Raw genomic sequence first — 72,089 nt, 5'->3', positions numbered from 1 at the left:
CTACTGAGGCTGAAGCTACTGCAGAATTTCGGGACGAAATTCCAAACCAACGGGGGGATGATGTGACACCCCAGGAAAACTGGGAAAACCACGCAACTTAACTAGCTTCCTCAGTAAACACGTGCTAAATTTCGGGACGAAATTCTCTTAACAGGGGGAGAATGTGACAACCCTCAAAATTACATGTATCCATACGATTCATTAATGTTAATTAAAGTGCTTGATGTCTGTGCTGAATTACTTAACTGCTTTCTGATTACTGCGTCATACTTACATGTGCTTTTTTTTACATACTAGTCTTGTGTAGAAAAATTTTTTTGACTAAATGATCCTGTATGCTTTCCTAAGTGTTGGGAATTAAAAGTGTTACAAAAAGATATATATAGGACACTATGTGGAATAACTTAGCACTTTAATGGAACAATATCTAACCGAACAACCGGACATTACCCGGAACACTAAAATATTGCAAGAAACATTGTTTTTATTTTTTTCTGAGCGAGTTATGATTCCCGAGCACACTAACATGCTATATAATAAATGGTACACACTAAACACTAGACTTTTACCACTTAACCCCTAACTAATTACTTCTACCACAACAAAATACATCTTACACCCCCCCCTTGTGTAACCATCCCCATGGGACCCCACACCAAAGATATAACAAATCCTTCCATAATCCCCATATGATTTACATTGGAATGGTTGAGATATTGCTTGTACTTCCACAAACACACCAACGAATGGACAATAGGATTTGAGGATTATAAAATACTTGCATTAATCATCTTCTTCACCAATACATCACTCTCCTCTCTCCCTTGAACCCTCGGCCGTGAACCCCCCTCCCCACATCATTATTTCCAAATTTCAATCAAGCATTTCAAGTGCTTCTCAAGGTGCAAGGAGGTGAGTAACGAAGTGTGGAACTCACGAATCATCAAGGACCTCTCTAGTTTACTTTTATCCTTTACATTTCCAAGCTTGATCTTCCCTAGCTTTAATCTAGTTGTAAGGCTTCTTTGGTCATTGTTTACTCCATGTTTTTAGTGGTTAATAGTTATATCTTGATGAAAGCATATGAACACTAAAAATCATAAATATAAAACTTGAACGTAAGCTTTACATAAGATGAAATAATGCTAGAATGATGTTATTTTGAGTACGGATGATGTTACTTGGTGATTACTAGTAATATGATGATTGATCATCATATGGAACTTGTTAAAGCATGATTAAAAACATGGTTTAACAAGTTAGAGGTGATTATGTGCTTGTATGAAATAATCATCTTCTAGTCTACACATCAACTTGAAAGAAAAATGTTTTTTTCTTGAAAAATAATAAACCAAGTGATCTAGTAATCTTGTAGATCTAAAACTTGTGAATGATTTTCAAGAGAACCAAGTTTAAAAAGATGATTTTTAGAAGAACATGGTTTTTATTAAACCAACACTATTTTAAATAACAACATAAGTGTAGAAATACTTTTAACACAAGAAGATGTTATAAGTAAACATTTTTGTAAAATGTGCTCACAAGTTGTGAACATCTAAAAATCCCGAGAACGAGATTTTAACAAAAGTAAACACACTTTGGAGAGTAACTAAACCCACTGAACGCCTTACCAAGTTACTACGCGCTTTTATGAAACATCAAGTTCATGTTGGTTTGTAGACGGAATAGTTTGCTCTTGGTAAATTGTTGTTGATTGTTGAATGATTTTCGGAAAAGAAAATGATATGCTTATTAGCATGGACGCCTCCATTTACAAAGGAAACTCTGGCAAAATTTTCTAAAAATTCCAACACTTAGAAATTATTTTTCTAACAAGTGTTCACAAATACATTTTAACTTTGTTTTTTTTTTCAAAATAAACTTCACCATGAGTTTCGTTACAAAAATACAAAGTATCGGAGGTTGATTTTTACAAGTAAAATGGTTAGATATATATTTAGAATATATATTTTATACTAGAACACTTATGTGGATACTTGTTTATTTTGTGAGATAGTTATATTATTTTAGGGTAAAATAATATAACTTAACAAAGTACCTTGACATTAGAATTGTGTGGTACATGATAGAGGTAATGAATAGATAAACCGTACGTAGGATACATGTTATGCATGAGAAACTGATTGTTATCTGTACCTTATTAGGACGTGCTTGATTTCTGATTATTAGAGTAACTAATCTAACCGAGCAAACCAAGGTGAGTTCACATGGAAAGATGTACCACGACCTAAAGACTACATACTGGTGGCCTGGTATGAAAGCCAACATAGCAACCTACGTCAGTAAATGCTTGACTTGTGCTAGGGTTAAGGTCGAATACCAGAAACCATCTGGCCCACTTCAACAACAAGAGATACCTAAATGGAAATGGGAGCAAATTTCCATGGATTTCGTTACTGGTCTGCCTAGATCTCAATGCGGAAATGATACCATTTGGGTGATCGTGGATCGACTGACCAAGTCTGCACATTTTTTGGCCATCAAGGAAACAGATAAGTTTTCCACTCTAGCAGACATCTACCTAAAGGAAGTAGTATCAAGGCACGGAGTGCCAACCTCCATCATTTCTGATCGTGACTCACGTTTTACATCTTAGTTTTGGCGAGCTATGCACAAGTCCTTTGGTTCTCGATTAGACATGAGCACGGCATATCATCCACAGACGGATGGGCAATCTGAACGCACCATCCAAACCCTTGAAGACATGCTTAGGGCATGTGTAATCGACTTTGGTAATGGCTGGGAAAAACACCTCCCGTTAGTGGAGTTTTCGTATAACAACAGTTACCACACCAGTATTCAGGTTGCTCCGTTCAAGGCATTGTACGGACGGAAGTGCCGATCACCTCTTTGTTGGGCAGAGGTTGGCGACAGTCAAATCACAGGCCCAGAACTCGTAGTAGATACAAATGAAAGGATTGCTCAGATACGAAAACGAATGGCGGCAGCTCGTGACCGTCAGAAAAGATATGCTGATAAGCGAAGGAAACCACTCGAGTTCCAGGTTGGGGATCGAGTGCTACCTAAAGTCTCACCTTGGAAAGGTGTAGTTCGTTTTGGCAAACGAGGCAAACTCAACCCACGATATGTTGGACCCTTCGAAATCATTGAGAAGATTGGCAAGGTGGCCTACAAGCTGAATCTACCGGCAGAACTCAGCGGAGTTCACAATGTTTTCCATGTGTCGAATCTGAAGAAGTGTCTGTCAGATGAGACCCTCATAGTTACTCTCAAGGAGCTCACTATCGACGACCAGTTGTGATTCGTCGAGGAACCAGTAGAGATCACTGATCGAGATGTTAAGATTCTCATGTGTACTAGAATACCTCTTGTTCAAGTTCGTTGGAATTCCCGTCATGGCCCAGAGTATACCTGGGAACGAGAAGACCAAATGAAACTCAAGTATCCCCAGTTGTTTAAGAAAAGTGCAACCACTACTGAGGCTGAAGCTACTGCAGAATTTCGGGACGAAATTCCAAACCAACGGGGGGATGATGTGACACCCCAGGAAAACTGGGAAAACTACGCAACTTAACTAGCTTCCTCAGTAAACACGTGGTAAATTTCGGGATGAAATTCTCTTAACAGGGGGAGAATGTGACAACCCTCAAAATTACATGTATCCATACGATTCATTAATGTTAATTAAAGTGCTTGATGTCTGTGCTGAATTACTTAACTGCTTTCTGATTACTGCGTCATACTTACATGTGCTTTTTTTTACATACTAGTCTTGTGCAGAAAAAAAAAATTGACTAAATGATCCTGTATGCTTTCTTAAGTGTTGGGAATTAAAAGTGTTACAAAAAGATATATATAGGACACTATGTGGAATAACTTAGCACTTTAATGGAACAGTATCTAACCGAACAACCGGACATTACCCGGAACACTAAAATATTGCAAGAAACATTGTTTTTATTTTTTCTGAGCAACTTATGATTCCCGAGCACACTAACACGCTATATAATACATGGTACACACTAAACACTAGACTTTTACCACTTAACCCCTAACTAATTACTTCTACCACAACAAAATACATCTTACACCCCCCCCCCTTGTGTAACCGTCCCCATGGGACCCCACACCAAAGATATAACAAATCCTTCCATAATCCCCATATGATTTACATTGGAATTGTTGAGATATTGCTTGTACTTCCACAAACACACCAACCAATGGACAATAGGATTTGAGGATTATAAAATACTTGCATTAATCATCTTCTTCACCAATACATCACTCTCCTCTCTCCCTTGAACCCTCGACCGTGAACCCCCCTCCACACATCATTATTTCCAAATTTCAATCAAGCATTTCAAGTGCTTCTCAAGGTGCAAGGAGATGAGTAACGAAGTGTGGAACTCACGAATCATCAAGGACCTCTCTAGTTTACTTTTATCCTCTACATTTCCAAGCTTGATCTTCCCTAGCTTTAATCTAGTTGTAAGGCTTCTTTGATCATTGTTTACTCCATGTTTTTAGTGGTTAATAGTTATATCTTGATGAAAGCATATGAACACTAAAAATCATAAATATAAAACTTGAACGTAAGCTTTACATAAGATGAAGAATGCTAGAATGATGTTATTTTGAGTATGGATGATGTTACTTGGTGATTACTAGTAATATGATGATTGATCATCATATGGAACTTGTTAAAGCATGATTAAAAACAGGGTTTAACAAGTTAGAGGTGATTATGTGCTTGTATGAAATAATCATCTTCTAGTCTACACATCAACTTGAAAGAAAAATGATTTTTTTCTTGAAAAATAATAAACCAAGTGATCTAGTAATCTTGTAGATCTAAAACTTGTGAATGATTTTCAAGAGAACCAAGTTTAAAAAGATGATTTTTAGAAGAACATGGTTTTTATTAAACCAACACTATTTTAAATAACACATAAGTGTAGAAATACTTTTAACACAAGAAGATGTTATAAGTAAACATTTTTGTAAAATGTGCTCACAAGTTGTGAACATCTAAAAATCCCGAGAACGAGATTTTAACAAAAGTAAACCCACTTTGGAGGGTAACTAAACCCACTAAACGCCTTACCAAGTTACTACGCGCTTTTATGAAACATCAAGTTCATGTTGGTTTGTAGACGGAATAGTTTGCTCTTGGTAAATTGTTGTTGATTGTTGAATGATTTTCGGAAAAGAAAATGATATGCTTATTAGCATGGACGCCTCCATTTACAAAGGAAACTCTGGCGAAATTTTCTAAAAATTCCAACACTTAGAAATTATTTTTCTAACAAGTGTTCACAAATACATTTTAACTTTGTTTTTTTTTTCAAAATAAACTTCGCCATGAGTTTCGTTACAAAAATACAAAGTATCGGAGGATGATTTTTACAAGTAAAATGGTTAGATATATATTTAGAATATATATTTTATACTAGAACACTTATGTGGATACTTGTTTATTTTGTGAGATAGTTATATTATTTTAGGGTAAAATAATATAACTTAACAAAGTACCTTGACATTAGAATTGTGTGGTACATGATAGAGGTAATGAATAGATAAACCGTACGTAGGATACGTGTTATGAATGAGAAACTGATTGTTATCTGTACCTTATTAGGACGTGCTTGGTTTCTGATTATTAGAGTAACTAATCTAACCGAGCAAACCAAGGCATGGGATTCCCGGTGGTTGGGAATGGGTTAAAGAAATAAAACGGAACCTACATATCCTCCTTGGGTAGGATATGTACCGCCATCCTCCATGGGTAGGATGCCAATATTAATCCTGCGTATTCTCCTTGGGTAGAATACGTACGTTCGTCCTCCTAGGGTAGGACAACAACCTTAAAACTTACTAGACAAAACTCTATCATTAAGTCCCTCATTTTATATCGACTTAATCGCGGAGGCCAATGACGAGCGGGTCATTAGTTAATAGCGCTATTAGGTTTAACAAACCTCACACCGTGCCAGTCGGACGGGCGTGTACTAATGGACTATGGCAAACTGTCAATGATGATAGACATTGGCGTAGGGCACAACTTACTTTCGTTAGTAGTCGATATGGTAACGGTCTAGTGGTTCACATGGGGAAGCCCCCACTGATTATGGATATGGTTTGGGTAATAAAGAAGGAACTGGTTAATCATATTTTCAACTATGGGGTAACCCCCACGACAAGTAAGCCAGTAAAAGACAAACCATGTTTTCGGAAAGACAACATTAAAGTCATAAATTTACACTTTAACCCCCTATACTATCACAAAATGACCTATCTGGACCATATACATTAAACTAGTATTACAAAGACGCAGGCTTTAGACATTGTGCATCAACAAACTCCCCCTTGGATGAAGCCGCAGTCTTTGTCTTGAATGTAGGTCTTCAGGTAGCTTTGAATTTCTCTTCCTTTGGTTTTGGCTTTCTGACCAAAGCAACTCTGATCTTCTCATTCTTGATCTTCCTCGCCTTTTCCTCCTTTTCTTGTTCCTTCATAAACTTTCCTCTATTTTCTTCCATCTTTTGATTCTCACGTTCACGTTCACGCTTTGATTTCTTCCTCATCTTCTCTTCTAAAGACCACCACGAGGATTTCCACTTGTTTTCAGAGTTGATTCCTTTCTGAATACACAGTGATACAACACGTTGGAACTGAAGAGCTTGCTCTTTATCTGCTGGAGAGTAGCGAATCTTGTGAATGAATAGACATTCAATATCTTTCGCTAAACAATTAACTAACCACATCGGGTCGTAAACATGAATAACCCTCAGCTCTCCACCAGCTCTGTATGTGATTATAGCTTCAGTCGTTCTGCAACTGTACACCCAGTCAATAAAACCTTTATAAAAATCCTGTTCCATTTCTGGCATCGGAATTGTCTTCATTGTACGTGGAGGTTTCACATTCAGAATGACTTCTACAGCTCCAGTTTCCGGATCAATTCTCTGAACACGTCTTGGACGATGAGGCTTCCACTTTCGAAATGACTTCAATTGTTCATACTTGATGTAGCCCCACATCGCGGTATCATTCTGTCTCACCTTGTACTCCAAGACCCTCACTTTTGCTAATTCATCAACGTCCCACCACGGTAATGACATTATATCATATAAACATGCAAAATACTGGACGCCATATTCTCTTCTAATAGCATAAGCGTTGACCTGTGGAAGAAAACCCCAACTAATAATATCGCCAAGCGAAACATTTCTATCACGTTGGAAGAACTTCAGCGGCCTCTTGAATTTTCTTTCATGAGTATCTTTAAACCATTTAGAACGATCAATTTCTTCAGCTTTCGATTGATCTTCTTTATCAGCATTAGATTGATCTTTCTGCTCAGCTTCTTTCCTCAAACATTCAAACACATTATCATTCACTGCTTCAGTCACTTTCTGACGTAATTCATCTCTATTTTCAGCAGCAAAGAACTCCATTAACGTTGGAAGTTTAGAAGTATCTTCAGAAACCTCTTCATTATCCGAACACTCTTCAACCTCAACTCTATCGTAGATATCAGCATCCTCAACATAATCATACTTATAATCTTGCTGTTTATTGATATCAAACGATTCCAAATCAGCTTCAAGATCAATTGGAATCTCGGGATTTACATCTTTTAACATTTCCCTATACACATCTAAACGTAAGAACAAAGGTTCATGATGTTCTACAATCTGAGTCTTACTCGACTCCCCCTTTCTCTCAGCTTCACCACTTTCTTCATTGACTGTGTCGTTTAGCAGATCTTCAACGGCTTTTTCATTTGAAGCTTCAGTTACTCTAACACCTGAACCTCCTGCAGCGTCATCATCATCATCACCTTTAGAACTGTGACTGCACGCAGAATAAACAAACTCATCCTCATCATCATCTTCATCATCCTCTTCATCTTCGCCACCAATTAACTTAGGCGTTGGTGATTCTTCTTCGACTATACCAGGAACTGCAGATATAGGCTCAGGATTATCTATCACCATTGAAGGTACAATAGACATTACAGAACTTCCTTCCACCCCTTTACCCTTATCTTTCATCTGCCTTTCTAATTCTGCTTTACGTTCTGCACGAAGGTCTTCTAACTTCAACTCTTCATATTTCTGTTCCACTGATGTCTCTAGCATACTTTCCACAACTCTATTCAGCATGTAAAACTTATGTTCATGTAGCGCTTTAGCAGCCATAAGTTCTTTATTCTTCAACTTATAGTACTCATTTTCACTTTCTCGACGATTCTTTTCTTCTTCTAATTCAGACACTCGAACTTTCAGAACGTCGATTTTTGTCTGATCAACTTCAATTTTCAGTGTCAACACTTTGTTTTCACACTCCAACCTCTGCACCTTACCAGCAAGAGTCTTTTCTCTATCAGCAATCTTTTTGCATTCATCCGCCAACTTTTTATTTTCTGCTATCACATCATCAATTCTCTTTTCCAATTTCAATACTTGAGAATTGTTTGCAAAATCGAAATCAACGTCTAGCAGATTATCTTGCGGTATCGGAAGGCCTCTACTTGAAGAACCAGGTTGTGCTTGGGTGAGTGGAGGTGTGCCAAAGAGATCTTGCGAAGAATAATATGGTTGATGTGGAGGTGGTGTTGATTGAAACAGAGGAGATGGTTGTCGTTGTGGAGTAGGTTGTCTGGGTGGTGTTGATTGTGATGGAGGAGTAGGTTGTCTTGGTGATTGTTGTGGTGTTGGTTGTCTGGGAGGAGATTGATGTATTGGAGATTGTGGAGGTGTTGGTTGACGTGGAGGTGTAGAGTGTGTTTGCCTGATCTTCTGAGGGCGCTTCGACACTTTGATCTTTGGTGTAGTTCTCTTTCGACTAGCAGCTTTATTTTTACCCTTCAGAGAAGATTGTGACACTGAAACATGCTCCGGAGAGGGTTCATAAGCTGCATCTTCTTTCTCTTCCCTCTTCCTCTTTCTAATCAACCTCTCTTGTTCTACTTCTTCTCTCATTCGTCTCTCACGTTCTTTTGCATCAATCACTTCATAATCAGACGAACTAGAAGAACTAGTAGTGTCTTTATCAACATCGTCACCTTCAACATCATCTAACTCCTCTTTTTCTTTTTGAACATCAGAAGTACCTGTTTCCACAACATTATCAACAAAATACGCTTCTGTTGTAAACAAATCTGTCTCAATTACAATGTTTTCAGCACCAGTCGTCTCTTGTTCATTTTCAACATTCATCTCAGGAATCTCTTCATCAGATTCATCAATTAACATTGTTTGCTTTTTCTTCTTTTGTATCTTCTTCGGTTTTGACGAAGAACCTTCACCTTCAGCTACAGGAGTTGCAAATCTACGTCTACGCCCCGACTCCTTTACATACCACTCGTTCTTGGTTGGTTTGAAACTCTGAAGTATTTTCAATTCTACAGCATACAACGCCTCTTTCATTTCCTCTTGATTTCTCCAATTCTGATGATTTTCCGGATCAGGATCCACATAGTTCGCATCTCTAAGCAATCCAAAGTTTTCAATCACTAGATCAGGCTCTGGATGATTAGGATGATACTTGACTAGATTCTTCAAAGTGTTGCTAGACATGTGAGCTTGAACAAGAAGATCACCCTTAATGTTTCTATCAATTCCAGGGTATGCACGATCAATCATCCTTTGTACAAAACGCGGATATCTCCAGGTTCTAACATCCGACGTGAGATTCTCCACCATATAATGAAAAACTATGTGCGAAAAATTGTATTTCTTATTCAACACCAACGCTGTTAACATGTTCATTTGGTAATCTCTCATCTGATCGAAACTGCCCTTTGTGTGGCTCAATGAAATCAGAATACAATGGATCAAGAACTTGAAAGATTTTTGAAACTTTGACTTCAAGTAATTTCCGGTGTTCAAAGTATTTCTGTATCCCAAACGCAGCATACAACCCTTCACCATACGTTCCGGAAATCTTGTGGGGTAGTTGGCCTCATCAGGAAAATTCATAACTTCACGAACTAAGGCTTCAGTCACCAAAATAGTCTCCAACTTTCCATCCACTTCCACTACTGATGATATCACCTTGCTTTCCTCATCATACTTTGCGTTTGTCCAAAATCGACTAATATGTGATCTATACAATGGTCTTTGGTCAATCATTGCTTTCTTCACTGGAATACGATTCATATAATCCAAAATGCTGTTGAATTCTGACAATAAAGGACATTTCTCCACATCTAAATCAATACAACTGTTGTGTACTGGATCAAATAACACGTTTGGCGATGCCTGCACAACAACAACAGAAATCAAGACTTAGAAAAATTTTACATGTTTATTACTGACTAAAAAGCGAACCTGCATGATACATTAAAAGCGAACCAACACTTCACAACCCTATAGGCGAACCACTATAGTGACTAAAAAGCGAACCTACTTAGAAAATGCACAAAAAGCGAACCATCCCTGGCCAAATAAGCGAATCAACATTTTACTGCCTTAAAAGCGGACCTGATATAGTACACATGAGCGGTCCTGAAAGATGTCATAAGAGCGGACCTAAAATGGTTCTTATAAGCGGTCCTACAGATGTCTTATGAGCGATCCTGAACTACATGACTGTAAAAGCGGTCCTACAAGATGTACATAAGAGCGGTCCTAATGGTGAATGTCTACAAAAGCGGTCCTACTTCAACACTTGTAAAAACTGCTAAAAACCTAAAATTGATTTCAGAAACACAATCTATACAGAATTCCGAAACTAAGGGTGTCTTTGATTTCTACAAACCATGCCTAAATCACCCTAGATCTGAGATTGAAACTATGCATTGCCGACAACACTCATCAATCGCTCAAATCTCAACAGTTAACATGTAATACCACTCTTAATATAATCATACGACACTGAAACAACAAGCAATACCATAAATATGATGGTTAAACATGATCTATTCAACCAAAGCATGCCGACAAGCAAGTTTAAGCTAAACTGAGATCAAATTGAGTGAGAACTTACCTTGCCCATGATGTAATCAGTAGAAATCTATCAAAATCAAGTGAAAACAGGGCTCAATCAGCAGTGAATCACGATGAACACAGAGGATCGCTCGAAATCGCCTCAGAGAGATTGATGTATAAGCGGTCTGGAAATGGCAACAAAAGCGGACCCCTGTTCTATTTATATAAGGTCTGGACCGCTTATTCGACATGTCCTCATGAGCGGACCAACGTGTTACCTTGACAAATAAGCGAACCGATGGTGACAAAAGAGCGAACCTGTTTCTTATTTTTCAAAAATTCATTTGTTAATCATTTTTCCAACTTTTTCGATTTCACACGCTGACACCCAGTTGACCAAATCCAAGTTAATGACTCTGGACAGCTGTTTGACCTACCAAGTCCAAGTTAATGGCCCTGGTTGATCAGTTTTATGAAGTACTCTGTCATTTTGTTTTAAAATCAGTTCAAACTAATGAACTTTTTGACGTTTCAAACATTTGCACATTTTATCAGATCTTTGTTTGTAATCACAGCTTACCCAACCCTCATCAGGCACTAACATGATCTGCACATGGGCTTTGAACTTCCAATCCCCAGTATCAGTTGTCGAAACTAAAATGAGAAAACAACATACCAGATCTTTGTTTGTAATCACAGCTTACCCAACCCTCATCAGGCACTAACATGATCTGCACATGGGCTTTGAACTTCCAATCCCCAGTATCAGTTGTCGAAACTAAAATGAGAAAAGAAAATCTTTTTGGGTTTAAAGCTGTACAAACTGAAATATATACACATAATATTTTTCCGAGCGTGTTAGGGGATCATATTAGCTGCCGACAGAACACAAGCACCGTTAAGCTTATTTCATTTTAAGCATTAAGCAATTCGCGTTGATTGTCGGTATATTGATCCATTTTAAATTCTCGCAAAACTTTCAATCTGTTCGGGATACGTGATTAATGTTTTAGAGACTTAAACGTTAACGTGTGTTCCCACCTCAGTATATACTCCCGTATCCGGATCCCAGTATTCAGTCTTACAGGTGAATATACCACGGCTGATATCTGTTGGGGGTAGATGCGAAACCGTGAGAGCTCAGGCAGAACTTCCGTTCAGCAGAGAGATGACGGTTTGACTTTAAGGTGGGTCCCCTTTAGAGGATCTTTTGCATTTCAACAGCAGTGACTATCAATTTTATTATTTCATCAGCATGCTGAGGGTGAAGCTTATGTTTCAAAGCCTTTTGCGTAAAGTATTATCCGGGGACTAGGTCAGTATTTCCATACAGCAGAAGTCCCGGGATAATACCCCAGATATCACCGAGCATAAAGACCTAGTATCTCAGAATACGGGACCTTTCAAACAGGATTTCAGGGGTTACCTATATATCCTGGAGGTGTTCCCCACGAAAACGCAAGTTAAATTTAGTTTATATCCCAAACTGATCTACTAATTCTGTAAGAACCTACCGGCACATCTTTAGCGAGACTGCTTAAATGCATTTTTACATTACATTTCTTTAGCGTACTGTGCCCGTCTAGCTGATGTACTATCATTTCCCCTATATTACACAGCTCTTTTTGGCATTTTTAATGTTTTTGGATTTTTATGATTTTATCATGTTTTTGTATTTTTCTGCGAATATCTCCCCCTAAAACTAAAACATATTTTTGTGTTGTTGTTTTTAACGAAAAGCAGGAAATACAACTGTACAAATAAAGGTTGACAACTCGATACGGTTCAAGTCAGATCGCCGCCCAATTCGGCTTCACACTCGATAACCCTCCCAGATTGCAGATTTTTCATCCCATTTAACCTTAAAAGATAATAAAATCTCTTTTTATCAAACGGTTTCGTGTAAAAATCAACTTTCTGATCATCGGTGCCCACATGTTCAATCCGTATTAATTTCTTTTCGTGACAATCTCGAATAAAATGGTGACGGATTTCAATGTGTTTTGTTTTCGAATGGTGAACCAGATTTTAGTAACATTTATGGCCGCTTCATTGTCCACAAATATCGGCGTATCCAAGAATTGCAAACCGAAGTCGCGCATCTGCTGTTGGATCCAGAGGATCTGCGAGCAACAGCTAGAGGCTGAGACGTACTCAGCCTCACACGTGGAGAGCGCGACTGCAGTTTGCTTCTTGCACTGCCAGGTAACAAGCCGAGTTCCGAAGAACTGGCACCCAGCAGTGGTGGACTTTGCGTTCTGTTTACAGCTACCAAAATCTGAATCAGTGAAACCGGATAAGGTAAAATCACCCGAGCGAGGGTACCACAAGCCGATGTTTGGGCAACCCTTCAAATACCGTAAGATGCGTTTGACGATCGTCAGATGCGATTGCTTCGGATTCGACTGATATCGTGCACACAGACATGTCGGGTACATGATGTCGGGACGGGAAGCTGTGAGATACATTAAAGACCCAATGATCGATCGGTATAACGTTTCATCCATCTTCACTCCCTGTTCATCCGGACAAATACCATGGTTCTGTGCGAGGGGGGTTGATGCAGGACTGCAATCTGTCATATCAAACTTATCGAGTACGTCCTTTACATACTTTGATTGGTGAATGAAGATTCCGTCGGGCATTTGTTCTACCTGCAGCCAGAGGAAGAACTTCATCTCCCCCATTGAACTCATTTCGAATTTCTTCTTCATTACTCTCTCAAACTCTTTACACAAATCGTCGTTGGTGGAACCAAAAATTATATCATCAACGTAGATCTGCACAATCAGCAAGTGGCCTGCTTCTTCTTTTGTGAACAAGGTACTGTCTACTGTTCCTCTTGTGAACCCGTTGTTCAGCAAGTAGGTTGAAAGAGTCTCGTACCAGGCTCTCGGGGCCTGGTGTAGACAGTATAATGCTTTATCCAGTAAGTACACCTTGTCTTTGTTTAGTGGATCTGCAAACCCCGGTGGTTGCCCCACGTAAACTTCTTCTCGAATCTTGCCATACAGGAATGCGTATTTAACATCGAGTTGATAGACTTTGAAATCTTTCCAGGATGCAAAGGCAAGAAAAATACGAATAGCTTCAAGCCTTGCGACCGGCGCGTAAACCTCTTCATAGTCTATACCCTCCTGCTGGCTGAAGCCTTGAACCACTAAACGTGCTTTGTTCCTCACCACGACTCCTCTATCGTCACGTTTACATTTAAACACCCATTTTGTTTTTATCAACTTCTGATTCTTCGGCAGATCGACCAGTCTCCAGACGCCCAATTTTTCAAACTGTTGCAGTTCCTGCTGCATAGCATTCACCCAACTGTCTTCGGTCAATGCTTCTTTGTAAGTCCTGGGCTCTATCTGCGAAATAAAACATTTGAATGAGACTTCTTTCTGCATATCAGCAATATCTGAATAAAAACATGTAAAAGCTTGGTCTATCTGATGTCTCGTTTTGACACCACTCTGTAGATCGCCGATAATTTGTTCTAAAGGGTGGTAAGACAGTGTCCGTGGCATCACAGTATCAGGCACCACAACTTCCGATTCCAGATTTGAAATATCGAGATCAACGATTTGATCAACAGCCTCCTCTGATGTCTTATTTGGTTCCTCGTCAAAGGTAGGAGCGGGTTCCTCCTCTGAGTCGTCAGAAACGTCAAATGACGGAGTTGGTTCCTCTGGTACCTCTGGCGGTATATGAACGGTTCCACTTGGTCCAGCTTCATCATCGTGAGTACCCACGGTGGGCGTAGGAACATCCAGCGGTCTAGATTCCGGCTCTTGCAACTGACTTTGCTGATACAAGTACATGAGAGCAAGTTCCTCCTCACTCGGTTCGGACGGCAGATGAAACGATTCCCAGAGTTTGTCATAGTCAAAAAGAATCTTTGTCCGGGAAGTTGTTGCGACGGAGTGTGCTTTTGACAATCCATGTGATGGACCTGAATCACCTTCCCCAGACACGGTACAAACACCCTTTTTAACGGGCTGGCATAACCTACGAAAAATCCTTCATTCGCTTTTGCTCCGAATTTACCATCAGCATCTATGAAAGTACACGGAGAGCCAAAAGGTTCTAAGAACTCAAGATTTGGCTTATATCGATGCAGCAACTCGAAACAAGTCTTTTTATATTTCTTCACTGTTAGAACTCTATTCAATGTATAACAAGCCGCTGACACTGCTTCACTCCAGGAGAAAATCGGAAGCTTTGAATCTGCCAACATAGTACGTGCGGTCTCGATCAGGGTTCTATTCTTTCGTTCAGCCACACAGTTTTGCTGCGGTGTGTACGGCGCACTGAATTCATGTAGTATCCCCTTCTCGTTACAGAACTCGTACATTTTGTTATTCTTGAACTCCGTTCCATTATCACTCCGAATTCTTCTGATCGGCAGCTTGTACACCGTTTCCATCTTTTTGAATAAAACCATCAAAGCATCGAATGTTTCATCCTTCTTCTCCAAACAAACAACCCATGAAAACCTTGTATAATCATCCGTAACCACCAAACAGTAAGAATCTCCACTGATGCTTTTGACGTTAACCGGCCCAAAGAGATCCATATGTAATCTCTCGAGAGGTAACCGGATAGTGTTGATCATCTTTAGCGGATGAGACTTCCGTACCTGTTTACCTTTCTTACAAGCAACACAATCGTCAGGTAAATGAAAATTCTTAACATTCACACCTTCTACCAAATCGTTGTGCACAAGAAAATTCATTTTACGAACGTGTATATGACCCATTTTTTTGTGCCACATAATTGACTCTTTCTCAGTTGCTTTAGATTTTGTCACAAAACATTTTTTTTGAGGAGTTGTTGGTGTTGTAGTGCTCATATCTAAAATGTAAAGATCATTAACCCTAGGAGCACGCAACAGCACTAACTCATCAGGGACTTTAAACCCTGGCTTTAAAACCAAACATTCTCTTTTTGTAAAATGAACGCTAAAATCTTTGTCACAAATTTGTGAAATACTTAACAAATTGTTCGTCAATTCAACAATATAATTCACTTTGTCAAAAGATATGATGCCGTTTGTGAGCTTTCCCTGACCAACAATCCTGCCACCTTGGTTACCAGCAAATCCAACGTAGCTTCCATTAATTGATTTGACATCATATAATAGAGCTAAGGATCCCGTCATATGCCTCGACGCTCCGCTGTCCATTATCCACCTGGATAGCACAGACTTGGGCAGCTCCTGCAAACAGCACACAAACACATCAGTTAAACAATGATGCCCATGACTTTTTAGCTTCTGACACTGTACCAAAAACTACATTGTATTTCTCACTTGTTTTTGGAAAGTTAAATGTGACATTTGACTCAATTTCCTTTTTATCTTGTTTCACTTTGTTATGAAGTTTGGGAAATTCTGACAAAAACAGATCAATTTCAGACTCAAACACCGCAACATCATCTTTCACAAAATGTGACTCATTTTTCAACACACTTTCCATCTTTTTGATCTCACCAGATGGTTTAGATTTCGCGACCCATGACTGATTTTCAAAAGTTTTTGCTTTAGGGTAAAATTTCGAAGTCTTGGGAGATTTAGAAGACTCGCCAATCTCAAAGGTCGATTTTGGCTTATCCTCCGACTTCAATTTTTCACCCAGTTTAAGAATTCGGATCGGCGAAACCAACACTTGTTTATCTCTTGCAACAACCGGTGATTTTGGTCGAGGTTTTTGAATGATTTGTTTTAAAACATTTTTGTTTTCAACCTTAGGTTTTTCAACCTTTTGTTTATTAACAGCTTTTACCACAACCGGTTTTTCAATCACTTTCTTACACTGCTTCGCCATATGGCCAACTTCATTGCTGCGATAACACACACGCTTATCATATTCTACAAAAGTGGTTGTGACAGTTTCCACTTTTAGCTTTTGCGCTGCATTGAAGTCGTCCACGGCCTTTTGACTAAAGATATAATCTTTTTCAATTTCAGTGCTAGGACCAGCGACAAACACATCATCCATCCTGTCTTTTGGCTTGACCACCTTCTTAGTCATTTTCTTCTCAAAACCAAGACCTTTATTCTTTAACTGATTTTTCTTGTTTTGGTTTTTACCCACCCCCTCTACCTTTTCTGGACTAGTAGGACGTAACAAACCAACTGGCTTATTCAGTTTTGAAAAGAAATCATTTTTCTTTAACTCATTTACGCTCAGCTCAATCAGCTTAGACACTTTCTGAACATTCTCAAATCTAACATTCTGAAGCGGAAACTCGGTGTTGGAGTAAAGTTTGTCAGATCCAACCATAGTGTAAACCACCATAATTGAATCATCATCCGCACTTTTATCCGTTTTTGTCAAATAACGATCTAAAAAGTTTCCGTCCTCCTCAGAATCACTACCGGACTCCACTGATTTTGCCTTCTCAGATTTCTCACTATCATCGTCCAACACCTGATCAATAACATTTTTGATTACCTGGGATTCGTCGTCAGTGTCAGACGCAGTGAAAGTGATATCAATGTTATCAGGTAAATCATTCTCAAGTGTTTTTAATTTGATGTTTAATGCAGCTTCCACCCCATCTGGATATTTCTGTGTATAATGATTCCACATTGGGGGTGGAACACTGTTGTAGACAGGTGAAGCATGTGGCTGTTGTGGCACTATTTGTTCTAACACATACGATGATGCCACATAACTCATCAATTTCTGATCAATTCTATCATTTTCAATTTTAGTCAACTCAAGCTCTTTTCTCAAAGAAGCGATTGTATCTAAATGAAAATTGACTTCTCTCTGTTTATCAAATAAAGTTGATTGTGCCAGCTTGGTTGCTTTATCGTTTTCAAGACTCTCTTTTTGGATCATTTTTATTGACCTAGACAATGTGTTGTAAGCCTCTTTTACTTGCTCTAAGTCAAACTTCACCAAATCTGCATGTTGTTTTATTTCCTGATACTTGGTGTCTTTTTCAAGACACCCCGTGCATGGTTGTGAACAACTTAGACATGGTGTATCGGGGATTGAAACTTTTTCAACTATAATCTCATCCTCACAAACAATTTTACCAACAAGATCTGACTCCGACTCAGACGACTTGATCACGTTGACCTCTATGACTCCAGTTTCCTTTCCTAGACCTGACACTTTATCAACTGACTCCTGGACGTCTGAATCTACCTCTTTTAACTTGCTCATCAGCGCTTTATCTGCAATCTCCTTTAGAGCTTCTTCAGTCATTTCCTTCGAAACATCGATCACCTCCTCGACTTCTTCTTTCTTTGCTTCAAATCTCGGACACGTTCCAGTTCTTGGTTCTTCAAAATAATCTGCAAAAGAATCAAAAACGTTAGGAGGCAAAATAGATTTCATTGTATAAACAAATTCCTCCTGTCGTGATTGAAAGTTGAGAAATTCAGTCACTGATTCTCCAGCTTTTGCAGAACTATCTGTAGAAACCTTTTCAACAACCTCCGGAACCACCTGATCAGCAACTTCCATAACCTCTTCAATCACAATTTCAGTAACAGAATCAACCATTTTAGTAACTGCTTCCTCAACTACCTCAGAATCAGACTCAACTACATTCTCAGAAATTACTTCACCGATATTCTCAGTAACCACCTCATTGCTAACCTTTGACTCTGCAATTGTCTCTGTAATTTCAACTACCTCAGCCATCATTGCTCGATCATCCTTTCCTGGAACATACTTGTCCCAACTAAACCCAGACACAACTTTTTCATCATCTTGGTTTACAATAAGTGCCTTCTCTGGTTTGTTCTCAATCTGAGGTCTCTAAACAGCAGATTGTTGATTTGGGCGGTGATATATAGCCTGTCTGTAATAATCATTGGTGAACGGGTTCTGATGATTCTGCACTTCACGATTCGGACACTCGCGCTTGAAATGACCTCGTTCTTTGCACTTAAAACAAGTCACCTTTGACTTATCGAACCCTAATTTCTGATCAGGACCTGACAGACTACTTCTACCCGTGATCTCCATAAAGCGTTGTGCTCTTCTAACCAGACTCGCCATGCACCACTTTATATCTATCAGTTCTAGTTCTTCCGGATCGATCTGATCGTAATCCTCTTTAGTCATATCGGGATTACCGATCCTACCAGCGACCAAACCTTCATAAGCTTCCAGAACTGATGCCAGTAACGCGATGTGCTGCTTGGCTGCATTCTCGGTGATTTCATTCCCATTCTTGATGTTAACTGCAATATTACACTGCACACCGGACACAAATGTCTGTTGATTTGACCCTGTAGAACTTTGAGGAGAATTCTGCTCTGAGACTTTAACATTTGGCTCGTAGTTGGCAAATGGAGTCGACTGACTCGACTGATAGGCATTTGGAGCAGCAGATGAAGTGTTGTCTGCACTAAACCCGGTTTGAATCTTCGGACTCTGAACATTAGAAGCTGTCGGACTGTTCTTGTAGTACAAAGACACATCCTGTGGCATATTCGCTGAATTCATCTTCTTGATTTTTACCAACTCCAACTCATGAGCTTCAATTTTCTCTATAAACACGCTCAAACTATAGTTCACGAAATCTGAACTATTTTTCAACATCATCAAGTACGTTCCCCATTCCTCATAGGGAAGTGCATCACAGAATTTGTCTATCCACTCCTCATTCGTCTTTTCGATATTCAGCCTTCTCATCTCTACCACCAAGTGACAATACCTCTCGATAAGCTGCTTTGTCGATTCACCTTTAATTCCCGTGAATATATCAAATTCTTTCTTTATCAGTGCTTTCTTACTCTTGATCATCGACGCACTGCCTTTGAATTTCTGTTCCAAAGCTTGCCATATCGACTGTGCACAATCATCATGCTGTAGCAGAACTAGAATATCCTCTTTTATCGCTTGCTGCAGAATACTAACCATCTTCTTTTCTGCTTTGAACTCGACCTGTTCCGCCTCTGTAAGACTTGCAATGGTCTTCAACATATTCAACCCGTCTACCGGAGGAACATACTTTCTTTCGATTTTTATCCAGCACTCTAGATGGTTTGCCTGCACCCAGTTTTTGAATCTCCCGGACCATCCTGAATATTCATCCAAACTCATCAACTTAGGAGGTTTCTGCATCGTTCCAAGCTCGTTTTCCAGATTCACATTCTGAATGATGCTAGCAGGACTCTGAGTAACTCCTCCACTACCCGCAAACATGTTGTAAAAATCTTGGCTTTCCATTTTCAGTCGTAACGGAAAAATTTTTCAAACAGTCTGAATGAGCGAACCACAATGGTTGAATAAGCGAACTACAATGGCTGAATAAGCGAACCACAACTGTAACTAAGAGCGAACCAGAAATTTCCCTAAGAGCGAACCAGAGATTAGCACTTCAAGCGAACCAGAATGTTGCACTAAAAGCGGACCAGACAGCTGACTATCGAGCGAACCACAAATGACACTAGAGCGGACCAGAAAGTTGACTATCGAGCGAACCACAGATGACACATGAGCGGACCAGAAACAGCTTAAAATGTACGTTGGAGCGGTCCAGAAAAGCGAACCAGAAGCATGACGTAAGCGCGATCCAACTTCACGAGGGTTTTTGGGTCACTTTTAGGCCGTATTTTGATCCGAATCTTTCAAGGGTTTGTTATTAGTATGTTTTACACCTGTTGTCCAAGTTTCAGTCCATTTCCACCGTTCAAACAGTCCAAATCTACAAAAGTCCGTGTAAAACGCTTCGTATCTTGCAAACTAACTCGCAACTGGCTCTGATACCAATTGTAGGATCAGTTTTGACCTCTCGAGTGAGTCAATCAGAACTAGTGCTTACTGAAAATGTGGCGGAAACACATTTTCAACATGATACAAAGAAAAACGTAACAGAAAGGAGTAGAAACAGAAGATTCACACTTAAAATACTTTTTCTTCACTTGATAACGCTTGTCGTACGGACAGCAGTTCGACGTTGAGTTCTCGAAGACGTTACAAATGAAGACTACTACAGGGGTATATATAGAGTTCTTGGTCCGCTCATGTGACATGTCCACAAGAGCGGTCCAGACTACTAAGCTGGTTCGCTTTTGTGGACACATGCCACAAAAGCGGACCTACAACATTAAAGTCATAAATTTACACTTTAACCCCCTATACTATCACAAAATGACCTATCTGGACCCTATACATTAAACTAGTATTACAAAGACGCAGGCTTTAGACATTGTGCATCAACAAGTACAACAGTAGGTTTCGCTTTTAAGATTTTGCTGAGGTTTCGCTTATTAGTGCAAACACTGGTTTCGCTCATCTGTACTTTGGAGTTTCGCTTATAAAGACTGTCTAGTTTCGCTCAAAAGGTCGTCTAAGACATAGTTTCGCTTCAACGGTCATCCGAGGTTTCGCTTTTAGTGCACAATCACTTGGTTTCGCTTATTTGTCACTATTCTTGGAAAATGTACTAAATCGTCATGGATACTGAGTTCTACAATGCATTTGCAACACCGTCTGGTCCGGCTGCTATTGCTCAAGCTATGAATCTTGAAAATGAAACGGGAACCACCCAAAAGCATCCGAAATTGATGAGTATCGAAGAATACTATGGGTGGAAAGACCGATTCGAGAACTGGGTTCAGGCAAACCATCTTAGATCATGGGAATGCATTCTGAAGAAATACGTGTTGCCCCGAACAGATTTGCAGGTTCTCAAAGAGTTATCGGAGTTTATGGATTAGGAACGGGTTATGTACAAAGCGGAGAAGATGATGATCAGTTTATTACAACAAGCAATCAAAGAAGATATCTTCATTCTGCTACAGCATGACAAAACTGCAAAGTCTATCTGGGATGCTCTTCGTATTAAATTTGAGGGTAGCGAGAACATGATAAAGAGTAAGAACGCGTCGCTCAAGAAAGAATTCGATCTGTTTAGCAGCATACCGGGAGAGGATACGAAGAAGCTGATCGAACGTTACTGCCACCTCGTACGATCAATGTCAATGTTGAGCATTACTAAAGATCGGGAAGAGTGGGTAGATAAGCTAGCTGATGCCCTACCGCAGAAAGAGTGGGGAACGTATTTGATGATTCTGAAGAATACGGGTGTTTATGATGGGTTGACTATATCTCAGTTTATTGAAAAGATCGAAAGTCAGGACCTGGAACAATAGAAGATCGCTAGGATGAATAGTCCGAGTGGTCAACAGGACGTGAAGATGTACTACAAGGGTAGCATTTCAGTTCCAGAATCTGAGAGAAGTCCGAAAATCCAGACTGCGTCTAGTGCTGGGGATTCTACAGATAAGATTGATCAGAGTTCAACTAAAAGCAGAAGTGGATTCTCGTCATTTCCAAGTGTCAATCCTAAAGATTCAAATTCAAGTTTTCAGTCTCAAGGCACAAAGACTGGAAATGGTTTTGTTATTCAATGCAACATTGCTCTAAATCTTCCAGAAGGCCAAAGCTTTTCTGAGGAAACTGCAAAAGACCACATGGCTCTACTTGGTTCTGTGTTATTATCATATGAGGGTCTTGTAGCTGGTCGGATAGGAAATCCTATGCTCACCAAAGAGGATTACGATCAAATAGACGCCGAAGAAATGGAATTAATGGATATCAAATGGTGTCTAGCTAGTGTTCTCAGGCGTGCTGAAAAATTCAAAACAATTACCGGGAGAAATGACTTTCTTGATGCTCATGTATCTACTTTAGGTTTTGATAAATCTAAAGTTACTTGTTTTCGATGCAGGGAGAAGGGCCATTTCAAACGGGAATGCAAGAACAGGGAGGCTAGTGGTGCTCAGAATCCATTCGGAAAAGACGACTACTACCGGAAAGCCATATATCAGCAGGTTGGTTAATCACAAGATTCACAGACGGCTCATGGTAGAAATATTGAAGATTCAAAGAGAGCATGTTTGGTGGACTTCAACTGGAGCAACTACATATCTCCTGATAGCAAAGCTTGTTTAGTTGATCAAGATGATGAAAGATTACCTGAAGGCTTTAGCTGGGATATGTTTGTTGATGAAAAGGGAGAGTTCAAAGCTTTCATTGCCAAGATTGTCAGAGAACCAGATATGTTTACCACATGGACGAAATCTATTGGAGAGACAGTGAAAAGTGTGGAGGAACAGTCTGATGCATCTGATGAAAGCTCAGAAAGTGCTGATGAAAGTTCTCAGAGTGCTGATGAGAGTGTGCAGAATGATGTTACTTCAGAAAAGGAAGTTGTATTTGATCAAACACCGTCAGATTTTGGTTTGTCAGATGTTGATTCTGAAAAATCTGTACAGTTTGAGCAATCACCAGTTGATAGCAGTAGTGATGACGAGGAAGAGAAACATATCAATATTGCTAAATCTCATCTATCTCCTGAAAGTTTTCATTTCTATTTTACAGATCGCATGGAGAAGCTAAAAGAGAAAAGAGCTGCAAAAGAGCAAATGGAAATAAAGACTGAAAGTGTTGCTGAGGAGAATAATCAGACTGAGCAGGTGAGTGAAGGAAAAATGTCTGAAGTCGAGAAGGTGATAGAGACAGAAAAGGTGGTTGAAGTGATGAAGACAATCGAGATTGAAAAGATTGTTGAAGTTGTAAAGCCTTGCGAGAAGTGTTTAGAAGCGTGCAATGAATGTGCAGCAAAAGATGAACTAATTGCTGAGTATGAGAAGAAGAAGAAGGAGCAGTTACTATTCAACCTCAACTATGTGAAAGAATCTTATGATGTCATGAACAAAACAGTAACTGGTCTCCAAAAGACAAACTCAGAAAGAGAACAAGCACTGACGATGATGAATGCAGTCATGATGTCAAAGCAAAAAGCCATCAATTTTTACATCGAAGAGAGTGCTAAGTGGAAGCAAGAGTTGGAAACAGAGAAAATCGAGAATGAGAGAATTAGACGTTTGTTACAAAGTTATTCTAGTTCTGATTATCTCATTGATCGTATTTACCCAACTGTTGCAGGAATGGAAGTGTTTCAAGATGAGAAGCCAAAGAAGAAAGACTGTGGTAAGAAACCGACTATTAGCTATAATAAGTGTCCGCCTCCGATTTGGGAAGGGTATTCTCCTAGAAAACCGAATGAGGAGCAACTTGCAAAAGCAGTCAATATAAAGCTAAAAACCGACACAACTGACGTGTTACCAGATAACATTGATGTCACGTTTACCTCATCAGATACTGATCGTGAGTCTGAGTTAATCAAAAAGGTGGTCGATCAGGTGTTGTATACTGATGAGGAATCCGAGTCAAAGTCTGAGTATGGAGGGTCAAATCCGTAAGTCAACAGTGAAAATTCGTCGGTTAAACGGTCTTACAGTAAAGAATTTTTGTTATTGAAAGCAAATTTGAATGATGAAATATTCGAAGTAGTCTATACTTTGAATGATTCTGACAAATTATATTACCACAAAGAGTTCCCAGTGATGAGTGTTAAAACGGAATTGATTAACAAAACTGTCAAACTAATAGAAATTAATATTCCTGAATTGAAGATTTTGAAAAATTTTGACAAATCTAAAAAGTACACTTCAAGAGTTCAACAACGGTTAAACAAGAAAAAAAGTTACAATTCTGGTTCTGGTTTTCAAAAGAAACCTAAACAAAATAGTAGCTACAAAAAGAAAGATTTAGGCTTTGTTCCACCAGAAAATCATAAAAATATGAAAAATTCTAAAACAAAAACAGAATTTGTGTCAAGTGGAAGTTCAGAAGATGAACAGAAGAAACCGTTCTGGAGACAATCAAATCAAGAGTTTCTTGCCGAAAGGAAGAAGAATGGAACAGAAGTGTTTTATCAAAGAGAGACTCGAACCTGTTACAAGTGCAATGAAGCTAGTCACATTGCATGGAATTGTTCGAAAAATGTCAAAACAAAACAGGGAGTTTCTCAGAAATTAAAAGAAAAAGTTGTTGATGTTGAACCACCAACTAATAGACTTAAAATCTTTGAAAATTCAATTTACGAGGTTGGTGAATGTTCAAAGAAGAATTTTTATAACAAGAAAGGAAAAGACAACCAAGTGTGGGTTGTTAAAAAGAATGATGTGAATATCAGCGATGAATCTGGTTCCACAAAGCCAGAAGAGCCACAAGGTGAAGTGAAGATTTCGGTGAATGATGATGATTTTCCATCGCTGAAATTTGAGGAGATTAAAAAGAAAGTTGGTAAAACTGAGATCTCAAATCAGTTTTACAATGAGAAAAAAGATTTTGATGTCGAGAAAACATTCAACGCGAATGTTAACAAAATTTTTGGGAAAATGTTGAGTGGGAAAGCAAAGGGGGTTAAAGATTTTTACGCCACTAAAAAGGCAACTTACAACCCCACTGCACAAGAACTGAAAGCCATCAAGTCTAAGAAGACTTGGATGGAAGTCTGTTTCCCATGAAGTCTTAGGACTATGCCGGAGATCCCAAGTTTATATCGTGGATCAGGAATCGGCATCATTCTAGTGTTTGTGAAGTTTGTTTGAAAGATTTTACAAGTGTTTGAATTTTACAGGTGAAAGGACTACGCCGGAGCTTCCAGGTTGGTAAGTGCGAAGCAGGAATCAGCATCTTGATGGATAATGTTACAAGGGGTAAAGAGGTTTATATAGATGACTCATTCCTACAAGTGGTATTGATTGAGATCTTACAAGTGGTTATTTTTACAAGTGGTACATAGGTTTCTGAACTGCAAATGGTAAATCAGGGACATTAAGTTGTACTTGATTTACTACATATCTAATTGACAAACAAGATGATGAACCATAACCCCAAATCTTATGATAATCTTACAAGTAGTAAAAACAAACTCATTTTCCGGAAAAATCATTTTGATTAAAACAAACTTAAGTGTTTTGAAATCTAAATGAGAAAATGGTTTGTGAAAGGGGGAGTTCAGATTGTTTATGTGCTAGTGAATGGCGAATTGACGTGATTCGATGTCGGTTGTCATGTTTATGTACAGTTTGTTTTGAATTTTTTTTTTTCAATTGGGTCAAGAGATTAGATAGCTTTCAAATTTTCTTTAATGTGTTTGCATTTTAGGGGGGAGTAAGAAATTTCAGAAAATCCAAAAACATTAGAAAATTTGAAATAAAAATGAGTTTTGTTGTGAAAAGAGGAAATGATAGTACATCAGTGGACTGTCACAACATGCTAAAGAAATGTAAAGAAAAATGTGAGAAACAATCTTTCTGTGGATGTGTCAGTAGGTTTTTACACATTTAGTAAATTGTGACGAGATATAAACCTAAAAATCAAACTTGCTTGTTCTGTGGGTTAACAACTTCTTGGATATATAGGTAACCCCTGAAATCTTGTTTGAAAGGTCCCTTATTCTGAGATACTAGGTCTTTATGCTCAGTGATATCTGGGGTATTATCCCGGGACTTCTGCTGTATGGAAGTACTGACCTAGTCCCCGGATAATGCTTTCCGCAAATGCTTGAAACATAGCATCGCCCTCAGCAAGCTGATGAAACACTAAAATTGATAGTCGCTGCTGTTGAAATCTAAAAGATCCTCTAAAAGGGACACACCAAAAGTCGAAGTTGTCATCTCTCTGCGTATACGGAAGTATCGACCTGAGCTCTCACGGCCCTCACATCTAATCCCTAAACATATATCATCTGTGGTATACTCACCTGTAAGACTGAATATTGGGATCTGGATACGGGAATATATACAAGTAGTAGGACACACGAATAAGTTCAAGTCTTTAAAACATTAACATCGTATCTCGGATCAATTGAACTTTTTGTGAAAATTTAAGTGGACAAATATACTGGCAATCTAGGTGAATTGTTTAAAACTTAAAATGAAATGCAGCTTAACGGTGTTAGTGACATGTCTCATAAACTGATATGATCCTCTTACGCAAACTCACAAAAATATTGTTTGTAAATATTTCACTTCTGCATTCTTCTGTTTCTGCAAGTGGTGTCATTTAGTTTTTTTTAGAAAATTTCAAAAAGATTTTGTGTGTGTTTAGTATAAACTTTTGAAAAAAAAAACAAAAAGATTTTCGACAACTGATGTTAGAAAGCTGATTTTCAAAATTCCGAGTGCTGAACATGATGATATTGTTGTGATAGGGAGTATATCTTAATTGTCAAAATATGTTTTAAATCGACAAGTGGTTCATCATGTGTTTATGATCTGAGGGAGAGTAGTTGGTAGTACAGATAGTTAGTTTTGAGGGGGGGGTCAGTGTTAGTACTTATGTTGGTGCACGTGATTATGAGTGGGAGTCTTCTAATTTTATCAAGATTGGTGCACTACAAATTGTTAAATTTGAAAATTTACTTCTGGGTTAAGTCTTTGCAGGTTAAGTTGTGCCAGGTTGACCCTGAGACTCGAGCTAGAAAGATAGCCAGGTTTCGATATTGGTGCTGAACGAGAGCCAGGTTACGACACCTGAGGACTCTGATTGAAGAAAGCCAAGTGGTGAGCCAGACAGATCAATCCTGGAAATTAAAGACTCTGGAGATAAGAGCTTGAGCCAGATTTCAATCCTGGAACCTATAAAAGCCAGACAACGATCCTGTATCAGATGTTGCTGGAGAATAAAGGAATGCCAGCAAATCGAGAGGGGGAGTCTGAAGATTTTCAAGTTAAAGGGAGTCTATTGATGAAGAAATAAAGAAAAGCCCAGAGACTGATCAAGACTGAAGATGTGAAGACACAACATTGTCGTGACTCAATGGACGACTCCGTCAACATCTGAGGGGGAGTCTGTTGGTGCACTACATCTGTCGACTTCGTCTTGGATCAAGTCATACATTGTATTGTATAGATTAGGGCACGTATTACGAGAAAACTGGAGGGTGTACGTGTTTAGGCAGTTAGTTTCGCTCATCTAGACATAAGGTTCCGCTTTTCTGTCATTGTAAAAGTTCCGCTTATGTGTCATGTACATATAAGCGAAACCATCTGGCCTATAAATAGCAGTCCATTTGAGCGAAACCATAACGAACACATTGTATTCCATGCCGAAGTGTTGCTGGTGTGAAGATCGAGCCGTAAACGTTGTCAAATCAATAAAAACAGTAGAATAAGTGAAGAACAAGCTATTTCTACCTTCGTTTCTTGTAATTCCGCACCTGAAACGTAGTTGAACGCCTCTGAACGACTCAAACGGGTCAGAACACGATCCTACACAAACAATATTTTGTATTCCTACTTCTCAAGTATTTTATATGTGTATTTCCTTCCCAAGGATGGTGGTATTTATACATGTACATTTGTAGTTTTGGAAAAATATATTTTGAGTCCCATTTGGAAAAATATATTTAACTCATTGTCCAACGTAACTTATTCCCACAATATATGTATTTTTCCCAAAAATAATATATTTTACTTCTTTATCTTTCAAAATAATATGTGTAAGAGTATTTTGTGGAATATATCGTAAGTTACGTTTTCGCGTTTGGTTTTACAATACCATGTGTGTAACTTAAATATTTGTTCCGTGGGATTTTTGGTATTATTTTGGAGTTGTAAATGTCAAGATATTTTGTTAAGTTATATTATTTTATCCTAAAATAATATACTAGTTCACAAAATATACAATTGTTCACACAAATGTTTTAGTATAAAATATATTTTCTAAATATATATTTATCAATTTTTATTTACAAAAACCAACCTCCGATACTTGGTATTTTTGTAACAAAACTATGGCGAAGTTTATTTTGAAAAACAAAGTCAAAAATATATTTGTAAACACTTGTTAGAAAAATATTTTCTAAGTGTCGGAATTTTAGAAAATTTCGCCAGAGTTTCCTTTGTAAACGGAGGTGTCCATGCTTATTAGCATATCATTTTCTTTTCGGAAATCATTCAATCAATCAACAACAAGTTACTAAACAATATTACACTAGTCAAGTGCAAAAACAATGCACTTTACATGACAACATGAACTTGGTTTTTCATAAAAACGCGTAGTAACCTTGTAGGGTGTTTAGTGGGTTTAGTTACCCTCCAAAATGTGTTTACTTTTGTTAAAAACTCATTTTCGGGATTTTTAGATGTTCACAACTTGTGAACACATTTTGCAAAAATATTTGTTTACAACATTTTCTTGCTACACTAGTATTCTCATACTTATTTCTTTCCAAAAATAGTGTAAGACTCATGACCTTTCAAAAGTCGTCTTTTTAACTTAGTGTATTTAGAAAAAAAACCATTTGTAAACCTCGGATCCATACGGTCATCAACTCACTTAGTGCACTTATTTTTCAAGAAATCATTTTGTTACCAAGTTTATGTTGAAACATGGAGGTGATTCTTTTATGTAAATCACTAATCACCTCCTAACTTGTTAACTTAAGTTTTTAATCTTACTTTAACAAGTTCAGCCATGATGTTTAACATCATATTACTAATAATCATCAAGCAAGCAACAAGAAATCAACTTCATAACAAAACAACTCTATTTCATCAAGATTTCATCTTATTTCATCATCATGTTAGCTTTATGTTCAAGACTTTTGTTTATGATCTTTTCGTGTTCTTAAGTTTTCATCATAATCTAACTATTAACCACCATAAACATGAAGTAAATGAGGATCAAAGAAGCTTACTACTAGCTTTTAAGCTAGGGAAGATCAAGCTTGAAAATGGAGAGGATAAAAGCAAACTAGAGAGGTCCTTGATGATCCATGAGTTCCACACTTCGTTGTTCACCTTGATACACCTTTGTATATGGATGGAATGGATGGAGATGAATGAATGATGATGATGGTGGTGTGGCTTGGGTTCGGCCGAAGCCAAGAGAGAGGGAAGAGAGAGTTTTGGGTGTTGAGTGATGAAGATGATATGAAGCTAGAACCCTTGGTGCATTCTTATAACCATTCCACTATAATAACCCTTGTGTAATATGTCCATTATGTGCCAACACAATCTAATTAAAAATTGAAACAAATCAACAAGGTGGGTCCCTTGTTAGAGCCGTGGACATGGGGCGGGGGGGGTAGTTTAGTTGAGTTTCAACTATGTTGGTTAGTTTATGGTTGTAATGCAAGTGATTTAGTTAAGTGTTTAGATGTTATGTAATAATATAGTGTGTTATGATGTTCGGGGACCATAACTAGCTTAGTAATGTTTAAACAGTGCTTCTAGCATTATTTTGGTGTTCCGGGTAATGTCCGGTTGTTCGGTTTGATACTGTTCCGTTAAAGTGCTAAGTTATGTCGTATAGTGTCCTTTATGTAACTTTTAGTGACACTTTTAATTCCCGACACTTAGGAAAGCATACAGGACCATTTTGCCATATTTTTGCAAGTGACTAGCATGTTTAAATGCTGAATTTTTGTTAATAAGTGCAGAATTCTGCACTTAGAGTGGGTTTTAGGTACTTTCCGGCACCTAAACTATCACCTAGTGACGCAGTTCTATGGTCCTCACTTCCCTACACTCCATACTAGTGTAATACCTTGACTCTGGCTCATACTGGGCCCCAATATATTGTCTGTCTATATGCTGGCATTGTCAGCATGTTTTCTGAGCTATCCGCTCACTGTGCTAACTGTGCTTTGTGCACCAAGTTTGTCACTAAAGTTTGTGTGTAATAAATGGAGTGACAGTATGAATGTGATGCATATGTATGTATGATGCAAAAATCATAAAGCAGTCTAATCCGTCAGTTGAAATCAAGCACAGTCATTAAGCACAAATTTAATATTAATTAATTGTACGGATACCTGTAATTGTGAGGGTTGTCACAATAGAAATCCTATAATCTATTTTTCTGGAGAACCATTTACCATTCCTACTATCTATCAACAAGACTCAGGTATGGATTTACTTCTTGGAAATAATTTCTGTCAACTTTATGGACATTTCACTAAATGGTTAGACAGAGTATCTTTTCATCTTAATCAAGAAATGATTTTGATTAAAAAAGTTACAAAAGCTTTTCAAATCGGAAAACCAAATTTTCTTGAATCCATGAAAAAAGATTCAAAGATAAAACAATTTCCTGGAACTAATATAGTCCAAGAGGTTATAGAACCAGAAAGAATATTTTTACTTGAAATACAAAAGTTTCAAAAAAATTGAAGAACTACTTGAAAAGGTTTGTTTAGAAAATCCTATTGATCCTGAAAAGTCCAAAAAAGGGGAGAAAGCATCAATAGAACTTATAGATCCTAAAACTGTTATTAGGGTAAAACCTATGAAATACAGTCCACAGGATTGAGAATAATTTAACAAACAAATTAAGGAATTTAAAATTAATTATTCCAAGTAAATCACCTCACATGTCTCCAACATTCTTAGTTGAAAATGAAGCTGAAAAAAGAAGAGGAAAAAAGCGCATGGTTGTAAATTACAAAGCAATTAATGCAGCTACTAAAGGCGACAGCCATAATCTTCCTTGTATGCAGGAATTATTAACTCTCTTAAGAGGAAAAACCTATTTTTCTAGTTTCAACTGCAAAAATGGTTTCTGGCAGGTACTGTTAGATGAAGAATCTCAGTTATTAACCGCATTCACGTGTCCAGATGGTCATTATCAATGGAAGGTAGTTCCTTTTGGATTAAAACAAGCACCGAGCATATTTCAAAGACATATGCAAAATGCTTTAAGAGGTTTAGAAAATTACTGTACCGTCTATGTCGACGATATTATAGTTTTCTCAAACTCTGAAGATAAACACTATTTTCATGTTTTATCAGTTTTAAAAACAATTGAAAAATATGGAATTATTTTATCAAAAAAGAAAGCTAATCTTTTTAAAACAAAGATAAACTTTTTGGGTGTTGAAATAGATCAAGGGGCTCATTGTCCACAAAAACATATCTTGGAAAATTTACACAAATTCCCAGATACTTTAGAAGATAAAAAACATCTTCAAAGATTTTTAGGTATATTAACCTATGCTGAAAGTTATATTCCTAAACTCGCACAACTTAGGAAACTTTTACAGGTAAAATTGAAAAAGGATTATATATGGGAATGGAAACAATCCGATACAGACTATATAAAAAAGATAAAGAAAAACTTAACCAGTTTTCCAAAACTTTATCTTCCAAAAGAAAATGAATTTTTAATCATAGAAACAGACACTTCTCATGATTATTGGGGAGGAGTTTTGAAGGCCTAAAACAACCGAAAAAGAAGAAATATGTAAGTATACTTCTGGAAGCTTTAAACAAGCCGAAAGAAATTACCACAGTAATGAAAAAGAATTACTTGCGGTAAAAAACACTATTTCTAAATTTTTTATTTATCTTACTGCTGTAAAATTTCTAGTCAGGACAGATAATGAAAATTTTACTTATTTTCTGAAAACAAAAATTTCTGGAGATAACAAACAAGGCCGTCTTGTCAGATGGCAGATGTGGTTTTCAAGATATTCTTTTGACATTGAGCATCTTGAGGGGGCCAAAAACTGGCTGATTGCTTGACATGAGATTTTCAAAAAACATAAACAAATACATGCTTCAAATGCTTTCCATGCATATTTAAGGAGTACACATCCTTCAAACAAAGGCATCACCTATCACTTTCACAAAAGTAAGGTTTATTCTTAAAAAAAATATATATGAAGAATTTAAAGGCTTTACGTCTGAAAGAAAAAATTCTTGATAGAATTAAAGGCTATTCAAGATCAAATAGCTCTCTATGACGAAAGTCTTGAACCAATCGCTAATTCAGAGCAAGAATCCGCAAGGAAACAATCTGAATCTATTCCCTCTTAAACGGCGAAGGGTAAAGAAAAATCAAGTCCGTTTACTCCTGTTGCTTTGGAAAAAAGCAAAAATAGAGTAAATGAAGAACTAAAATCTTCATCTAGCCCAGAAGCAAACGGCTTTGGTAAAGGCATATCAAATCTGTTGATGGCTGACAGTTTGCCAAAAACTGAAAAGGTCTCTCTCAGACCAAGTTACTCTCAAGTCACTCAAGCACCAGAAAATCTTAAATCAAGATTTTATGTTATCTTTGATGGCGAACACAGAGGAATTTATGAATACTGGTCTATAGTCAAAAGTTATGTTGATAAAATGACTATCCCTTCAAATAATTTGGTTCATTATTACAAGCACAAAAAGAAGCCACCCGATACTCAACAAACTTCGGGAAAAACGAAATACCTTTAAAGGTAACCATTTTTTCTGAACCTTTAAAGCCCAAGAAAAAAGAAAGGGTCATTGAATTCAGGAACACTTTCTCAAAACCAACAATAAAAGAAGAGAAAGAAGAAAAGATATTATATCTTTAGATGAATTCAGAACAATTTGGTCAAAGGCTAGAGCCCTAAGCCAAAACGATTTCGAGTTCGAGTTCGAACATATTTACACGGAAGATAAGGCTACTAAAAGTCTTATTATCTTTTGTCTAGGTGCAAGCCCAAAACTAGTTTCTCTAGCATTTTCTGCTGGATTAGCAAAGTTCATTTACCCTTCTCCTAATTTACTTGAAATAAGTAATTTATCCGAAGGAGTGAAGAAAGCTATCAAAAATTTCCGAAAGAAAATTGCCGCTGCAAGAGATGCAAATATCTTCATCAAGTGTAGTTCTACACTCCCTGACTGGTATCAAGGAAAAACCTTTCCAAGTTACCATCATTTAGAATTGGTATTGCCAAAACAAGAATAGTCAACCCTTCAAGGGTTATAAAAGAAGACTACGAAGACTATGAAAAATGGCTAGATATTAGGACAAAAGGATTTATACAAATCCTAAACAACCTACAAAAAATTAAAGCAGGAAGCTTTAATAAAGTTAATTATTGCAGCACCAACTGCATAATTACTAGCTATAGTGGAACTCCGATACCACTACATGAAAAAGAAGTTCTAGAAAGGATGGAACAATGCATTATTTTCAATAAAATAGAAGCAGGCCCTGCCACTAAAGAAAAACTTTGCCGAAAGTTACAACGCACATTTGAAAACCATCAGTGCGAATATTGTAAAGCATCTTCTTCGGAAGAAAACAAAACCTGTGTGGAAAAAGGCAGCTATTCTTCAGATGAAGACACTCGAGAACTGGATCCAACACATGGGTTTGCTGATTAAATAAACGTCATCCATGACGATTGATTAAAGGCTATAATGGTCTTTTGTAAAATTCACTTCTGCTATATAAAGGAGTTGAATTCTTTAAGTTTAGGCAGCCCTTATCTCCCGGATCTTTTCCTTTCCAACTTTTCTTTTGTAACAAATATGTGCGTAAGTGAGTAGCCTCCTTGCTACAGGAGAGTATTATGTAAATATCGAGAAGTTCTTCCTTAGGGAAGAACAATTATGAATAAAAATATCAGTTTCCCTTTATCCATTATGTTCATCTTTAAAATTTTGCAAAACCTGGAGCCCTGGAGCCATAAGAGTACCGTTTAGGCAGGAGGCCGTAAGGAAGAATTGGTTGGGTTGGTCACTTGGAAAAATCAACTTAAAGATTTACTTAGCCGGATAAAGAAGAAAGGTATATTTTATTCTAAATGTTAAATTACTTCAAAAATATTTATGTTAATCTCTCCTTAGGCATTTTTATAAACATCTGTCTTTATAAACATATACAAACAACAATCGATTAACCATTATCAAAATCAAATGATTTATTCAATCAAAAGTTTTAGTCAAAAATGACTATAAATAATGAATTTCGTAAATTCAAAATTCAGAATTCTATATTCAAAGGATTGATTCCACAATTCAAAACGAACGATTCCAAAATCGTTTGCATTAGTCAAAATACGACTACTAATATGAATTTTATATTCAAGAAATTCAATCATCAAATTCAATATATGTGTTTGTTTTAGTCAACAAATGACAACCAAATATAATATTAACTTCATTTATTTCATGTTCTTAAAGTTGGTTCTGCATAGGATGATATAGGAGACAATTGCAACCAGAGTGCCTTTTCCATAAACTAAAAAAAGAAAACAAAAAAAAGAACAAAAATGAACTTAAAATATAAATATGGGCTAGATTACGAAAATGCCCTTGGTTAAATTTGCAAAGGGTCAAAGTTTAATGCAATCAGGAAAATGCAGGGTGTAAAACAACAAGATTATCACTTTAGGGGGTAAACCTGATCCCGCTTGTAAACCTCAGGGTGTAAAATTGTAGTTCACTCTTAAATAAAAAATTGGGTATGTGTTCAGGGATACAGACTTATTAATATTCCGACGATCGGCGCGTTCACGCTAAAAGACTTTATTAATTGTCACACCCCAACCGATGGCGGAATCATCGGGGCATGGCACTGAGCGAAACAGATTGTCCAGAAGTTTCCATAACAATTATCATTACTATTCAGTTTAAATAACACGTCCCATACCGTGTCCCAAATAACAAACAAATTATTACAGATAACAACCAGTTAAATATTCTGTTCCGACAACTCAGATTTAAATAAGACAGATAAATATTGTTCAAATGCTCCTAAAGACCCAGCCCGACAAGATCTACAGACAACTATGCTCTAGTTGCTTTTTCCTGACAGACAACTATTTGTTGGGGGCCTCTAGAGCTTTATTCTAGCCTCGCTTTCCTAGCAAGCAAACATCTTAAACACCTGTCACATACGTTAAAATAAAGTCAATACATATAATGTAAAGGTGAGCATACAAGTTTGATAATAGCATATAGAGTTCGAAATAGTTTACGCATAACCAGCACGTACACAGAGGAAAACGAAGCATGTTAATTATCGACATGGACCTATCGATACCAATGACTGCGGGTTGACCGTCCGAGACGGTTCGCAATACATGATTACCACCGTAATCCATGCAAGTAGTTGTCCTTAACAACCCCCGTGTGAACGGGTGCTGAGTCCAAACTATAGTACTACGTCGTTAAGGCAGGTAGACAGCATTCCACGTGTAAACACAATCAACAAGCATTCATTTAGTCATGTAACACATGCATATTGGTTAGCATTCAAATAGTTTGAGTAGTGTGATCGATTGTGTTTTGATATAAGTAACGTATGTAACACCCAAAAGTGCTAAAAGCAAAAAGAGGGTCGAGTATACTCACAGCGATTGATTTGATGGATTGAAGGGAGCGCTTGAGAGTGGGGTTAGCCTGAACAGTTCGATAGCACAACGATGAAGAATATTCTACGTGTTACAGGTTATCAAGTGCTGATGGGTCGAACAGCCTGGTCGATCGAACAGTAGGCTCGATCGAACGGGTTGTTCGTTCTGCTAGACAATTCGTTCGGACAGTCCGTTCGATCGGCCGGTAGGCTCGATCGGCTGGACTGTTCGAGTGGATTGTTTCTTCCTTTGAGTGAGATATGTTTGTGTGTGAGGATTTGAACTTTTGAAGTTTTCGTTGTAGTATTTGAGCACACTGAAGTGTTCTTACCTTTCAGGTCGATCGATCGAACGGTCTGCTCGATCGGCCGGTTTAACCGATCGGTTAGGAACTTCAGTAGTAGTCCTCAGCAGGATGTCACTCAATCGAACAACCTACTCGATCGAATAGCATGCTCGATCGGGTGGCATTCCTATACGACTAACGAATTGAAAATCGACTAAGTGTTGAAGCATAGTATCTCATGATCCGAGGAGTAATGTTGATGAATAGCTATTCGATCGAACAGTTCCTCATTCAATACCATACTTCATGAAATTGTAAGGTGTGGGGCCATTTGCTAGCCGACCGGCTGGCCTGGTCGATCGGCTGGCATGTCCAATCGGTTGGGCCGTTCGTTCGAACAGCCTAACCGTTCGGCCAGCACCCTGACCTGGTCGGCCTGTTCGTCTAACACTTGGCTGTTCTTATTATTTGACGTTATATTGAGGTAGTTTGACAACGAGCTGAACCATGGAACTGTCGTTCTTACTTGTTTCTCCGGTTCGGACAGGAATCACCCAAATCCGGCCAGTGAACGGTTCGGAACGGCGGTTTAACGTTTAACCCGAAGTCGGTGAACCTCGTAGATAGAACCCGAATCTTGGACCCCACAACCATTAGAATGGTTAGTGAGTTGGCTCAAGCTCCGTTTCTACCGGTTTGAAGGCATTGAGTGTAAAAGAGTTGAAAGAAAGTTGGAAATCCTTCCTTCAATCCTTCACATCATGTAAATGTTTAGATCTTTGTTAGATTTTAGCTTGTTTATGTGGAAATCGGTTAGATCCGAGCTATTCATGGTGGATTGAAGCAAAAACATGATGTTCTTGAAGAACACCATGATGACATCATCCAAGAATGCTTAGATCTTGGTGATTTCGCGGTTAGAAATCAAGATTTGAAAGATAGAAAGGTGCAGGAGCCTGTTTTGATCAAGAAAGTACAAGATTTAGGATGAAAACTTACCGGAATCGAAAGAAATCTGAGAAAAGGAGGGGAGCATGAGCTGGTCGGTCAGAGCTTTCCAAAAGTGGTAAAGAATGACAATGACAACCCTATTTATAGGCTTCCCAAAGAGGAAAGGGCTGGCCGATCGGCCAGGCTTCCCTGATCGGACAGCCTGCTCGATCGAACAGCCGGTTCGATCGGCTGGGCTGTTCGATCGGCTGATAACCTGATCGATCAACAGCCTGGTTCGAGGGTTCGGTGCGACGATTTTTTGATATTTCGGTTTCGATTGAAGGCGATGCGAGTACGATAGAGTTTCCTATTCAAATTACTTTCAATACCAACCACTATATCTAACATACAATCATCTATACTTCACCCTACCCTTACGTTACCATTCGTCATAATTCGATTTCGATTGCATTCGTTTTGAGCTTCGAGTTTCGATTCGATTTTCGATTGATTCGATTGGATACCACACAAAACATAAAGTAATCACGCAAAGGTAACACATAGGGCACACACACACGTATAACAACAACCAAGTTTCGCGTAATTCGAGTTTCGAGTTCGATGAGAGTTAGATCGGTTTGATTACTGATTAGTTAACTTTATCGCATTGTTACTTCCTACTATTCACAGTCGTAAGTCGGTTCGCGTCGATCAAACATTCGATTACTTCGATTCTTTCTTGATTACAACACTTACTCCACATAATACAAATAACATAAAATAGACTAGCTTTAGTTAAAGAAAGTCAAAGTTGACTTGGACTTTGACTTTGACATTCGAAAACACGGGGTGTTACAGCCTCCCCTTGTTTAGGGAATTTCGTCCCGAAATTAGGCTCGAAGCTGCACAGCACCGTGAATTACCAATTTGACGCTTCAGATCTTTATTTGAACAACTGCGGATACTTGGCCTTCATGTCGCTTTCGAGTTCCCAAGTGAACTCCGTGCCTCGTTTGCCTTCCCATCGGACCTTCACGATAGGGATGCGCGAGCGCCTGAGTTGCTTGGTTTGGCGATCCAGGATTTCGACAGGCTTTTCCATGAAGTGTAGCGTTTCGTTGATCTGAAGATCGTCGAGAGGTACAATCAAATCATGGTCAGCTAGGCATTTTCGGAGGTTTGACACATGGAAAGTCGGGTGGACGTTACTGAGTTCTTCCGGTAGTTCGAGTTTTTAGGCGACTTTTCCGATCCTTTCCAACATATCGAGGCGCTAGCTTCCCTTTCTTGCCGAATCTGACTACACCCTTCCAAGGTGATACCTTTAGGAGTACGTAGTCGCCAACGTCAAATTTAAGGGGCTTGCGTCTTCTATCGGCGTAACTTTTCTGTCTATCCCTGGCCTTTGCCAAGTTGTCTCGAATCTGGAGGATTTTGTCAGTCGTTTCTTGTAGTAACTCGGGACCGGTTAATTGCGAATGACCGATCTCGTGCCACACAATAGGCGAACGACATCTTCTCCCATATAAAGCCTCGAATGGTGCCATTTGTATGCTGGCATGATAGCTGTTGTTGTACGAGAATTCGACCAACGGTAGGTATTTTTTCCAACTACCACCGAAGTCTATGACACACGCGCGGAGCATGTCTTCAAGAGTACGGATCATTCTTTCAGTCTGTCCGTCGGTTTGAGGATGGAATGCAGTACTCAGGTTAAGCGACGTACCAAGGGCCGCTTGAAACGTTTCCCACAATCGCGAAGTAAATCGAGCATCACGGTCTGAAATGATGTCACGAGGCGTACCATGATTACAAATGATCTCGTCGGTGTAGATTCAGGCTAGTCATTCTACCTTGTAGTCCTCCCGTATTGGTAAAAAGTGGGCTGATTTGGTCAGTCGGTCAACTATAACCCAAATGCTGCCGTGACCTGATGGCGTGGGCGGAAGTTTGGTTATGAAATCCATAGCTATACTCTCCCACTTTCATATGGGAATTGGAGGTTGTTCAAGTAAGCCTGAAGGTCGTTGATGTTCAGCCTTAACTCTTGCACAAGTCAGGCAACTTCCAACATAGAGGGCGATATCCCGTTTCATACCCGGCCACCAGTACTTGTAACGAAGATCCTGGTACATTTTATCGGCACCGGGATGAATAGAGTATCGGGACTTGTGGGCTTCGTTCATTATAATCTTTCGCAAATCGGTCCGCTTAGGGATCCAAATTCGGTCTAGATAATTGAAAATTCCATCTGCTTTGCTTACAAGCTGAGCTCCATCGTGGTAGATTCTCTCCTTCTTCAAGGTGCGTTCATTAAAGCAAGCATGCTGGGCTTCGCGGATGAGGGCTTCAAGGTTATGCTGGGCTTGGGTATTGCGAATACTGAGCAAATAACTCCGTCTGCTGAGTGCGTCGGCTACAACATTTGCCTTGCCCGGGTGATAACGAATCTCGCAGTCGTAATCGCTAAGAAGTTCTACCCATCGGCGTTGACGCATATTAAGTTCTTTCTGATTAAAGATGTGTTGTAAACTCCTGTGATCGGTGAAGATCGTACACTTGGTACCATACAGGTAGTGTCGCCAAATCTTCAATGCAAAAACAACGCCTAGCTCGAGATCATGGGTTGTATAGTTCTTCTCATGGATTTTGAGCTGACGAGATGCGTAAGCTATAACCTTGTCTCGTTGCATGAGAACACAGCCAAGACCAAGGTTGGAAGCATCACAGTAGATAATGAAATCGTCATTTCCGTCCGGCAATGTGAGAATAGGAGCATTGCAGAGCTTGCGCTTAAGGGTTTGAAAAGCAGATTCTTGTTCAGTTCCACAAACAAAAGACCAGTTTTTATGGGTAAGAGCGGTAAGCGGCACAGCGATCTTAGAGAATCCTTCGATGAATCGTCGATAATAGCCCGCTAATCCAAGAAATTATCGGACTTCGAACGGGTTCCTTGGCGTAATCCAGCTTTTAACTGCTTCAATCTTCGCTGGATCGACATGAATACCCTGACTATTCACGATGTGACCCAGAAACTAAACCTCCTCCAACTAGAATTCGCACTTGGAGTGTCACACCCCTTTCTGCGGCGGAAGCACGAGGTGTGATCATGAAAGGATCTCATTGCATACGAAGGGTAAACATACTATATGCTCATGAAAAATAACTTCAAATACCATAATTTGAAATCATAAGTTAGCGTTTACATCGCTAGGTCACATAAAAGCATTGTCTTAAAAGTTTACAACTTTATTTGAAGACAAACATAAGCGACATCCAAGAGCATAAGTAAGACCACGCGCACATCCATCCTAGTTACCTGAAATACATGTGAGTTTTGGAAAAACGTCAACATAATGTTGGTGTGAATTCATGCAGTTTTGTATTTCACGTTTGTATACTTTGTATAAAAACATAGTTTGTGACTTAATCAAGTTTTCATATATATAAATCCAGTTTCATGTGTACACCACGTACTCATGTATAATCCAAATTCTTCTTGAGTACCCCACGTACTCAAGTATAATTCAAGCTTTTCTTGAGTACCCCACGTACTCCAGTATTAATCGAGTTTTAGTATGGTATGAAATTTTATGTAAATAAAGTATTCCTGTAAGTATCAGGATTGTTAATGGGTTGCAAAGCCATTAACATGTGACACGACATAGGAAGTCACCAAATCTTAGGCATTTAATTGGTATATTCTGAGACACAAAAGCACTACTCGGTACTCGCCCTCACCGAGAGTGTGGCTGCCCAGCACCCGTTAGATCTAACCTTTTGTTCTGCGGTCTAGGTATATTGTTGATTAATGGTGCTTCTGTACCCTATTCGTGACATGATTTCTCGCATCATTTTTCATAGCGCATCCTACTTGGTACTCGTTTCTCACCAAGCGCGCTTCCCGTATTCTTATATCACATCACACTTGGTACTCGTTTCTCACCAAGTGTGTTTCTTGTATTCTTATATCGCTACACACTTGGTACTCGTTCTCACCAAGTGTGCTTTTTATTATCATACCATTTGTTAAACATAAAAATATTTGTAACATGTATTTCACCCCCGAAGTTATAAAACTGAAAACAGTTAAGAGAAAAGGGGGAGCATGAACTCACAACTTTGCGTTCCTGTGCGTCGTAGACTTCACCGGATTTGCTTAATTAACGTCGTAACCTATACGCGTTTTCTTAACGTTAGTCGCTAGACTTGCATCGCACAAGTACAGTCACTCTCTTTTGTGTATATATTCTTGTGTTAAAAAGATTTTATATTTTTAACTAAGTATCTTACTTATATTATTTTCTCTAAAATTAATATAAGTATCTTGTGTTCTGTACTTTGCACCCGAATTATGTATCTTGTATGTTGTATGTGTATTTTTAAGTCTATATACACTAGCACGTATAACACATACTATATACACTTAGCACAAAAGTTGGTGATAAAATAATATATATTTTTCCCTCAAAAATATACATACTTATATCCATTTTTATTCTTGAAGAAATCCTCGTTTCTTATCACCAAAAATTAGGGAAACCTTGGTAATACTCTTAAATACATTTTTAGGGAATAAGTTCTTCAAAAACTTATATTTTTCTAAGTGTCAATATTTATAAAAATTTTGGCAGAGTTTCCCCTAAAAGTGGAGGTTTCCCATGTTTTCAAAACATGTGTTTATTTTCTTTTAAATCATCAACAATCATCAACAACAATTACTAATTTTCCCCATTTCATGAACTTGAATATTTACAAAAATGTGTAGTAATTTACTAGCACATTTAGTAAGTCTTGTTATCTTTAAAAATAAGTTTAATTTCTTAAAAACTTTATTTTTAAAGAATATGAAGTTCCGTAACTCCTAGTCGGTATTTACGAAAATTATTTCTTTGTTAAAACTTTTGTTACACAAGTGTTCACACACTTGTTTGTTCACAAAAATCACTTTCGTTTGTGTAAGATCCGGTTTAGAACATGTGATTTCTTTTGACGCTTGGTCCTTTGAAAATACCACTTGTAGATCCGTAGATCTACTAGTTTACAATACTATTTCATAGGAAAAATTTATTTTACACAAGTTCATGCTTAGTAAGTAGTAGTGTTCATCTTTTAACCCTTTACTTACTTAAACATACTTTATGTCATGTTTCATGGACATGACTAATCCGGGTTAGATGATGATACGAGTTACTTACTAACATAGATCGGCACTAAATAATCACAACACAACAAGTCTTACAAGTTTTACACTAATATTTACTTATTAACCACCAAGTTTATCATTTTTAGTAGACTTTTAATCTTGTTTTTACATTCTTATGATTTTCAACCGACAAATCTCTTATTAACCATCTTAGACAAGATCAAGAAGGTGTTTAGAAGCACTTACAACTAGCTCAAGGCTAGGGAAGAATCTAGACGCAAATAGGGTGGATAAAAGCAAGAGAATGAGGTCCTTCGCTTTCCGTTTGCACCAAGCCTCCTTATACGGGATCCTTGATACTTGTATGGACTTGGAATGTGGTGATCAAAACCGAAAAATTGATGGATTGAGAGGGGGTGTTTGGCCGTAGCTTTTCTAGAGAGAGAGAGGGAGAGAGTGGAAGTGTGGTGATGAGGAAGATGGAGTGATGGAATGGTGGTATTTATAGACCTTCCATATAGCATATTCCTAGCATATTCCTGGTATATTCCTGGCATATTCCTGGCATATTCCTGGCATATTCCTGGCATATTCCTGGCATATTCCTGGCATATTCCTGGTATATTCCTGGTATATTCCTGGCATATTCCTGGCATATTCCTGGCATATTCATGGCATATTCCTGGTATATTCCTGGCATATTCCTGGCATATTCCTGGTATATTCCTGGCATATTCCTGGCATATTCCTGGTATATTCTTGGCATATTCCTGGGTTTTCTGCGTTGTCTGCGTTTTGCAGTGTAAGCACTGTATCGCGTAGGAACTCACGGTACGCGCCTAAACTTGAAAAATAACGTTTTTAAGCGTTTTAATTTATTTTTCAACACGAACCTGATTAAAATTAAATTTTAATCATAACAGAATATTTGTGGGATTAAATATTATCCGGGCGGCCACCAACGTTCGTTTCGCAGTTTTGTCGTAATTAGTTCTGCACTTAAAGTGTGTTTCGGGTGCCTTTTAGTGCGTGTTTTAGCTTTCGTAACGACCATAAATTAAACCCTGATATGTACTCTTGGGTTTTAATGTATTCTTGTTATTGGACCTACACTAGGCTCAAATTTTATTGTCTAACTGCTTTCTGCAGTTCCGTTGACATAGTGTGTCTTACCGGTGAGTTTACTAATATTTCTGACGCAACGCTCTCGTTTTTGCATAAAGCAATATTTTGTAGTATACAACGTGCATGAATTCACTTGCTTAGCATCTAATCAGTCAATGCTGACATTTAAGCACATAATTGCAGTCATTAAATAATAATTAAAGTGTACGGAAGTTACCGGTTTTGTGCCAGTTGTCACAGTCTCCCCCCGTTAAAAGAATTTCGTCCCGAAATTCAGGATGAACTAATTCTCGCAGGAGTCTCTTTGAATAGGTGGGGATACTTTTCCTTGAACTGGTCTTCGCGTTCCCATGTGTATTCGGGCCCATGCTTAGAGTTCCAACGTACTTTGACAAGTTTCACACTGCTCCTCCTGGTCTTGTTGACTTTCCAGTCAGTAACCTCGACGGGTTGTTCTGTAAATCGGAGGGCGTCATCAATATGCACTTCATCCGCAGGGATGATCACGTTTTCTTGTGTTGGACTCTTCTTTTGGTTGGACACATGAAATGTATCATGTACTCCATTAAGTTCTTCCGGTAACTCCAACTTGTACGCCACGGTACCAATTCTCTCCAAGATTCTGAATGGTCCGATGTATCGTGGATTCAGCTTCCCACGCTTTCCGAATCTGGCTACGCCCTTCCATGGTGAGACTTTTAACAACACCTTGTCTCCCACCTCGAATTCTAAGGGTTTTCGTTTTTGATCAGCGTAACTCTTCTGTCGATCTCGAGCCGCCTTAATGCGCTCTCGGATCTGCGCAATCTTGTCGGTTGTCTCTTGTACTAGTTCAGGACCAACCATACGCTTGTCACCGGCGTCTGCCCAACATAGGGGCGATCGGCACTTGCGGCCATACAGAGCTTCGAACGGCGCGGCCTTTATGCTTGTATGATAACTGTTATTGTAGGAAAACTCAACCAAGGGTAGGTGAGTATCCCAGCAGCCGCCTAGATCCATGACACATGCGCGAAGCATATCTTCCAATGTTTGTATAGTCCGTTCGCTCTGGCCGTCTGTCTGAGGATGGAATGTCGTGCTTAGATCTAGCTGAGATCCAAAGGCTTCCTGAAATGATTGCTAGATTCTTGAGACAAAGCGTCCATCTCTGTCTGAAATAATGGAGGTCGGCACTCCATGACGTGCCACAATTTCCTTCAAATATATCTCTGCCAGTTTTCCAGTGCTATCCTTTTCTCGGATTGGTAGGAAATGCGCAGACTTCGTCAATCGATCAACTATTACCCATATCATATCGTGCCCTCTTGGGGTCCTGGGTAACTTTGTTATGAAGTCCATCGAGATTTGCTCCCACTTCCACATGGGAATCTCTGGTTGTTGTAGTAGGCCAGACGGTTTCTGATATTCAGCCTTAACCTTAGCACAGGTTAGGCATTTACCAACATAAACAGCAACGTCGCTCTTGAGTCTCGGCCACCAATAGTATTCTTTTAAGTCTTGATACATCTTGTCCGATCCGGGATGGATCGAGTATCTTGACTTGTGCGCTTCATCAAGGATGACTTCTCGTAGGCCACCATAGAGCGGAACCCAAATACGCTTTTTAAAGTATAAGGCTCCCTCTTCATTTGGCGCCATGTACTTCAATGCACCTCGGAGGTATTCATCTTTGCGGTTTTCCACCTTAAGGGCTTCTTGTTGTGCATCACGAATACGTGAAGTGAGGTTCGATCGGATAGTCATTTCCAATGCTCGAACCCGTAGGGTCTTAACTCTTTCCTTTCGGCTCAACGCGTCCGCTACAACGTTTGCCTTTCCTGGGTGGTACTTAATCTCACAGTCATAATCATTTAGCAGCTCGACCCATCGCCGCTGGCGCATATTCAATTCCTTCTGATCAAATATGTGTTGAAGGCTTTGTGATCTGTGAAGATTGTACATCGAGTACCATATAGATAGTGTCGCCAGATTTTCAAGGCGAATACCACTGCGCCCAGCTCCAGGTCGTGAGTGGTATAATTTATTTCGTGTACCTTCAATTGCCTTGAAGCGTAAGCGATGACCTTTTGGCGTTGCATGAGCACGCAACCTAGTCCTTGTCGCGAAGCGTTGCAGTATACCACGAAGTCTTCCGAGCCTTCGGGTAGTGACAATATTGGTGCATCGCATAGCTTGCTTTTGAGTAGCTGAAAAGCTTCTTCTTGTTTAACACCCCAGTCATACTTCTTGTCTTTCTGCGTAAGAGCAGTTAGCGGCTGAGCTATTTTCGAGAAATTCTCGATGATTCGCCTATAGTAGCCCGCTAAGCCCAAAAATTGCCGAACTTCAGTCGGGGTTTTGGGAGCTTCCCAATTCTTTATGGCTTCAATCTTGGACGGGTCTACATGAATGCCCTTCTCATTCACCACGTGACCAAGAAATTGTACTTTGCGAATAGTTTCTCTTTCTTCAGTAGCTCTAGAATGGTCCTGAGGTGTTGCTCATGCTCTTCTTTCGTCCGAGAGTAGATCAGGATATCGTCGATAAATACAATCACGAATTTATCGAGATATGGTTTGCATACGCGGTTCATCAGATCCATAAAGACCGCTGGTGCATTCGTCAGCCCGAATGGCATCACAAGAAACTCGTAATGTCCATAGCGTGTTCTGAATGCAGTCTTTGGTACGCTTTCTTCTTGTATCCTTAACTGATGATATCCAGATCGAAGGTCGATCTTGGAATAGTAGCTTGATCCTTGCAACTGATCAAATAAGTCATCAATCCTCGGTAGTGGGTACCGATTCTTGATAGTGAGTTTGTTCAGTTCTCTGTAATCGATGCACATTCGCAGAGTTCCATCCTTCTTCTTCACGAACAATACTGGAGCTCCCCAGGGCGAGAAGCTTGGCCTTATGAATCCTTTATCCAACAACTCCTGAAGTTGTGTAGACAATTCTTGCATCTCGGATGGTGCAAGTCGATAGGGTGCCTTGGCTACAGGTGCGGCTCCTGGAACCAAGTCTATACAGAATTCGACTTGTCGTTGCGGAGGTAGTCCTGGCAGGTCTTCGGGAAAAACATCCGGGAATTCCTTCACCATAGGAATATCTTTGAGTTTCGGCTCCTCAGCCTTTTTATCTACAACGTGTGCTAGGAAGGCAACACATCCTTTCCTTAAGCACTTTTGTGCCTTAATGCAACTGATGATTCGAAGAGGCGCGTCTCGCTTTTCTCCATGTACGATGAGAGTTTCCTCATTCGCTAAAGGGATGCGAATGATTTTCTCATGACAAATAACTTCAGCTTTGTTCTTGGACAACCAGTCCATTCCGACTACCACATCGAAGCTACCCAATTGAATAGGTAGGAGGTCGATGCTAAATCTTCGTTCACCAAGTTCTAGCGTGCAACCTCTAACAACTTCGCCCGATTCAACAAGTTTACCATTGGCTAGTTCTATGGAATAGGGAATATCCAATCTACTAGACTCTATCCCAAGCGTACGTTTAAATTCCACAGACATGAAACTATAATCGGCACCGGTGTCAAATAATATGGACGCAAAGTGATTGTTAATGAGAAACGTACCGGTGACCACGTTAGGGTCCTCGCGTGCGTCCTTTGCTCCAATCACAAATGCTCGAGCCTGAGCATTGTCTTTCTTTGGGCAGTCTTTCATGAAATGATCATTGCTTCCACAACGGAAGCATCCTTGGTTCCGCCCCTTCCCGTTACCAACACCGTTTCCATTTCGATTCTTCCCCTTACCCCAACAGTCTTCCGCTTGATGACCCAACCTACCACATTTGTCATACCTTGGAATGCGACAAGCTCCATCATGATGATACTTACATTTTTGGCACTTAGGCATGGTGCCTTGGTACCCTTTCGCTGCAGCATTTGCCTCCTTAGAGTGGTTGGAGTCACGTTTCTTGTTGGAACCCTTGTTGTTGCGAGTTGCTTGACTCAGGTTTGAATGCTTTCTTTTCTTGTCACCGGATGACTCAGCATGCGTCACGGTGTTTTCTGCCGGGTTCAGAGATAGCTTCTCCATGCGAACACAGTCTTCAGTAAGGCTGACAGCCAGAGTTACAGCCTTAGTGATTGTCTGGGGTTTGGCTGAAGTCACCATGCCGCGAAATTCCGGGGCCAGACCCCAAATGTAGCGTTCAACGCGCTTAAATTCCGGGGTCACCATGTAAGGAATCACCCTGGACAAATCATGGAACCTTCGAGTATACCCATTGATGTCAGCACCTACCATCATCAAGTGCCAGAACTCTGTTTCCAACCTTTGGAGTTCGGCACGAGAGCAGTACTTCTCTCTCATTTTCTCTTTTAGTTCATCCCAAGTCATGCCGTACGCGGCTTCATCACCCAACGTTTGAACTTGCAAATTCCACCATGCCAGTGCTTCATCGACAAACAGTCCAGTAGCGAAAGTGACTTGCTGATCCGCGGTACACTTGCTCATGCGGATAGTGGCCTCAGTCTTCTCCGTCCAACGCACAAATGCTACTGCTCCTCCAGTGCCATCGTAGTTCATTGGTTTGCAGTCAAGGAACTGCTTGAAAGTGCAGCCTGTAATTAACCCAACCAATTCACTTATGAGCAATCGAAGAAATAATGAAACAAGGACCGTTCATAAATTTCTTCATGCTTAGCAAATTGTTTTAGGGTTACCTTGAGCTGCGTTTCCTCCTGACGAATCTCCATGTCCGTTACGCCTGGCATTGCTTAGCCCTCCACTGTCTTGGGTACGGTTCGCCTCGTACTGGGCGATGGCAGCAGAGATTCTCTCTTCCAGTAGGGCGTTCAGTTCTTCAGCAGTTCTTGGCAGTGGGGGAGGAGGAGGTTGATCACCATTGCGAGCATTCACAGCTCTCCTGGGTGGCATGCTCTGGCAGAACATAACACGACAGGGTTAAACATTTGCTTGATATCGTCACCCTAGACATTAGTAGCATATATATTCACAGGTATATATACCACATAAGTGACATCAAACAATTATTACTCCAGCAGAGTACATAGTAGGCTTGCACTGAGGGAATCTATACGTGACGAGACTTGCTGTGGTTTCTGTGCACTGAATTCCATAATTATGTATGCATCCATAATTACGTAACTCCTTGCACAGTCCGCACAGTTCGTTTCATCCTCGTATTTCTTCCTTCGGATGGGCCATTGCTTTCAAGTAAAGTCACATATACGTTTGACATCCTACTTCTAGTACATGCTAATTATCACACATAATTGCAAGTAATTTCTCAGTTAAGACAAGTGCTACTCCTGCACCCTAAGTCTCGTAGTGTCCTTTCTAGACTCATGTAAACAGTTTCAGGCAGTGGATGTCGCGGGACATTTTATGCAATGAAAACTCTTTGAAAATTTGTTTTCGTGATAGGATCCTAGAGATTGTAGTCTAGACTCGAGAAGGAATCCTGGTTCACTACAATCGCAGCTCTGATACCAATCTATCACACCCCTTTCTGCGGCGGAAGCACGAGGTGTGATCATGAAAGGATCTCATTGCATACGAAGGGTAAACATACTATATGCTCATGAAAAATAACTTCAAATACCATAATTTGAAATCATAAGTTAGCGTTTACATCGCTAGGTCACATAATAGCATTGTCTTAAAAGTTTACAACTTTATTTGAAGACAAACATAAGCGACATCCAAGAGCATAAGTAAGACCACGCGCACATCCATCCTAGTTTCCTGAAATACATGTGAGTTTTGGAAAAACGTCAACATAATGTTGGTGTGAATTCATGCAGTTTTGTATTTCACGTTTGTATACTTTGTATAAAAACATAGTTTGTGAATTAATCAAGTTTTCATATATATAAATCCAGTTTCATGTGTACACCACGTACTCATGTATAATCCAAATTCTTCTTGAGTACCCCACGTACTCAAGTATAATTCAAGCTTTTCTTGAGTACCCCACGTACTCCAGTATTCATCGAGTTTTAGTATGGTATGAAATTTTATGTAAATAAAGTATTCCTGTAAGTATCAGGATTGTTAATGGGTTGCAAAGCCATTAACATGTGACACGACATAGGAAGTCACCAAACCTTAGGCATTTAATTGGTATATTCTGAGACACAAAAGCACTACTCGGTACTCGCCCTCACCGAGAGTGTGGCTGCCCAGCACCCGTTAGATCTAACCTTCTGTTCTGCGGTCTAGGTATATTGTTGATTAATGGTGCTTCTATACCCTATTCGTGACACGATTTCTCGCATCATTTTTCATAGCGCATCCTACTTGGTACTCGTTTCTCACCAAGCGCGCTTCCCGTATTCTTATATCACATCACACTTGGTACTCGTTTCTCACCAAGTGTGTTTCTTGTATTCTTATATCGCTACACACTTGGTACTCGTTCTCACCAAGTGTGCTTTTTATTATCATACCATTTGTTAAACATAAAAATATTTGTAACATGTATTTCACCCCCGAAGTTATAAAACTGAAAACAGTTAAGAGAAAAGGGGGAGCATGAACTCACAACTTTGCGTTCCTGTGCGTCGTAGACTTCACCGGATTTGCTTAATTAACGTCGTAACCTATACGCGTTTCTTAACGTTAGTCACTAGACTTGCATCGCACAAGTACAGTCACTCTCTTTTGTGTATATATTCTTGTGTTAAAAAGATTTTATATTTTTAACTAAGTATCTTACTTATATTATTTTCTCTAAAATTAATATAAGTATCTTGTGTTCTGTACGTTGCACCCGAATTATGTATCTTGTATGTTGTATGTGTATTTTTAAGTCTCTATACACTAGCACGTATAACACATACTATATACACTTAGCACAAAAGTTGGTGATAAAATAATATATATTTTTCCCTCAAAAATATACATACTTATATCCATTTTTATTCTTGAAGAAATCCTCGTTTCTTATCACCAAAAATTAGGGAAACCTTGGTAATACTCTTAAATACATTTTTAGGGAATAAGTTCTTCAAAAACTTATATTTTTCTAAGTGTCAATATTTATAAAAATTTTGGCAGAGTTTCCCCTAAAAGTGGAGGTTTCCCATGTTTTCAAAACATGTGTTTATTTTCTTTTAAATCGTCAACAATCATCAACAACAATTACTAATTTTCCCCATTTCATGAACTTGAATATTTACAAAAATGTGTAGTAATTTACTAGCACATTTAGTAAGTCTTGTTATCTTTAAAAATAAGTTTAATTTCTTAAAAACTTTATTTTTAAAGAATATGAAGTTCCACAACTCCTAGTCGGTATTTACGAAAATTATTTCTTTGTTAAAACTTTTGTTACACAAGTGTTCACACACTTGTTTGTTCACAAAAATCACTTTCGTTTGTGTAAGATCCGGTTTAGAACATGTGATTTCTTTTGACGCTTGGTCCTTTGAAAATATCACTTGTAGATCCGTAGATCTACTAGTTTACAACACTATTTCATAGGAAAAATTTATTTTACACAAGTTCATGCTTAGTAAGTAGTAGTGTTCATCTTTTAACCCTTTACTTACTTAAACATACTTTATGTCATGTTTCATGGACATGACTAATCCGGGTTAGATGATGATACGAGTTACTTACTAACATAGATCGGCACTAAATAATCACAACACAACAAGTCTTACAAGTTTTACACTAATATTTACTTATTAACCACCAAGTTTATCATTTTTAGTAGACTTTTAATCTTGTTTTTACATTCTTATGATTTTCAACCGACAAATCTCTTATTAACCATCTTAGACAAGATCAAGAAGGTGTTTAGAAGCACTTACAACTAGCTCAAGGCTAGGGAAGAATCTAGACGCAAATAGGGTGGATAAAAGCAAGAGAATGAAGTCCTTCGCTTTCCGTTTGCACCAAGCCTCCTTATACGGGATCCTTGATACTTGTATGGACTTGGAATGTGGTGATCAAAACCGAAAAATTGATGGATTGAGAGGGGGTGTTTGGCCGTAGCTTTTCTAGAGAGAGAGAGGGAGAGAGTGGAAGTGTGGTGATGAGGAAGATGGAGTGATGGAATGGTGGTATTTATAGACCTTCCATATAGCATATTCCTAGCATATTCCTGGTATATTCCTGGCATATTCCTGGCATATTCCTGGCATATTCCTGGCATATTCCTGGTATATTCCTGGTATATTCCTGGCATATTCCTGGCATATTCCTGGCATATTCCTGGCATATTCCTGGCATATTCCTAGTATATTCCTGGCATATTCCTGGCATATTCCTGGTATATTCCTGGCATATTCCTGGGTTTTCTGCGTTGTCTGCGTTTTGCAGTGTAAGCACTGTATCGCGTAGGAACTCACGGTACGCGCTTAAACATGAAAAATAACGTTTTTAAGCGTTTTAATTTATTTTTCAACACAAACCCGATCAAAATAAAATTTTAATCATAACAGAATATTTGTGGGATTAAATATTATCCGGGCGGCCACCAACGTTCGTTTCGCAGTTTTGTCGTAATTAGTTCTACACTTAAAGTGTGTTTCGGGTGCCTTTTAGTGCGTGTTTTAGCTTTCGTAACGACCATAAATTAAACCCTGATATGTACTCTTGGGTTTTAATGTATTCTTGTTATTGGACCTACACCTAGGCTCAAATTTTATTGTCTGACTGCTTTCTGTAGTTCCGTTGACACAGTGTGTCTTACCGGTGAGTTTACTAATATTTCTGACGCAACGCTCTCGTTTTTGCATAAAGCAATATTTTGTAGTATACAACGTGCATGAATTCACTTGCTTAGCATCTAATCAGTCAATGCTGACATTTAAGCACATAATTGCAGTCATTAAATAATAATTAAAGTGTACGGAAGTTACCGGCTTTGTGCCAGTTGTCACATGGAGAACTTGGCGTAGAGTTGGTTCCCCTGGAGTAACTCGAGAAACAAACGTAGATGTTGCGCATGCTCGGCTTTCGATTTGGAATAAATCAGGACATCGTCGATGAACACGATGACGAAACGGTCAAGATAAGGCTTACACACGCGATTCATCAGATTCATAAAAACCGCGGGTGCATTGGTTAGACCAAAGGGCATAACAACGAATTCGTAATGGCCGTATCGAGTTTGAAAGGCTGTTTTGGGTATATCTTCCTCTTGTATGCGCAACTGATGATATCCTGAGCGTAAATCGATTTTCGAAAAACACGATGCACCTTGCAGCTGATCAAATAAGTCATCGATTCGTGGCAAAGGGTAACGGTTCTTGATGGCCAGCTTATTCAATTCCCGGTAGTCGATACACATCTTGAACGACCCATCCTTCTTTTTGACGAAAAGGACTGGTGCATCCCAAGGAGAGGTGCTCGGGCGAATAAAGCCTTTTTCAAGTAACTCCTGGAGTTGGTTTGAGAGTTCCCTCATTTCGGATGGCGCGAGTCGATAAGGGGCTTTGGCAACAGGGTTAGCTCCAGGAATGAGGTCGATACGAAAGTCGATATCACGACTTGGCGGTAGTCCGGGAAGATCATCAGGGAACACCTGAGGAAATTCACGAACCACTGGAATGTCTTTGATTTCATCCTTCTTTTTCTTTTCCTTCTCCACTACTACAATGTTGGCCAAGAAAGCGTTGTAGTCCTTGTGGAGATACTTGCTAGCTTGAACGCATGACATGAGTTTGAGACCTTTCGAAGCTGTTTCACCGTACACACATAACAGATCACCATTCGCGAGCGAAAATCGAATCATCTTTTCGAAACACACAACTTCAGCATGGTTGTCGCGAAGAAAGTCCATGCCTACTATGACGTCAAAACTTCCGAGTTGCATCGGAATAAGGTCGATTGGGAAGGTGTGATTGTTGAGTTCGAGGGTACAATCACGAAGAATAGAGTTAACAGCGACGGTTCTTCCAGTAGCAACTTCGACTTCAAATGACGAGGGGAGATAAGAACGCTTACGACTAAGGAGCTTCTCGAATTCAAACGACACAAAGCAGTTATCGGCTCCAGTATCAAACAAACATGATGCATAAATACCATTCACAAGGAACGTACCATTAACCACGTTGTTGTCAGCCTGGGCTTGACGGGCATTGATGTTAAAGGTTCTGGCACGGGCTGCTTGCTGTTGCTGCTGAGGCTGCTGCTGTTGCTGGGGTTCTTGTTTCACAACCCTGTTCGGACACATGTTTGCAAAGTGGTTTGGATCACCACACGCAAAGCAGACTCGAGCATTGACCGCGGGTGCTTGAGCTGCTGGTTGGCCTTGAGGGGCTGGAAGTAGAGCTTGATGAGCGGCGGCTTGAACTGGGGCTTGACGGGACCATAGCGACAGTTCGCAGTGAAATGCCCGTAGAGGTTGCAGTGGGCGCAGAAACGAAAGGCGATTCCCACCGGATGATGGTATGAGCATGTCGGGCAGAGCGGGTGGGGACTTATGTAAGCGCGCTTAGCTGGCGGCGCATTGATCACTGAGCTTGTCGGTGGTGAGACTACTGCTGAGCCGGTACAGCTTGCAGAGGAGCAGCAGTTGTTGTCACAGCACAGTTCTTGTTGCTGGAGCTGCTGTTGTTGTGCTTCTTCTTTCTTCTTGACGACTTGGAGGGTTGAGCAGTGGTGGTGTCGACTGTGACAACTCGAACTTTAGACTTGCTTTGATGTAACGTTACGTGCTTTTGATAACTGAATTGTATGATTTTAAATGAATATTTGCTATGTGCGTATGTATGTTATGTGTTGCATGAGCCCAAACTACATAAACCGACCACACAAGCCCATTTGGACCACACTTGAAATCGGACTCCATTAGATAACCGGATGGGCTCGGCCCACTCCCCCACTCGCAACACACAAAACCGGAACTAGGGGTTTGTTTCACTACTTTTCACAAAATCACAATACACACAAGAACCCTAGGCTTTCTCTCTCTCGGTTGCTTGGAACTCGACGGCAAGAACATCCCCTACTTGGATCACCCTTTTCTCCTTCTTAATCCGGTTAGTGATTATGTGTTTGATTGTGTGTTTTTGCCCGTAGGTTGATGTTTTCGAATATGATTGCTTGATACCCGAAAGATTCTTGTTAACATGTGTATATGATAACGTTAGATTGAATGTTACTAATCAATGATAGATAATGATCATGTAATCGGCTTTCACACAAATCGGATATATATGAATGTATGATGAATCGGCTGTCATGTATTGTTTTGGACAAGAGTTCTTGATTATGTTTGGTATTAGGGTTCATAAGAATTGATGTTGATTTCCCTTGTTTGATCGATAATTGCCATATTATGAAACTGATAAAGGTTGGTAATTGATGATAATTGTCATGTTTGATCTGATTTCAAAACTGCCTTAGATGTTTGCTGGAATTACGGATAAGTCAATGCAGAAATTATGGAAACCAGTTACACACACGGTTGCGACTCGGAACCACTCATTGCGAGTCGGAACCCCACTCGAGACCACAAACAGCACAAGCCGAGACAATGGTTGCGAGTCCCGTTGCGACTCGTAACCAGACCATGATGAGCCGAAATCACCAGTTGCGACTCGCAACCTCCTGTTGCGACTCGTAATCTCCGGCTGTGACTCGTAACCACTGGTTGCGACTCGAGATCGCTGGTTGCGACTCGAGATCGCTGGTTGCGACTCGAGACCTTCTTTGCATGTACACTGTTTTGGGCCTACACTGTCACGGGCCCAATCTTATGACTGTTATGTTATTGGACTTGTTTACATAGTTGTTAATTGAACTGCTCATGTTAATTGGGCCGACTACACTTGGACTCATTCCTTGATATGAATTGCTGATACGTTTATGTGATTTGCCATGCTCATACTTGATAACATACGTGATACAAACGTGCTACATACGAACCTAACTTGCATAGTAACCATGATAGGACGTGGTTGATTCCTTACTTGTATACTTGAGCATTATACTGTCTGCCGAGCAAACCCAGGTGAGTTCACACTCCTACTAAGGCATGGGATTCCCGGGTCGTGGGAATGGGATAAAGGTTACAATTGACTAAGAACGTACATATGCTTTCCTAGACTATCACCTACCATGGTCCTCGGATGTCAGGACGGTTCCGTAGGTTAGGATAACACCTACGTGGTCATATGCCAATTACTGCCTCGGATGTCAGGCACGCACGTAAAACCTACGTGTACGCATTACTTCTATCCTTGGTACAAAGGATACGTACGTGAAACCCACGTACACCCCCCGCGTCTCCTATCCTCGGTTATGAAGGATACGTACGTAAGACCTACGTACACCCCATACGCGCTACTGTTCTCGGAAGAAGAACAGGGATGATACGAATAGTTGATACGAATAGTCTAGTGGTCACATAACATGGGAAGCCCCCACCTATATAACTTATTATCGGCCCAGTAGGGCCACCCGTTACTTACTGTTACGCATTTACTTACTGTGAACTCGCTCAACTAGTTTGTTGATCATTCTGTTACATGCCTTGCAGATCGTTAGGTACATGGAGCTTGCACAAGGAGGAGCCGGTCGTTGTGGACAAGGATCGTATTACTTTGTTAGACTCTTATGACATTTCAGTATCTTAACTTGGGTTTACAATAATGCTTCCGCTACTTAAACAATGCTTGGTTTTGGAAACATCAATCATGTCATGATTAACTACTTTATTGACATTTATTATTATTGATTACTATGTTTGATATGATTGATGGCTTGATCCTGGTCACGTCACGCTCCCAAGCGGTGGTACTCCGCGTGTGGATTTTGGGGGTGTGACAGATTGGTATCAGAGCCATTGGTTATAGAGAACTTGGTTTTAATATGGGAAAACGTTTTTATTAAAACCGGACTATAACCAGAACAGTGCTCTCAACGATCCACAACGACGCTTCGCTCCACGTGCAAGACTCAACATTTTAGGTAATAAGGTTTATGTTTATTGCCTACTTGCTAGAATTACTTAGAACTTTGCTCGTGGTATGCTTAGACTACAATGCTCACTATTTGCTATTGCTTAAGAATCCTTACGTGCTTACACTTTTCTGTCATCGCACTATTCGCGAACTTTTCTCACCTATTTCGCCTTTGACATGAAGATCAATGGCTGGAAGAATTAACATGACACAAGCCCAGTTAGAGGCTCTTGTTCAAGCCCAAGTTGCTGCGGCAGTTGCAGCAGCTCAAGCAGGTAGTATATCCTGCAGTATAGGCACACACCAGGATCCCTAGATCCTACATTCACTCTTGTATTTAACTTCGTCCTATTCGTACACAATAGGTCAACACGCGCAGCAGCCTGTCTGCACTTTCAAGAACTTCATGGACTGTCGTCCAAACTCTTTCAGCGGCACAGAAGGAGCGGTTGGACTCCTCCACTGGTTCGAGAAGCTAGAATCAGTATTCGAGATGTGCGAGTGCCCTGAGGCTCGCAAGGTTAAGTTTGCTACTGGCACCTTGGAAGGAATCGCGCTAACCTGGTGGAACGCGCAGGTGCAGATCCTTGGGTTGGCAGCTGCTAACGCCACCCCATGGAACGATTTTAAGGAACTCATCAAGCGTGAGTACTGTACGCGTGAAGATATTCACAAGCTGGAAGACGAGCTATACAATCTGAAAATGGTTGGGTCAGAGATCGAAGCGTATACCAAGCGGTCAAACGAGCTGGCCGTGCTGTGTCCAACTATGGTGGACCCTCCATACAAGCGCATTGAGTTATATCTCAAGGGATTGGCGCCAGAAATTCAGAGCCACGTGACGTCGGCTAATCTCGAAAACATCCAGGAAATCCAACGCCTCGCTCATCGCATCACCGATCAGGCAGTGGAACAGAATAAACTGCCTAAGCGTGTCAGCACTACTACAGTCACTCCTTCAGCTACTCCCGTTACTCTCAGTGACAACAAGAGGAAATGGGAGGGGGATTCAAGCAAAGCATCAGTTTCGGTTCAGTCCCAGAATCAGCAGCGAAAGACTGACAACTATCAAAGCCCTAATCAGCAGTCGTCAGGTAGCCACAGGCAGGGTGGATATCGCGGAAATCTTCCAAAGTGCAACAACTGCAACAAGCACCACAACGGTCAGTGTAATAAGGGTCGTTGTCAAAGATGCCTCAAGATGGGTCACGAGGCCAAAGACTGTAGAAGCCTCCGTCCTGCGAACCAAAATCAGCAGCAGCCTCACGCTCAGCCTAACCAACAACAGGGCAACAAAGGATGCTACAATTGTGGTGCTGAAGGCCACATCAAGAGACACTGCCCACAGCTCAACAGGAACCAGAACAACAACAACAATCAGGGCAATGGCAACAACAACAATGGGGGAAACAACAACGGCAATGAGGCAAGGGGTCGTGCATTCGTACTAGGTCGTGGTGACGCAGTGAACGATCCCAACGTTGTTATGGGTAAGTTTCTCCTCGACAATATTTACGTTACTGTTTTGTTTGATTCGGGTGCGGATACAAGCTATATGTCTGTGAAAATGTGTCAACTGCTAAAACGTGCACCAACACTTTTACCCACCAAACATGTAGTAGAGTTAGCTAACGGTAAAAGTCTAGAAGCCATGCACGTAGTTCAGGGTTGTAACCTTATTCTAGCTGGTCAAGCCTTTTCTATTGATCTCATTCCCATAGTTTTGGGTAGCTTCGACGTCGTGATTGGGATGGATTGGCTTTCCCAACACCAGGCAGAAATCCTATGTAGCGAGAAGATTATTCGCATTCCACGTTCTGGTCAAGAACCTCTCGAAGTCCAAGGCGACAAGAGTGGTGCTGTGGTTGGCATCATCTCATTCTTAAAGGCTCAGAAGTGCTTACGCAAAGGTCACACAGCCATTTTGGCTCTTGTTTCAGACGCATCAGTAAAGGAAAAGAAATTGGAGGATATACCAGTCGTACGCGATTACCCTCAGGTGTTTCCTGAAGATTTACCTGGCTTACCGCCTCATCGTCAGGTCGAATTTCAGATCGAGCTCGCTCCAGGAGCAGCACCCATAGCTCGCGCACCATATCGTCTAGCTCCATCAGAATTGGAGGAACTGTCAAAGCAAGCTACAAGAGCTCTTGGAAAAGGGCTTTATACGTCCAAGCTCTTCGCCTTGGGGAGCTCCAGTGCTTTTCGTGAAAAAGAAAGACGGTACGTTCAGGATGTGTATAGACTACAGGGAACTGAACAAGGTGACGGTGAAGAACCGTTATCCTCTTCCACGCATAGACGACTTATTCGACCAGTTGCAAGGGTCGTGTTACTATTCCAAGATCGACCTACGGTCAGGTTATCATCAACTGAGAGTCCGCGAGGAGGACGTCTCTAAGACAGCATTCAGAACTCGCTATGGTCACTACGAGTTCTTGGTTATGCCGTTCGGACTTACGAACGCGCCTGCAGTATTCATGGATCTTATGAACAGGGTGTGCAAACCCTACCTCGACAAGTTCGTCATTGTTTTCATCGACGACATCCTGATTTACTCCAAGAGTCAGGAAGAGCACGAGCAGCATCTTCGTCTGATATTGCAACTCCTTCGAAAGGAACAGCTGTACGCTAAGCTTTCAAAATGCGACTTCTGGCTTCGTGAAGTCCACTTCTTAGGCCACGTGGTAAACAAGGATGGGATACACGTCGATCCATCCAAAGTAGATTCGATCAGGAACTGGCCTGCACCGCGTACACCGACAGAAATACGCCAATTCTTGGGTTTGGCAGGCTACTACAGACAGTTTATTAAAGACTTTTCAAGGATCGCGCAACCACTTACGCTACTGACACAGAAGGGTGTCACCTACCGTTGGGGCAACACGCAGGAAACTGCTTTTCAGTATCTAAAGGATAGGCTCTGCAGCGCACCTATTCTCTCATTGCCAGAGGGCACAGACGACTTCGTGGTTTATTGTGATGCATCCATTCGGGGACTGGGATGTGTATTAATGCAACGCGACAAGGTTATTGCTTACGCCTCTCGTCAACTTAAGGTTCACGAACGGAACTACACGACGCACGATTTAGAGCTGGGAGCTGTTGTTTTCGCGCTTAAGATATGGCGACACTACCTGTACGGTACCAGGTGCACGATTTACACCGATCACAGGAGTCTCGAGCATATCCTTAAGCAGAAGGATTTAAACATGCATCAACGACGATGGGTCGAGTTACTTAACGACTACGAATGCGCTATCAAGTATCATCCAGGCAAAGCCAATGTTGTGGCTGACGCTCTGAGTCGAAAGGACACCTTACCGAAGCGCGTGCGAGCGCTACAGCTTACGATTCAGTCTAGCCTCCCTGCACAGATACGAGATGCTCAGGCAGAAGCACTGAAGCCTGAAAACGTCAAGGCTGAAGCCTTACGCGGCTCACGACAGCAAATGGAACAGAAGGCAGACGGCGCCTACTATGTAACGGGCCGGATTTGGGTCCCACTTTATGGCGGTCTACGCGAACTTGTAATGGACGAAGCACACAAGTCTCGCTATTCGGTACATCCAGGGTCAGATAAAATGTACCACGACATCAGCACTACTTATTGGTGGCCTAGCATGAAGGCCCACATCGCTACGTACGTTGGAAAATGTTTGACCTGTGCGAGAGTCAAGGTCGAATATCAGAAACCGGCTGGCCTACTTCAGCAGCCTAAGATACCGCAATGGAAATGGGAAGAAATTTCCATGGATTTTGTTACAGGCTTACCTAGATCTCAGCGTGGGAACGATACAATATGGGTCATAGTTGATCGACTCACCAAGTCTGCACACTTCCTGCCGATCAAGGAAACGGACAAGTTCTCCACTCTCGCAGACGTCTATCTCAAAGAAGTTGTTTCGAGGCACGGAGTGCCCACCTCTATTATTTCGGATCGCGATGCACGATTCACGTCAGAGCTTTGGCAAGCAATGCATAAATCTTTCGGCTCACGATTAGACATGAGCACAGCATATCATCCTCAGACGGATGGGCAGTCTGAGCGAACGATCCAAACTCTCGAAGACATGCTTCGAGCATGCGTTATCGATTTCGGCAACGGCTGGGAAAAACACCTCCCTTTGGTGGAGTTTTCATACAATAACAGTTACCATACCAGCATTCAAGCCGCTCCATTCGAGGCATTGTACGGACGTAAATGCCGATCACCTCTCTGTTGGGCAGAGGTGGGGGATAGTCAGATTACGGGTCCAGAGATTGTAGTGGACGCCACAGAAAAGATTGCACAGATACGGCAACGCATGGCGGCAGCACGCGACCGTCAGAAAGCCTACGCGGACAAGCGTAGAAAGCCTTTGGAATTTGAGGTCGGAGACCGGGTTTTATTGAAAGTTTCACCCTGGAAGGGTGTGGTTCGTTTTGGCAAACGGGGCAAACTGAATCCGCGGTACGTCGGACCATTCGAAATCTTAGAAAAGATTGGCAAGGTAGCCTACAAGTTGAACCTACCAGCTGAACTCGGAGCAGTTCACAATGTCTTTCACGTATCGAACTTAAAGAAGTGCCTATCAGATGAAAACCTCATCATTCCTTATAAGGAACTCACTATCGACGAGCGGTTGCAGTTCGTCGAGGAACCAGTAGAAATCACGGACCGGGATGTGAAGGTCCTCAAAAGCAAGAGAATCCCTCTTGTTCGAGTTCGTTGGAACTCCAAACGTGGCCCAGAGTACACCTGGGAACGCGAAGACAGAATGACAGAAAAGTACCCCCAGTTATTTGAAACCAATGCAACCACTACTGAGGCTGAAGCTACTACTTCGGAATTTCGGGACGAAATTCCAGATCAACGGGGGGAGGATGTGACACCCCAGGAAAACCAGTGAATGCTATAACTTACCTAGCTTCCTCAGTGAGTGCATACCAAATTTCGGGACGAAATTTCCAATTAGTTGGGGATAATGTGACAACTCGAACTTTAGACTTGCTTTGATGTAACGTTACGTGCTTTTGATAACTGAATTGTATGATTTTAAATGAATATTTGCTATGTGCGTATGTATGTTATGTGTTGCATGAGCCCAAACTACATAAACCGGCCACACAAGCCCATTTGGACCACACTTGAAGTCAGACTCCATTAGATAACCGGATGGGCTCGGTCCACTCCCCCACTCGCAACACACAAAACCGGAACTAGGGGTTTGTTTCACTACTTTTCACAAAATCACAATACACACAAGAACCCTAGGCTTTCTCTCTCTCGGTTGCTTGGAACTCGACGGCAAGAACATCCCCTACTTGGATCACCCTTTTCTCCTTCTTAATCCGGTTAGTGATTATGTGTTTGATTGTGTGTTTTTGCCCGTAGGTTGATGTTTTCGAATATGATTGCTTGATACCCGAAAGATTCTTGTTAACATGTGTATATGATAACGTTAGATTGAATGTTACTAATCAATGATAGATAATGATCATGTAATCGGCTTTCACACAAATCGGATATATATGAATGTATGATGAATCGGCTGTCATGTATTGTTTTGGACAAGAGTTCTTGATTATGTTTGGTATTAGGGTTCATAAGAATTGATGTTGATTTCCCTTGTTTGATCGATAATTGCCATATTATGAAACTGATAAAGGTTGGTAATTGATGATAATTGTCATGTTTGATCTGATTTCAAAACTGCCTTAGATGTTTGCTGGAATTACGGATAAGTCAATGCAGAAATTATGGAAACCAGTTACACACACGGTTGCGACTCGGAACCACTCATTGCGAGTCGGAACCCCACTCGAGACCACAAACAGCACAAGCCGAGACAATGGTTGCGAGTCCCGTTGCGACTCGTAACCAGACCATGATGAGCCGAAATCACCAGTTGCGACTCGCAACCTCCTGTTGCGACTCGTAATCTCCGGCTGTGACTCGTAACCACTGGTTGCGACTCGAGATCGCTGGTTGCGACTCGAGATCGCTGGTTGCGACTCGAGACCTTCTTTGCATGTACACTGTTTTGGGCCTACACTGTCACGGGCCCAATCTTATGACTGTTATGTTATTGGACTTGTTTACATAGTTGTTAATTGGACTGCTCATGTTAATTGGGCCGACTACACTTGGACTCGTTCCTTGATATGAATTGCTGATACGTTTATGTGATTTGCCATGCTCATACTTGATAACATACGTGATACAAACGTGCTACATACGAACCTAACTTGCATAGTAACCATGATAGGACGTGGTTGATTCCTTACTTGTATACTTGAGCATTATACTGTCTGCCGAGCAAACCCAGGTGAGTTCACACTCCTACTAAGGCATGGGATTCCCGGGTCGTGGGAATGGGATAAAGGTTACAATTGACTAAGAACGTACATATGCTTTCCTAGACTATCACCTACCATGGTCCTCGGATGTCAGGAAGGTTAGGATAACACCTACGTGGTCATATGCCAATTACTGCCTCGGATGTCAGGCACGCACGTAAAACCTACGTGTACGCATTACTTCTATCCTTGGTACAAAGGATACGTACGTGAAACCCACGTACACCCCCCGCGTCTCCTATCCTCGGTTATGAAGGATACGTACGTAAGACCTACGTACACCCCATACACGCTACTGTTCTCGGAAGAAGAACAGGGATGATACGAATAGTTGATACGAATAGTCTAGTGGTCACATAACATGGGAAGCCCCCACCTATATAACTTATTATCGGCCCAGTAGGGCCACCCGTTACTTACTGTTACGCATTTACTTACTGTGAACTCGCTCAACTAGTTTGTTGATCATTCTGTTACATGCCTTGCAGATCGTTAGGTACATGGAGCTTGCACAAGGAGGAGCCGGTCGTTGTGGACAAGGATCGTATTACTTTGTTAGACTCTTATGACATTTCAGTATCTTAACTTGGGTTTACAATAATGCTTCCGCTACTTAAACAATGCTTGGTTTTGGAAACATCAATCATGTCATGATTAACTACTTTATTGACATTTATTATTATTGATTACTATGTTTGATATGATTGATGGCTTGATCCTGGTCACGTCACGCTCCCAAGCGGTGGTACTCCGCGTGTGGATTTTGGGGGTGTGACATCGACGGTTGATGTGGCGGTGGCTTGGTGCAGAGACTTGGTATGCTTATCCCAAAAACCAGACTTTACCCGCTTGTCATTGATCTCGGCGGCAAGCAGGTAGGTCTCTTCAATCGATGATGTCTTGGCGGCATGAACAAAGTCGGCAACACAATCGGGTAGAGCTCGAATGTACTTCTTGATTGCTATCTCTGGCGTCTTGACTTGATCGGGACAAATGATGCAAAGTTTTTTAGAGCGTGCAGTTAAAGCAGCGTTGTCTCCATCCTTCTGCTTTATGTTCCAAAACTCGTCCTCCAGCTTTTGGCGTTCATGGGGAGGGCAAAATTTGTCCATCATGATTGCCTTTAACTCCTCCCAGGTCAGCTCATAAGCTGCATCATTTCCGCGCTTGTTTCGTTCGGCCGTCCACCAGTCTAGAGCTCGGGACTGGAAGACGCCTGTAGCATTAAGGGTGCGGACATTCTCAGGACAGCCGCTTTGGCGCAGAGTGACTTCAACTGAATCGAACTATTGAAACATGGCGGTAGGGCCATCTTCTCCGGTGAATTCTTTGGGTCCGCATGCTTTAAACTGTTTGAAGCTGAAACCAGTCTTGTTGGCATCCTTAGGAACGTCGATTCGCGATTCCTCAGACGATTTGCTGGCGTTTTCATACACGTCGCTCATAGCTTTTGCCACGCTCTTGGCAATGATAGCGGCGAGACGCATGTCTCTCTTCTCTTGGCAAGTAAGTGGGGTTCAGTGTCCAGATGACGACATGGTCTGCAACAGACATCGTCGTATGTCTTAGACATAACAAATCGAATCTCACCTCACACGTCTACTACTTACTAAAGCTTAGGAACACGTCGAAATACGCATCACATAAACACGTAGGCACATAACCACAGATTCACGTAATCACAAAAGCACATAGGCACGTAAGCACGTAGAACACAGAGACACCTAAGCACAGAAGCACATTCCTTTTTGATCACAGAGGCAGTCAGAATACAGAAACCTATTATTCAAATCCGCGAGTCGTTCGTATAGCATATCGAGTAGTATATTATAGTCGTATAGCATATCGAGCATAGTATAATCGTATATCGCAGCACAACTTCGTCTAGGTTCGTAGCGATTTGTTATCGTTTTGAGGTAGAAGAGCAATGCGGTTCGTGTGTGTTGATCGAAGTGATAGCAAAAATCGAGTAAAACTTTGAAAATTTAGACGCATAAACAGGCAAATACACGTAAAACACATAAAATCAACGAACAATCAGAGTAGGCAAATAGCGGCTCAGAATCGAAACACATAAAATCGCGAAATGGATTGTCTGCGGCTACTAGACATCGACTACCCAAAGCAGTTCGACTATTCACAATACACTTGTCGTCACTTTCAACGTTCGGGCTCGTGTTGTTGGCTCGATTCTTAGGCATCGAACACGTATTCCCTAGGTCATACTTCGTGAGTTCAGGTCGTTGGAGTCCGTCGAGGCTTTGGTGAGAATAAATAGAAATTTTGGAATAAACTGCCAAGGTTAGGGTTTCACCCCTGGCTTAGCAATTTCTTCCTTGTTTTAGTAGAATTTGAGGAGATTGAGCAGGAAATTTTGTCGAGAGTTTGCGGTTTTCACACCTGATCTCGATGAATAACCTCCTCCTATTTGTGAATAAAATTGCAGACTGGACAAATAATTTAGTCGAGAATTTGAGGCTTTCACACCTAATCTCGACCAAATTACTTGTTCGGTGTCAGATGATTAGGCGATAGCAAGAATATTGAGATATAGCACATAAGCTTGGTTTGTTGGTTCCTAACTATAGTCTATGTCTCTAAGACAGCGACCCGGACTAGGTCGTGTCCTACCTAATTCCCTATAGTTATGGCTCTGATACCCATCTGTCACACCCCAACCGATGGCGGAATCATCGGGGCATGGCACTGAGCGAAACAGATTGTCCAGAAGTTTCCATAACAATTATCATTACTATTCAGTTTAAATAACACGTCCCATACCGTGTCCCAAATAACAAACAAATTATTACAGATAACAACCAGTCAAATATTCTGTTCCGACAACTCAGATTTAAATAAGACAGATAAATATTGTTCAAATGCTCCTAATAGAATTTAGTCATGAACCTTGTAAATTGTTTTGTTTTGTAAATCATTTAAAAAGCGATAAGATCAGATGATACGTATAAACAAAAGAATAGTATATGGTTAAATGAATAACCAAGTAAAATGAGTTGTATAAGATAATCTGTTTTGTAAACCAAAGTCTTGTGAAAAGCAGGTTATTTGTGTAAAATGTATAAGTCCAAAACGAATGATTTAAATAACGCTATGATATGTAATATAATACAAGCACTTATTTATAGGAAGTAACAGCGGTGTATCCACCATGTTTGTATTATACTACTCACACCACGTTATTTAAGTCACTTAAACAAACCACCAATGTAAAAAGTCTATGTTTAAACCATATCAAATGTTAAAAGTCCAGATGTGGTTCAGTAAGGTGTAACAAATGTTATGTATTGTAAGTATTGTGTTGTTACATAAACCAAATGTAGAAATGTACAAAACAAAGTAATTTGAATATATCAAAATGTTATGTTTTGCAAAGTAAATGCATGCTACATTGATACAAACATTTATGTGGTAAGTTAACGCATACATTCAAACCTTGAGACAGTTGGATAACCCTAAGTCAAGGTTATCAAAAAAAATGTTTTCGGATTCAGTCGTTCCTTACATCCAAACAAACCCGAGATATCAGGAATGGGATTTGTCAAGTCCTATGGTACCACTACTTACTACCGAGCGGCGTAGCTAATGTTAATGAACGTATATAAGTCCCGTTTGTGCAAACCAAATGTTATAGCAAGTGTAAACATGTTATATGAAAGCAAATGTACTGTGTATGCTGAGTTAACATACAAAGCAGAAAAGTCATGTAAATCAATGTGCTAGCATGCTATCAGTCAACATACATAGCAAAAATGTAAAGTAAAACAATGTACTAAGTATGCACACAATGGACATACATAGCATAGAATGTAATGAAATCGTGTACTATAATGTACTAATGAACATAACAAGTATATGATATGAAAGCATGAAAAGCATGAAAGTAGCAAGTAGGCACATGTGTTTCACCCCAAAACAGTTTGGAAAACGGTAAAAGAGGGGTATATGTACTCACATATACACCTTGAAAACATTTAAAAGATAGGGTTCAATGTACTCACTTGAGATTGCTTTGAAGTCTTTGTGTAACAACCACACAATGCTAGAGATCAAGGATATCAAACGGCACCTAGTAGGTAACTTATGTTAATTTACCGGACCTAAATCGGAGGATTGGATAGGATGAGGGTTCGTAAACCAAACGAGTATGGAGACTCATGTAATATGGTTTAACAAAGCCTACATACTAAAATGAAACCTAACCTAAGTGCTTACGACCCATTTCGACCCGTTTAGGTAGCTTATACTACTTTAACGCGTCGTTCGCGTAAAACGCGTTTGGAACGCCTAACTAGCCCTATGATAGGTAAAATATGCCTTAACATGTCTAATATTGTTTCCAAATCAGTTTAGATACCAAAAGTTATGTTACATATGCTTAATATGAATTTTGGCGTAAAAAGGGCATTTTGGTAATTTACCTAAAGCATATATACTACCTATCATACAACTACTCAAACGATGTGACCATAAGGTATAACCTCGGAAGGTTATTCCCTATACAACTATGGTCACCTAATGTGTTAGGTCGGATCCTAAAGATCGACCAAATGGGTCGGGTTCGAAAGTATAAGCGATTGTTTAGATCGCTCACCTTACGACCCTATATAAGCACTAAACTAAAAGTGACGAGCTAAGCATGTTAAAACATGCTTAACTAAGTTTAGAAAACAGGTTTGGTATCAAAACAAACGGTTTAGATACCTATGAGTAGTTTGGTTACAAAAATACGCAAGAATGCGCATTTTGGCCGAAACTACGACTCGTCACTGAGCCTAGATAACGTGGTAATCAGTAGGTATAGTCACTAGGGACTATAACCATCGTGTTCATGCTCACGTTATGAAGTTCCAACGAACTTCGTGTTGACCATAGGCTGGTCAACACAGAAAGTCAAACATAGTTTGACTTTAGGACTCGAAAAGCGATAAAAGAATGAAAGAATACTTACGAAGGGTCCCCGAAAGCTAATCTTGATCTAGGAGCTCAGGTATGAAGCAAAGGCCTCAACTTAGAGCTTTTAGATCAGATTTGTGGGTTTTAAACAAAAATGGGGGGGTATTTATAGGACATGCAAGACCGTTAGGATCGTTTCTTGAATATCGTGCCTCGATCTCACCCGTACACTTGTCGCAATGTTATGGTAGCTTATTTTGCCCCCACCACAAGAATTTGACATGTGGCATTGCCCTTTGGGTGATTGAAAGGCTGTTACAAGTTGTTTAAAAACATTGAATCTGGTCTGGGAGGCTGATGCAGGCCGCGTAAAGGATCAGACAGGGCTTACACGCCCCGCCTGGCTGTCCTGATCTGCAGCAAACTTTGGAAATTGACAGTTTAGGTCCCTGTTGTTGTTTAAGGCCATTTCCGACATGTTTAAGGCCCGTTAAGCCATCTTTAAGGCCCTAAAATGATGCTTAAACATTGTGGACATGAAACATGATCAAAAATATGCCGGATGTCGGTTCGTTTGGCCGTACGATCGCGATGTTCGCTTAATTACGACGGAATGCGCATAAGCGCGAAAAACGATCCAAAATGTGAGACGAATGGATTTTTCTCATGCCAAACACTAAGGCATAATATTATGATGCTTACATAATTTTTGGATGTCCGGATGTATCCAGAATGTAAGTTATGCGCGAAAGTGCAAACTTATGCACTTTTTGACACTTTTAGTCCCTGAATGATCCAAAAGTTTATTTTAGCACACCGAACCCTTCAAAGCCTATTTCTAAGCTATGTAAAGGATATTTATGGTATGTTTAACTTATGGACATGTTCCAGAATGTCTGTTTTAGTATGAATAGTCATACTTTCGCAGTTTGTCGAATTTAGTCCCTGTAGGCGAATTAACTTGTTTTTGCCATACCAAAGCCTTCAAAACTTATTTCTAAGTTATGTAAAGGTTATTTAAGGTATGTTAAGTATATATTGATGTTCCGGAGTATTTGTCGCATTAACTGAGTACGTTTACGCACCAGTTTGCGTATAATTCTCCAAAAAGTGATGTAGAGTTTAAAATCGAACAAAAGTCAAAACATGAAAAACGTAAAACATAAACAAACATTGGGATCAAATAACTTTGTTTTATTGATAACTGAACTGTTCACAATGATTTCAGGCACAAATGTTACAGTCTCCCCTACTTGTGGAAATTTCGTCCCGAAATTTATTTAGAGGAAACTCGTGGAAAAAGATGCGGATACTTCGCCTTCATTTGATCTTCACGTTCCCAAGTAAACTCGGGTCCACGTTTAGATTCCCAGCGAACCTTGACCAAAGGAATGCGCTTGCGTTTAAGCCACTTGCCTTCACGTTCCATGATTTCCACCGGTTTCTCAACAAATTTCAGTGTTTTATCAACACGAATTTCGTCGAGCGGTATGTGGAGGTTCTCATCAGCTAAACACCTCTTGAGATAGGACACGTGAAAGATTGGATGAACATTTCCAAGTTCAGGAGGTAACTGAAGTCTGTAGGCTACCTTACCGATTCTTTCGACGATCTTGAATGGTCCAACGTATCTAGGTGCAAGTTTTCGTTTCTTTCCAAATCTGATCACACCTTTACAAGGTGAGACCTTAAGTAATACACGATCACTGACTTGAAAATCCAAGGGCTTGCGTTTTAGGTCCGCGTAACTCTTTTGACGGCTTCTAGCTGTCTGAAGGTTATCACGAACTTTCTTAACCTTATCTGTTGTCTCTAAAATGAGGGCAGGTCCCGTAAGCTGAGCCTCGCCGATCTCATTCCAGCAGACTGGTGAACGACATTTTCGACCATAGAGAGCCTCGAAAGGAGCCATGTTGATGCTGGAGTGATAACTGTTGTTGTAGGAGAATTCAATCAACGGAAGATGTGAATCCCAACTACCACCAAAATCGATCACACAAGCTCTAAGCATATCCTCCAGTGTCTGGATTGTTCTTTCAGACTGACCATCTGTTTGCGGATGATAAGCTGTGCTCAGATTAAGTTGGGTCCCCATAGCAGATTGCATGGTTTTTCCAAAAATGAGAAGTGAAACGAGCATCTCTGTCAGAAATGATGTTCAAAGGAACACCATGTCGAGCTACAATTTCATTCACGTAGATTTTAGCAAGTTTGTCAGCCGAAAAATCCTCACGGATTGGCAAGAAATGCGCTAACTTAGTAAGACGATCAACAACTACCTAGATGGCATCGTGACCTTTCTTTGTGCGCGGGAGTTTAGTAATGAGATCCATAGTAACGTTTTCCCATTTCCAAACTGGGATCTCTGGTTGCTCCAATAAACCAGAAGGACGCTGATGTTCAGCCTTAACCTTAAGACAAGTAAGGCATTTTGATACATATAAGGCAATGTCTTTCTTCATACCAGGCCACCAATACTGAATACGAAGATCCTTATACATCTTATCTAAGCCAGGATGAATAGAATAACGAGACTTATGGGCTTCATCCATAGGCAAGGTGCGGAGGTTATCTTGACTTGGGACCCACAAACGGTCCATGAAGTAATACGATCCATTGTTCTTCAGTTCAAGAGCAGGCGTTATGTGATAGGGAAATTCCTTATCCATCAAACCTTGTGAAACACAAGATTGTTGAGCCTGAGAAATACGGGTTTGGATATCGGATTAAGCTTGAATATCAGATTGAACACGAACACAATGAAGCTTAGTACGTTCCTTACGACTCAAAGCATCGGCTACGACATTCGCCTTACCAGGATGGTAGCGAATCTCGCAGTCATAGTCGTTTAGAAGCTCCACCCAACGTCGCTGCCTCATGTTGAGTTCTTTCTGATTGAAGATATGCTGAAGACTTTTGTGGTCAGTGAAAACCACACATTTTGTACCGTACAAATAGTGTCTCCAGATCTTAAGAGCGAAGACAACTGCACCCAACTCAAGATCATGAGTGGTGTAGTTCTTCTCATGTATCTTCAACTGCCTCGATGCGTATGCTATGACTTTGTTCTTTGCATCAGGACGCAGCCAAGACCTAATTTAGATGCATCGCAATAAATGACGAAATCATCATTGCCCTCAGACAAAGTTAGAACAGGCGCGTCACAAAGTTTTTGTTTCAAAGTCAGAAACGCTTCCTCTTGCTTGAATCCCCAATCAAAGGGTTTGTTCTTCTGAGTTAAAGCAGTTAGAGGAACTGCAATCTTCGAGAAATTTTCAATGAAGCGGCGGTAATAACCCGCAAGACCAAGAAAAGAACGAACTTCAGTAGGAGTAGTAGGCGTATCCCAATCCTTAATTGCACTGATCTTGGAGGGATCTACATGAATACCTTGCTCGTTGACAATATGTCCTAAAAATTGACTTCTTTAAGCCAGAATTTACACTTGGAGAATTTGGCGAAAAGTTGCTCTTTCTTTAGGAGTTCCAAAGTAAGACGAAGATGTTGCTCATGATCAGCTCGCGTCTTAGAATATATCAAAATGTCATCAATGAAAACGATGATGAACCTATCCAAATAAGGTTTGCAGACCCTATTCATCAAGTCCATGAAAACAGCAGGAGCATTAGTCAAACCGAATGGCATGACTGTGAACTCATAATGACCATAACGAGTGCGGAACGCTGTCTTGGGAATATCTTCTTCATGCACACGAAGTTGATGATATCCAGATCGCAGATCAATCTTTGAAAAATAAGAAGAGCCTAGCAATTGATCAAAGAGATCATCGATGCGAGGTAGGGGATATCGATTCTTGATGGTAAGCTTGTTAAGCTCACGATAATCGATACACATCCTAAAAGATCCATCCTTCTTCTTGACAAAAAGAACGGGAGCACCCCAAGGTGAAAAGCTAGGACGGATAAAACCTTTGTCAGAGAGTTCCTGCAGCTGCTTAGACAACTCTTGCATCTCGGACGGTGCAAGACGATATGGAGCTCTGGCAATGGGATTTGCACCACGTACGAGATCAATACGGAATTCGACTTGGCGTGCTGGGGGTAGACCAGGTAAATCTTCAGGGAATACCTCAGAATAATCCCGAACAATCGGAATATCTTGAATAGACTTACCTTTGCCCTTATCTGCTACAACATGTGCCAAAAAGGCCACATAGTTCTTTCGCAGATACTTCCGAGCTTTAAAACAGGACATGAGTTTGAGACCACCAGTAGGTTTCTCACCACGAACTTGTAGGATCTCACCTGTCGAAAGCGGCATACGAATGATCTTCTCGAAACAAACTACCTCTGCATGATGCTTGGCTAACCAATCCATACCTACAATAACGTCAAAGCTTCCAAGTTGCATAGGCGTGAGGTCGATAGGAAAAAGATGGTTGTTAAGGTTCAACTGGCAGTTGCGGAGAACAGAATCAAGAACAATGGGTTCACCACTAGCCACTTCTACTGTCAATGGTTTACCTAGTTTCGTTCTAGACACGCGAAGCAATGGTTCAAAAGATAACGACACAAAACTCTTATCGGCACCCGAATCAAAAAGAACGGATGCTGGCTGATTATTAATAAAGAAC

This window comes from Helianthus annuus, chromosome 4 (genome assembly GCF_002127325.2).
Source record: "Helianthus annuus cultivar XRQ/B chromosome 4, HanXRQr2.0-SUNRISE, whole genome shotgun sequence".
Lineage (NCBI taxonomy): Eukaryota > Viridiplantae > Streptophyta > Magnoliopsida > Asterales > Asteraceae > Helianthus > Helianthus annuus.
This window is presented reverse-complemented; position numbering follows the sequence as displayed.